Source organism: Brachyhypopomus gauderio, chromosome 4 (genome assembly GCF_052324685.1).
Source record: "Brachyhypopomus gauderio isolate BG-103 chromosome 4, BGAUD_0.2, whole genome shotgun sequence".
In the NCBI taxonomy this organism is placed as follows: domain Eukaryota; kingdom Metazoa; phylum Chordata; class Actinopteri; order Gymnotiformes; family Hypopomidae; genus Brachyhypopomus; species Brachyhypopomus gauderio.
In genome coordinates this window covers 13,355,558-13,426,565 of record NC_135214.1, presented here as the reverse complement: position 1 = coordinate 13,426,565, position 71,008 = coordinate 13,355,558, and the positions used below count along the sequence as shown (strand labels likewise).

The following is a 71,008-nucleotide window of genomic DNA, read 5'->3' as shown; positions in this document are numbered from 1 at the left end:
GTTCAAAGTCCTCGATTGCTTGTTCAATAGCGTCACTGTGCTTTTCATACTTTTCTTTGTTTTCTTGTACAATGGTAAAAACACGTTGAAGGGCATCTGTACCTGGCAGCTTTACAGAGGCATAGATGTAGAAGGACTCATAATTCTGGAACTGAGCAGACGTAAGCTGTGTGATTCTGCGGTGGGGCAGGTAGAGTTTCAGCAGCGTTCCACAGTATTTCTCAGGATCTTTTTGTGGTGAGAAACGAGCAAAGCGAATGACAGCAGGTTTACCTCTGGTGCGCTTCCTTATGTGCCCCATGTTGTTTTGCAAAGGGAAGACATTTTTACCCTTTTTCTGTTCTGTATAAACAATTCGGTATTCACTTGCAAATTCTGCCATGCACATATTCTCAAACACTGGTGTTTTTGGCCTGGCCATGTACTTTTCTGTTAATCCTGTCATCCACACGTTCTCATCATCAGGATCTTTGTTCTCTAAGTACTTCATAGGTAGGCTCATGCGCACAGCATTGTCGTCTGTGGGTATGAAAATGACAGCACGGGATGATGATTTGAGTTTTAAACTGCAAGTGCGTGCGACTGCTTCCTGGGCACTGACCTCTCTGTTTTTGGCATAGGCATGCATAATCTGTTTCATTGTTTCCCTTTCAGATGAGCTGTCACATGAATCTCTCATGACTCGCTTTAGATAATCGCTCATTTCATGTTCGGCTTTTGAAATGTATGACAGTATATACATTATACAGGTATATGGATTCAGTATGAACTGGATGTCCATGTTGGCGTTCCAGGCTCTTAACAACAGAGGATTGTAGCCATTTACCCAGCAGTCTTTTGGTGCTCGTTCCATTATGATCTGACTGGATGTAGAAAGAGACTCAACACTTCTCTTGTAGTCCTGGTAAGACATATTGACCTTTTCAAGCAGTTCTGTAATGCTTTCAAATTGTTGTTTTTTGTCATTCAACAGATCCCACACAGTCTGTAGATTTACTTTAGCCTGTGCTTGTTCATCTATTTCTGTATTTTCCTCATCAGAGTCTGTGTCAGGGGGTGGTGGTCTGGGGCGTGTAATCATTGTTGTTGGCATAGGTGGTTTAGGAAATCCAAACCTGCAGTGCTTATTATTCTTTTTGCATGATTTAGAGTGATTTCGGCTGTGTGTCTGTACTTCTGTTACTATTGTGTTCAGCTCTCGGTCTGTGTTTGGGTCTGGCAACTTGCACGATATGTATTTGTCAATGAAATCACATACAACTTGATCTGGGTCATCTTCAAATTCTGGTGCATCTTTCACCCAAAACAGGCAGTGAATGTGTGGAGAACCTCGCTGTTGAAATTCTACACGGTAAAAATAGTCAACCACCTCACCAATGGGCTGTGCAGGAGACAGAATCAGGTTCATGAGCCCTTCTACACGTTTCTCAAACATTCTCATGCAAGTAACTGGATTGCTACGTAGTATCTCACACTTCTGTGACCAGTCTAAAGCTGAGAAGTCCACGGTTTGACCTTGCTGTGCTTTAATTGCTGTGATTACCTCTGGCCATCTCATCTCTGCTGCACTGAATGTACAGAAAAATGTGGGAGTTCCCAGCTGTCTGAGCATGGCAAACAGATCTCGGAGTGTTTTTTGCCAGTAAGCAGGTGTCCCTCTCAGAGGCTGCATGAATCTGGTGCCCTCGTTATTTTTAATAAGTTTATCTAATTCAACTTTGTCTCGTAAAAGCGAACTGTTGATTTTACGTCCATCACGTGTCCTGGTTTTTGCTTTTCGCAGTTGAATGGACATACTTGAAGAGGCTAGATGCATTTCAGTCACAAACTGTGCAAAGAAAATGTAGTTTGTGTCCATCGCAAAGCGATTATCAGCAGAGAATAATCTAGCATTGAAGTATCTGCTAGGTGAGAGAGCAACCTGTCTGTGTGGTTCATCAAATGTATTTTTACCACAAGGAAACTGTACTGGGAAAGCCATTGCCTCCAGCTTAGGGACTTTAAACATACTGACTGGACTGTTTCTCTCTGCTGGAGCAATACAGAATATCCCATCATTGAAGGATAACAGATGATGACCAATATCTGGTGGCTGAAGACATGTGTCTAACGCTAGACCTGTGTGCTGATCAGTGCTCTGATTCTCATTATCTGCATCAGGCTCCATACTCTCAGGGTTCTGCTGCGATGTGTTCTCACTCTCAGTATTGTTGTCAATATCCATTTCCTGTTCTGGAGCACTTTCATCTGTGACGTCTGTAACATCATTAAATAAATCATCTTCCTGTACAGGGTTGAGAACAATGTCCTTATATTCAGAATGTGTTTCTTTCAGTTGACATAACGCAGACAAGACTTTGTGCATAGATATTGTCTGGAACTGATAATGACCTGAATAACACAACCGTCTCTTGAGTTTCACTGTAAGCAACTGTGATTCACTTCTTGGTCTGGGTAAAACATTTACTGTTGTTTCAACATCTGAAGGAACTGACACAACAGCACCCTTGATGGCTCTCTGTTGACCTTTGGGAAGACTGATGACCTTGGCAAAACACACGTATTTGGCTATAACATGCCTTTCAAGTATATTCAAATCACAGAGTTCTGATGGGACTGGTGTAAGTTCAAGTTTATTAACAGCAGCAATGGCAGGCATCTTTCCCTTTGATAAATGTTCATGACAAGAGTGGCAGATCCATTCTCCCTTCCTTTCTTCAGTCACACAGTTATTTGGACAGTCAGAGGAACAGATGTGAACATATTTGCCAGTCAAACAAACTGAAGCAACTGTAGGATTCTTCTGATAGTTTCTGTGTTCACACACACGAACCTGGTTAGAAAACAGTGCTCTGTGACAGACGGTGCAAACATAGCTTGGCCCATCTTTTGCTTTCTCTTTAAAGTGACTTAATGCTGCCAACTGTTGTGGATTGTGGACGTCAGAGAAGCACTGCGTATTGATATTGTCATGTAGACTGTGTTGGTGTAAATAACGATTTAGTCTGTATTTTCTCTGTATATGCTGTGCACAACGTATCTTGTGTAGTGTCTTTAGTTTGGACTCTCTGTTCACTGACCGAAGTAAGCACTGTTCTCTGTGATGGGACCTAAAAACTACATCAGTCTGATATAATCTATTAAATTTTTGTTTTCTAAGCTCATAAAATATAAAATCATTTCTGCACCTGTTTGCAAAATATTGTTTTTGTTTTTGCCTGAAAATTGGATCTTTTGAATATTTATCAATTACTTGCTGTTTCTGTCTCTCTCTGTATTCAGCGTTGTTTTTGTAATTACTGATGCCATATTGTTTCTGCCTGTCTCTGTACATGGCATTGTGTTTATAACTGCTGATAACATATTGTTTTTGCTTCTCTCTGAACACTGCGTCATGTTGGTATTTAGTGGTGATGTTCCGTCTCTGTTTCTCTCTGAACGCAGCGTCATGTTGGTATTTAGTGGTAATGTTCCGTCTCTGTTTCTCTCTGAACGCAGCGTCATGTTGGTATTTATTGGTAATGTTCCATCTCTGCTTCTCTCTGAACGCTGCGTTATGTTGGTATTTAGTGGTGATGTAACGTCTCTTCTTATCTTTGTAAGTAGTGTTTAGCATATAATTAACCCTTAATGCTCGTTGCTTGGTAAGTCTGTAATTTGCATTTTTTAAGTAGCTATTTCGACTGCGTTGTTTCATTTTCTCCTTAAACTGAGGGTTATTTGCATATTGTAGCTTCCAGTTAACACGTTTACCACACGTTTGCGAGGATGCGTGTTCTTGCCTCTGTTGTTGAATTTTTTTTCTTCTGCGTGTTTTGTTTAATTTAACGATGGGTTGTTTGTCATGCTGGCTAATAAAACTAGGTTGCACGTTTAACGTTTGAATTTCACAAGGGAGTTCGTCGTGTTGAGTACTAGCTGTGATCTCAAAAGACACGGGCAGAAGTTCGTATTGCTGATTGTCCCGCAACTCAAGGCAACCCTGATACAGCAGTAGCAGCCTTTCGGTCAAATCTGTCAAGTTCGCAAAAGTAAGCATCACGGCGATACCTGTGTTCTCATCATCAGGCCTTAATCCGTCAGGTGTTCTGCTGTGAGAATCGAAAAACCCAAATCTCCCTTCGCGATCTCTGAATACTGCAATGCACGTGTTTCCAACCATCAGAAGCGCGTCAGTTACGTTACCTTCAAGACAAGCGAGAGCGCTCTCTAGGTTCATAAACTCGTCCATTCCTTGTGGCGCATCGTCTTTCAAGAAACCATACGTTTGTGGGTGTTTAATAAGGTTGTAACATTGCAGATCGGTGTCGACTGTCGTTGGTAACTCGTCAGAAGTTAAATAGTTACTCACAAACCTTCCTTGATTCAGCAATGTCCGTTTCACAGTAGTATATAAAGCATCTCCTCTCGTTAAAACGTTGTCAAGACCCATAGAGTTCAACTCGTTAACTTCATTGTGCATAGCAAGAAATGTCAGAGCGTTGCACGTACACTGTGTACCACGCGAGAATTCCCTGTATCTCTGGTCATTTTGACAGTGCGATGCCTGAACTGACTCAACATATCTATTAGCAACAGTGTTTGCTACCTGGTTAGTGCTTTCGCTCTCCACTTTCAGTGCCTCGCGTCGTTTAGCAGCAACAGACTTCTTGCTTTTTCTCGGCATGGTTTAACAGATTTCAAACAGTATATATGTAACAGTGCCAAAACAATATTATTCCAAAAGGTTGTTTTTAAAACGTTTACTGTAATCAAATCACAATAATACTATTACAATTTTTTTAAAGGTATTGACAATTCTCAATAACAGTTATAACAGCCTAGACCTATGCAACGATATATGCACAAACATACAATTCAAAACTATATCAGTGTGTCTGCTGAAGGCAAAGATGGTCCTGCTGCTTACTGTTGTTTGTCTGAAACAAATCAATTCAACACAAAGCAACAAGAAAATGGCAATGTATATAAAACACACAAAAACTATATATGCACTAATATCAAACAGTATGTGGTCTACTTCTTTTAAAATGCACTTATGTGATTTACAAAACAATTTAACTGTAGTGAGATATATAGTACACTATTCCTTCACTGAGATAACAGAATAATGATGTGTGTGATGAGTGTCTGATGCGGGTCTTCAACAGCAGTCAGCAATGATGGTTCAATCAAGAATCTGGTCTGAAACAAATAAACACAGTTGCCTTTCGGCTTGTTTTGTTTGGGGTAATCTTTTGGGGTAATCTTTTGGGGTAAATCGGTTGGGGTAAATCGGTTGGGGTAAATCGGTTGGGGTAAATCGGTTGGGGTAAATCGGTTGGGGTAAATCGGTTGGGGTAAATCGTTTGGTAATCTTGGGTAATCGTTTGGTAATCTTGGGTAATCGTTTGGTAATCTTGGGTAATCGTACTTGCAAGGGCAAGCAAAAAGACTCAGCAAGAAAAGATTTTAAAATTTTGGGACGGGGACAAGAGAAGAGAAAATATTGGGACGGGGACAAGAGATGGTTGTAAAAGGAAGACAGACAGAGTATGAAAATCGTTTTACTTGCAAGGGCAAGCCAAAAGACGCAGCAAGAAAAGATGTTAAAATGTTGGGACGGGGGACAAGAGAAGAGAAAATATTGGGACGGGGACAAGACTTGGATCTAATAGGAAGACAGACAGAGCAGAAAATTCTTCAGATCAGGACCTGTAAAGACAAAAAAGAATCAATCTTCATGCATGTAGAACTGATCAGTGTTTTAACAATACATTATTATTGTAAATGTTCAATATTATTGTAACATCAAGTTGGAGAACTTAATTCTGATTATGCCGTTTCATACAAAATTAATTTTCTTGTGTGAAGCACTTTGAATTGCCAGTGTGTATGAAAGGTGCAATATAAACAAAGCCTAAATGCAGCAAATTGTTAATTCAATTGTACTACTTCACAATCAGATGCTTAGATTCACAGGATATATAGTATTGGGTGATTTCAGTTTGAACACAGGATGCTTGCTTGCGTTTCCTCTTCATGTGATGTATGATGTTATGGCTCTTACATTTCTGCAAATGTTCATGTTGAACCTTTAAAAACCCTTACTTTCACAAGCCAATTTTTGTAACCTCAACCACACCATGTATGCAGAAATGGCAGTTTTAATAGCTTTCTACTCACTTCGAATAGCTTGATGTAGACATATGGGTATGCAAATAGAGAAGAGAAACATTTAAATATGTGAAAAAGGTTTGCATCTTTCAAACAAACCTTTCAACTGTGACACTGTAAATATTTTGAGATTTAACACATATGACTGATTTAGTGAATTCTGAACAATTGTTCAAAAATCAAGTGAGATGCCTAGTGCTTTTCATTGACACAAATAATTCAATACCTTATTACTGAACTTACACACACTGTAGATGAATGATGGATGTAAAGAACCTGTAAGGAAGCACAAGAATAGAGACACATTTATTTTCATCACATCTTAAGTTTACTACATCATTAGGCCTACTTGTCATTATATGTATGAATTAGTATTAACATGTACTTACACAAACTCAGTATTTGTAGCTTTAGAACCTGCAAATTACAGTGCAACACAACAAGCAGGGTCAAATATTTTGCCAAACTTTAACAGGCTATAATATTATACAAGTAATATAGCTATAACATTTAGCTTAAGCTTACGTTATACGATGGTTTTCTGCCAACTTAGGGAAAGAGAAAAAACAACATTATCTTAATGTGAAGCTTATAAAAGCGTAAGATACAAGGGATGCACCTACATGTTTGTAATAATAAACACATATCAGGTAACCAGATAGCTAAATGAACAAGATTTCTCAGGAATTTAAAAATGGTTTAAAACTTGGCTATAGCTAACTAGCAAAGCTGGCTATCTCTCGTGCACTAGTTTTGTGAGCTAGCTAGCTTGGCTAGGTTAGCCAAGATGAAATAGCTAGCAGGCCTTCCAGCGCAAGGAACATTTTATCATTTATATCTAAAATATTCACGTTAATTTCAAAGCCTGACGATGTACACGTACAATGGTAGTTATGGATCTAGAGTAGCCAGGTTAACTATGTGCTATCTGTGTTCATACGTGTTCGCTATGCTAGTAAAACAAACCTGGTATCCAGCGGTCCAAAACGTTAGCCAACGGCTAACTGGATACCTCACAAATTTAGCCATCGGCCTTGCCTTAGTTAAGCAAATAACTAACTAACAATTAACGTTGTCTAACTACAGTAAGACAACGAATGTGTATTTTAAACATTTCGGTATGTCAAATTACAATTTATCAATGTATTTAACGTTTTTATGAACGCTGAATGGTACTTACGGTAAAACACAGCCGTTTCTCTCCGGAGAAAAAATCGGATGACGGTCTCGCGCTTATGTCTCCGTCATGACCAGCGTTTGCGCGCGCGGGCGCGCGCTTATTTTTCCACCTTCGCCCGCTGGAGAGTAGCACATTACATTTACAATACATATTATATTATATTATATTATGTTATTATATTATATTATATTATATTATATTATATTATATTATACAATTTATAGGGGTGGACATTCAGGTTCAGAAAGTAAAAGTCCTTACCAAGATTTTGCTCAGGCTTCCTGGATTGTGCAAGTGTTGATTCCACAAATTTTACCTGGCTTGCACTAATTAGAAAATCCATCAAGCTTGAGTAAAATCAGGGGAAGGAGTTTTACTTTCTAAACCAGGAATGTCCACCTCAGACAATTTATATCTTATATATATATTTTTGAGCAGTATATATCCCTCCTGTATTCTCGCTGGTGCCGCTTAAATCGTGTATCACCTGACAGAAATGGTTTTGACGTTGTGTGCGCAATGCATTGTGGGCAACGTAGTGTCCATCGTGTATCACCTGACAGAAATGGTTTTGACGTTGTGTGCACAATGCATTGTGGGCAACGTAGTGTCCGGCTGAGAGTAGTTAACATACTGGCTAGTTAATAACATACTGGCTTACGCACTACGTTACCCGTGATTCATTGCAGCAGAGCGGGGCAGCAACGCCGCGTAGCAGGCAACGACGAGAGCGCGGAGGGCTGGAGGAGGGAGAGAGAGAGAGAGAGAGAGAGAGAGAGAGAGAGAGAGAGAGAGAGAGAGAGAGAGAGAGAGAGAGAGAGCGCGCAATGATGAGAGTGAGAGAAGGCGTTGCTATAAAAAAATATTTGAATGTCTCACGAAAAAAGAAAAGTTATGAGGATTTAATATTTGACTTGTCACTCGTGGGATAGGCTACAAACGGAGATATAATAAATGTGGCATTAGTATGGACAAGGCTTTTGCATTACTGCAGGTTTACATTTAACATTTCAACAGCATTTAACATAATTTAGTAGTGTTAACATTTAAACAGCATTCATCATGATTATAGCAATAGTAATCATAGTAATCAGCAGGTTATCAATCATGAAACATCCAAACAGCCTTTTATTCATTTTCACTTCACGTCAGCAATATTGCAGGTTTACATTGAACATTTCAAGAGCATTTAACATCATTTCATAGTGTAAACATGATTATAGTAATCATAGTAAGAAAAATACTGACTAAATCATTTAACATCATTTCATAGTGTTAACATTTAAACAGCATTCATCATGATTATAGTAATAGTAATCATAGTAGGAAAAATACAGACTAAATCGTTATTTACACCAACACATGAAAATTCCTTTTCCAGTTCGTGACTACTTGTACTAATAAGTGACACAGCTGCTGTATGTTTTCGTAGTCCGGCCCGGATTTTATGGGACAAGTTGGTTTTTTTTTCTGATCTCCGCTGCATACCGTTAGCCCGCATCAGCTGGCCCAGTCCGCGGCCGCGGTCCAACTCGTTCATGTGTTTACAGGCTCAGTCCGCGGCCGCACGCTAAGCAGGTTTGCTTGACTGGAGCGGGGGAGAGGTAATATGCAAGGTTAATAGGCACTGAGTTAAACCTCCGGCGGCCGGCGGTCCATTAACATAATTCAACAGTATTAACATTTAAACAGCCTTTAAACATAATTTCATATTAATTAGTCATTTTTAGCATTTCATGTTTACATGTAACATTTCAACAGCCTTTAACATCATTTACATTAAAACAACCTTTAACATTTTTTAGCAGGTTTATCAACATTTAAACAACCTTTAACAAGTTATCAACATTAAAACAACCTTTAACATCATTTAGCAGGTTATCAACATTTAAACAGCCTTCATCATCATTTAGCAAGATGTCAACATTAAAACAACCTTTAACATTTTTTAGCAGGTTTATCAACATTTAAACAACCTTTAACAAGTTATCAACATTAAAACAACCTTCAACATCATTTAGCAGGATATCAACATTTAAACAGCCTTCATCATCATTTAGCAAGATGTCAACATTAAAACAACCTTTAACATTATTTAGCAGGTTATCAACATTTAAACAACCTTTAACATCATTTTAACATTAATAACATTAAAACAACCTTTAACATTAGGTCATCAACATTTAAAACAGCCTTTTAGCTGCTTTGTCAAGCCAACATAAAGTTTGTTCACGAACTTTGCCTTTCTAGTATTATATTGTACTTCTTCCATTCCGATTTTCGGTCATTTTCACAGGTCACAGTTTTTGAGCTAGAACCTTGAAAATTTGCAGGTTCGCAGATCTCATTGGGAAGAAGTGTGCTTGTGCTTTTGGGACATGTGGGACATACGGTGTCCTCAGGACAAGTCCTCAAAGTGGACATTACCCCCATAGGGAGTGAATGGCGGCATGTTCAGAAATGTCCCCAGTTAGAGTGTGCTGTCATGAAAAATCATCAAAAATCTCCTGGATAAACTGCTGTAAAATCCTGAAACGTTCACCTAGAAGCTCCATTTAAATTTTAAATGGGAGAGAAACTTGTCCTCTCTGGCACGCTGAGATATCTAATCATTTGATGAATTAGTTTTAGAGTTATGAGCATTTGTTTGGCACCAGACACAGAAAACTGCCCCATTGGCCCCCATATAAATGTATGAGAATCAGAATCAGCTTTGTTGAGATTTTTGTGTGTTTTTAACTTGCCATAAATCAGTCATTTTAGGGTCAAACCACACCAAAATATATCAAAATCATCAGCAAGGGGTCCTCTCTCACACAATCTCTTCGGTGAAGCGATAAGTTAAATGGGTCCCGAACTACGACCGTTTGTTCGGAGGGTGCAAATCACATAAAACAAGGCTTCCCCACACAGAGTGGCAGTTATTTTTGAATGTCTCTCCCCCTCCCCCACACACGCACGCGCACACACCTGCATCTCTCTCATACCCACTCCACACAGTCAAACACATATACACCACAGAGACACACACACATACATACATGCAGATGGGGCAGATGGAGTAGAGGGGGCAGATGGAGTAGAGGGGGCAGATGGAGCAGAGGGGGCAGATGGAGCAGAGGGGCAGATGAGGGTGAGGGGCAAATGGGGCAGATAGAGCAGATGGAGCAGAGGGGGAGATGGAGCAGAGGGGCGAAGGGGCAGATGGAGCAGAGGGGCAGATGGAGCAGAGGGGCAGATGGAGCAGAGGGGCTGATGGGGCAAAGGGGCAGATGGAGCAGAGGGGCAGAAGGAGCCGAGGGGCAGAAGGAGCCGAGGGGCGAAGGGGCAGATGGAGCAGAGGGGCAGATGGAGCAGAGGGGTAGCTGGGGCAGAGGGGTGAAGGGGCAGATGGAGCAGATGGGGCAGATAGAGCAGAGGGGCAGATGGGGCAGAGGGGCTGATGGGGCAAAGGGGCAGATGGAGCAGATGGGGCAGGGGGGCAGATGGAGCAGAGGGGCAGATGGGCAGCAGTGATAACATTTAAACAACCTTTAACATTATTTAACAGGTTTATCAACATTTAAACAACCTTTAACATTCTTTAGCAAGTTATCAACATTAAAACAACCTTTAACATCATTTAGCAGGTTATCAACATTTAAACAGCCTTCATCATCATTTAGCAAGATGTCAACATTAAAACAACCTTTAACATTATTTAGCAGGTTATCAACATTTAAACAACCTTTAACATTATTTAGCAGGTTATCAACATTTAAACAACCTTTAACATTATTAAGCAGGTTATCAACATTTAAACAACCTTTAACATCATTTTAACATTAATAACATTAAAACAACCTTTAACATTAGGTCATCAAACATTCAAAACAGCCTTTTTAGCTGCTTTGTCAAGCCAACATAAAGTTTGTTCACGAACTTTGCCTTTCTAGTTATGTTGGCTTGCGAAGCAGCCAACATACTGTTCTCCCTATTCTTCTTATTCTTCTTCTTCTTATTATTATTATTCTATTCGAGTTTTCGGTAACTTTCACAGGTCGCAGTTTTTGAGCTAGAACCTTGAAAATTGGCAGGTTCACAGATCTCATATGGAAGAAGTGTGCTTGTGCTTTTGGGACATGTCGGACATACGGTGTCCTCAGGACAAGTCCTCAAAGTTGACTTTTTCCCATAGAGAATGAATGGCGGAATGTTCAGAAATATCCCCAGTTAGTGTGCTCTCATGAAAAATCTCCTGGATAAACAGCTGTAAATTCCTTCCACTTTCATCTAGAAGCTCCATTTAAATTTTAAATGAGAGAGAAATTTGTCCTTTCTGGCAGGCCAAAATATCTAATCATTTTATTAATTACTTTTAGAGTTATGAGCATTTGTTTGGCACTAGACACAGAAAACTGCCCCATTAACTCCCATGTTAATTTCTCAAAATCAGAACTGTCTTTTTCACAATTTGCCTCTGTGTTTAACTTGTCATAAATCAGACAATATTGGGTCAAACAACACATAAATTACACCAAAATGATCAGCCAGGGGTCCTCTCTCATACAATATCTTCGGTTAAGCGATACGTTAAATAGAGCCCGAACTACGACCGTTTGTTCGGAGGGTGCAAATCACATTAAACAAGGCGTCTACAGTGGCAGAGACCGTGTTTCAGTTAAGGGATTTTTCACAATTAGCCTGTTTTTAACTTGTCATAAATCAGAAAATATTGGGTCAAACAACACACAAATTACACGAAAATGATCAGCCAGGGGTCCTCTCTCATACAATATCTTCGGTTAAGCGATACGTTAAATAGAGCCCGAACTACGACCGTTTGTTCGGAGGGTGCAAATCACATTAAACAAGGCGTCTACAGTGGCAGAGACCGTGTTTCAGTTAAGGGATTTTTCACAATTTGCCTGTTTTTAACTTGTCATAAATCAGAAAATATTGGGTCAAACAACACACAAATTACACCAAAATGATCAGCCAGGGGTCCTCTCTCATACAATATCTTCGGTTAAGCGATACGTTAAATAGAGCCCGAACTACGACCGTTTGTTCGGAGGGTGCAAATCACATTAAACGAGGCTCCTCCACTCAGAGTGGTGTCAGTTATGTTGAATGTGTCTCCCCCTCCCCCCACACACGCACACACACACACACACACATGCATCTCTCTCATACCCACTACACACAGACACACACAGATGGAGCAGAGGAACAGATGGGGAAGATGGAGCAGAGGGGCAGATGGGGCAGGTAGAGCAGCAGGGCAGGTAGAGCAGCGGGGCAGATGGAGCAGACGGGCAGATGGGGCAGATAAAGCAGATGGATCAGAGGGGCAGATGGGGCAGATAGAGCAGATGGAGCACACACGCACAGAACCTCTTCTCTCCCTCAGTCCCTGCAGCAGTATTACCTGTATAACTGAACAACCACTCAATTTTAACTACCCCACAGCCAATTACCCCTCAACAGTAATTGCCCCACCACAGGTAAATACCCCCTCAACAAAACATTCCACATCTAAACAAGCTTTTAACAGGAGCTACACAGTAATCTTAATACCCATCAACAACAATAACCCCAACAGGTCAATAACCCCTCTATATCAACTACCCCAAAGCCAATTACCCCTCAGCAGTAATTGCCCCAAACAGCTATATTACCTGTTATCCGCAACAACACCATTAAACGAATAGCCTTCAACAATATCAAATACATCTGCATTAACTACCCCAATGGCAATAGCCCCTCAACAGTAATTGCCCCACCACAGGTAATTGCCCCTCAACAACAAATACAACATCTAAACAAGCTTTTATCAGGAACTACACAATAATCTTAATACCCATCAACAACAATAACCCCAACAGGTCAATAACCCCTCAATATCAACTACCCCACAGCCAATTACCCCTCAGCAGTAATTGCCCCAAACAGCTAAATCACCTCTTAACATTAACAACCCCATTAAACTAATAGCCTTCAACAATATCAAATACATCTGCATTAACTACCCCAATGGCAATTTTACTACCCCACAACCAATTGCCCCTCAACAGTAATTGCCCCACCACAGGTAAATACCCCCTCAACAAAAAAATCCACATCTAAACAAGCTTTTACCAGAAACTACACAGTAATCTTAATATCCATCAACAACAATAACCCCAACAGGTCAATAACCCCTCAATGTCAACTACCCCACAGCCAATTACCCCTCAGCAGTAATTGCCCCAAACAGCTAAATTACCTCTCAACATCAGCAACCCTATTAAACTAATAGCCTTCAACAACAACAAATACATCTGCATTACCTACCCCAATGGCAATAGCCCCTCAACAGTAATTGCCCCACCACAGGTAAATACCCCCTCAACAAAACATTCCACATCTAAACAAGCTTTTAACAGGAACTACACAGAAATCGTTAAAGCTATCAACAACAATAACCCCAACCGGTCAATAACCCCTCAATGTCAACTACCCCACAGCCAATTACCCCTCAGCAGTAATTGCCCCAAACAGCTATATTACCTATTAACCGCAACAACACCATTAAACTAATAGCCTTCAACAATAACAAATACATCTGCATTAACTACCCCAATGGCAATAGCCCCTCAACAGTAATTGCCCCACCACAGGTAAATACCCCCTCAACAAAACATTCCACATCTAAACAAGCTTTTAACAGGAAGTACACAGTAATCTTAATACCCATCAACAACAATAACCGCAACAGGTCAATAACCCCTCAATGTCAACTACCCCACAGCCAATTACCACTCAGCAGTAATTGACCCAAACAGCTAAATCACCTCTTAACATTAACAAACCCATTAAACTAACAGCCTTCAACAATATCCAATACATCTGCAATAACTACCCCAATGGCAATTTTACTACCCCACAACCAATTGCCCCTCAACAGTAATTGCCCCACCACAGGTAAATACCCCCTCAACAAAACATTCCACATCTAAACAAGCTTTTAACAGGAACTACACAGTAATCTTAATACCCATCAACAACAATAACCCCAACAGGTCAATAACCCCTCAATATTAACTACCCCACAGCCAATTGCCCCTCAGCAGTAATTGCCCCAATCTGCTAAACTACCTCTTAACCGCAACAACCCCATTAAACGAATAGCCTTCAACAATATCAAATACATCTGCATTAACTACCCCAATGGCAATAGCCCCTCAACAGTAATTGCCCCACCACAGGTAATTGCCCCTCAACAACAAATACAACATCTAAAAACGCTTTTAACAGGAACTACACAGAAATCTTTAAAGCTATCAACAGCAATAACCCCAACAGGTCAATAACCCCTCAATGTCAACTACCCCACAGCCAATTACCCCTCAACAGTTATTGCCCCACCACAGGTAAATACCCCCTCAACAAAACATTCCACATCTAAACAAGCTTTTAACAGGAACTACACAGTAATCTTAATACCCATCAACAACAATAACCCCAACAGGTCAATAACCCCTCAATATTAACTACCCCACAGCCAATTACCCCTCAGCAATAATTACCCCAACAGCTAAACTACCCCTCAACTGCAACTACCCCTTTAGCCAAATACATAAGCATCAACCACACCAGTCAATTTAGTAGCTGATGCCTAGTGCTACACTGAATATCATATTGATGCCATTTGTCTATCCTCCCCTTCTATCATTCCATTCATCCTTCCATCCTCCCATAAGAATGCATTGACTTAATCAATCCCTTAATTTTCAAGATATAGTGATCAAACTTGGTAAAATGACTCAGAAGCTGATCCCTAACACTACACTGAATATCATATTGATGCCATTTGTCTATCCTCCCCTTCTATCATTCCATTCATCCTTCCATCCTCCCATAAGAATGCATTGACTTAATCAATCCCTTAATTTTCAAGATATAGTGATCAAACTTTGTAAAATGACTCAGGAGCTGATGCCTTGCACTGCACTGAATATCATATTGATGCCATTTGTCTATCCTCCCGTTCTATCATTTCATTCATCCCCCCATCTCATAGAAATGCATTGATTTAATCAATCCCTTAATTTTCAAGATATAGTGATCAAACTTTGTAAAATGACTCAGGAGCTGATCCCTAACACTATACTGAATATCATATTGATGCCATTTGTCTATCCTCCCATTCTATCATTTCATTCATCCCTCCATCCTCCCATATTGACCCATTGATTTCATAACTCCCTTAATTTTCAAGATATCGTGATTGAACTTGGTGAAATGAATCAGGAGCTGATGCCTTGCACTGCCCTGAATATCATATTGATGGCATTTGTCGATCCTCCCCTTCTATCATTTCATTCATCCTTCCATCTCATAGAAATGCAATGATTTAATCAATCCCTTAATTTTCAAGATATAGTGATCAAACTTGATAAAATGACTCAGGAGCTGATGCCTAGAACTGCACTGAATATCATATTGATGTCATTTGTCCTCCCCTTCTATCATTTCATTCATCCCTCCATCCTCCTATAGGAATACACTGATTTCATCAATCTCTTAATTTTCAAGACTTGGTGATCAGACTTGGTGAAATTACCCAAAAGCTGATCCCTAGCACTACACTGAATATCATTTAACAGTGATAACATTGAAACAACCTTTAACATCATTTAGCAGGTTGTCAACATTTAAACAGCCTTCAACATCATTTAGCAGGATATCAACATTAAAACAACCTTTAACATTAGGAGGTCAACAACATTCAAAACAACGTTTCAGCTGCTTTGCAAGCCAACATAAAGTTTGTTCACAAACTTTGCCTATCTAGTTATTATTATTATTCTATTCCAGTTTTCGGTCGTTTTCACAGGTCGCAATTTTTGAGCTAGAAGCTTGAAATTTGGCATGTTCGCAGATCTCATTTGGAAGAAGTGTGCTTGTGCTTTTGGGACATATTGGACATATGGTGTCCGCAGGACAAGTCCTCAAAGTGGACATTTCCCCATAGGGAATGAATGGCGGAATGTTCAGAAATGTCCCCAGTTAGAGTGTGCTGTCATGAAAAATCATCAAAAATCTTCAGGATAAACAGCTGTAAATTCCTTCCACTTTCATTTAGAAGCTCCATTTAAATTTTAAATGGGAGAGAAACTTGTCCTTTCTGGTAAACCAAGATATCTAATCATTTGATCAATTACTTTTAGAGTTATGAGCATTTGTTTGGCATTAGACACAAAAAACGGCCCCATTAACTCCCATGTTAATTTCTCAACATCAGAATTGGATTTTCACAATTTGCCTCTATATTTAACTTGTCATAAATCAGACAATATTGGGTCTAACAACACACAAATTACATCAAAATGATCCGCCAGGGGTCCTCTCTCAGACAATATCTTCAGTTAAGCAATAAGTTAAACAGGTACCGAACTACAACCGTTTGTTCGGAGGGTGCAAATCACATTCTAGAGTGGCAGAGACAGTGTCAGTTAAGGGATTTTTCACAATTTGCCTCTGTTTTTAACTTGTCATAAATCAGACAATATTGGGTCAAACAACACACAAATTACATCAAAATGATCAGCCAGGGGTCCTCTCTCATACAATATTTTCGGTTAAGCGATAAGTTAAACAGGTCCCGAACTACAACCGTTTGTTCGGAGGGTGCAAATCACATTAACCAAGGCTTCACTCAGACAAGCAGAGATAGTGACAGTTATTTTGAATGTCTCTCCCCCTCCCCCCACACACGCACGTCCACATACAAACATGTTCCTCATACCCACTCCACACAGACACACACAGCCTTCAACATCATTTAGCAGGATGTCAACATTTAAACAACCTTTAACATCATTTAACATTGATAACATTAAAACAACCTTTAACATCATTTAACATTGATAACATTAAAACAACCTTTAACATTATTTAGCAGGTTATCAACATTTAAACAACCTTTAACATCATTTAGCAGGTTTTCAGCATTTAAACTGCCTTCAACATCATTTAGCAGTTTGTCAACATTTAAACAACCTTTAACATCATTTAGCAGGTTATCAACATTTAAACAGCCTTCAACATCATTTAACAGTGATAACATTAAAACAACCTTTAACATCCTTTAACAAGTTATCAACATTTAAACAACCTTTAATATCATTTAGGAGATTATCAACATTTAAACAGCCTTCAACATCATTTAACAACAACCTTTAACATTAGGTCAATGGAGCAGATGGAGCAGAGGGGCAGATGGAGCAGATGGAGCAGAGGGGCAGATGGGGCAGAGGGGTGAAGGGGAAGAGGGGCTGATGGGGCAAAGGGGCAGATGGAGCAGATGGGGCAGGGGGGCAGATGGAGCAGAGGGGCAAATGGAGCAGAGGGGCAGATGGGCAGCAGTGATAACATTTAAACAACCTTTAACATTATTTAACAGGTTTATCAACATTTAAACAGCCTTTAACATTCTTTAGCAAGTTATCAACATTAAAACAACCTTTAACATCATTTAGCAGGTTATCAACATTTAAACAGCCTTCATCATCATTTAGCAAGATGTCAACATTAAAACAACCTTTAACATTATTTAGCAGGTTATCAACATTTAAACAACCTTTAACATGATTTAGCAGGTTATCAACATTTAAACAACCTTTAACATCATTTTATCATTAATAACATTAAAACAACCTTTAACATTAGGTCATCAAACATTCAAAACAGCCTTTTTAGCTGCTTTGTCAAGCCAACATAAAGTTTGTTCACGAACTTTGCCTTTCTAGTTTATCAAATGAGTTGCAAAATGAATAGAAATATAGTCCAGACTTTGACAAGGTAGAAATAAGTTTTTTTTTTTTTTTTATAATTTTCTACTTTAAACTTTGCTTTTGACAAAGAATGCTCCCTTAGCAGCAATTACAGCATTGCAGACCTTTGGCATTCTAGCTGTTAATTTGCTGAGGTAATCGAGAAATTTCACCCCATGCTTCCAGAAGCCGCTCCCACAAGTTTGATTGGGTTGATGGGCACTTTTTTCGTACCATACGGTCAAGCTGCTCCCACAACAGCTCAATGGAGTTGAGATCTGGTGACTGCGCTGGCCACTCCATTACCGATAAAACACCAGCTGCCTGCTTCTTCTCTAAATAGTTTGTGCATAATTTGGAGGTGTGCTTTGGGTCATTGTCCTGTTGCAGGATGAAATTGGTTCCAATCAAGCGCTGTCCACAGGGTATGGCATGGTGTTGCAAAATGGAGTGATAGCCTTCCTTATTCAAAATCCCTTTTACAAATCTCCCACTTTACCAGCACCAAAGCAACCCCAGACCATCACATTACCTCTACCATGTTTGACAGATGGTGTCAGGCACTCATCCAGCATCTTTTCAGTTGTTCTGCGTCTCACAAATGTCCGTCTGTGTGATCCAAACACCTCAAACATTGATTTGTCTGTCCATAACACTTTTTTCCAATCTTCCTCTGTCCAATATCTGTGTTCTTAATATTAATCTTTTTCTTTTATTAGCCAGTCTCAGATATGGCTTTTTCTTTGCCACTCTGCCCTGAAGGCCAGCATCCTGGAGTCGCCTCTTCACTGTAGATGTTGGCACTGGCATTTTGCGGGTACTATTTAATGAAGCTGCCAGTTGAGAAAATGTGAGGCGTCGATTTCTCAAACCTGAGACTCTAATGTACTTGTCTTCTTGCTCAGTTGTGCAGCGGGGCCTTCCACTTCTCCTCCTACTCTGGTTAGAACCTGTCTGTGCTCTCCTCTGAAGGGAGTAGTACACACCATTGTAGGAAATCTTCAGTTTCTTGGCAATGTCTCGCATGGAATAGACTTCATTTCTCAGAACAAGAATAGACTGTCGAGTTTCAATTGAAAGTTGTCTTTTTCTGGCCATTTTGTGAGTTTAATCAAACCAACAATTGTAATGCTCCAGATTCTCAACTAGCCTAAAGGAAGGTCAGTTTTATAGCTTCTCTAATCAGCAAAACTGTTTTCAGCTGTGCTAACCTACTTGCACAAGGGTTTTCAAGGGTTTTCTAAATATCCAATAGCCTCCTTACACAGTTAGCAATTAAAACACTGGAGTGATGGTTGTTGGAAATGGGTCTCCATACATCTATGTAGATATTGCATTAAAAACCAGACGTTTACAGCTAGAATAGTCATTTACCACATTAATAATGTATAGAGTGTATTTTTGATGCATTTGAAAAAAAAACTGCTTTTCTTTCAAAAATAAGAACATTTCTAAGTGACCCCAAACTTTTGAACGGTAGTGTATATATATATTATGGCGAACGTCAGTTGTTGAGCGGGGGGGGTGTATACGTTTGTATATCGCGATCGATCGCCAGTGGAGGGCGACATAGATATGGATCGGAGGTAAATAAACTAGGTTTTTTTTTTTCTCGCCGTGTGAAATCGGAGGTGTGGCGTGTGAGCGTGTGAAGACGGTCAAATGCGTGTATCACACGCTCAATGCGTGAGACTTGAGAGCCCTGATATATATATATATATATATATATATATATATATATATATATATATATATATATATATATATATATATATATATATACACACACTGTAGGTAAAAAGCTCTAGCTTATACTTCTATCATGTGACTATTATGACTAGCATATACTAATAAAGCATAGCATCAAGGGAAATATTAAAATTTCCACCACACGTCACGTCACACTCCAGCGAGGACGTAGCAGACGTATGTAGCTTAGTATAAAGATGTCCGAGACTCAAGAGAATTCGAGTGAAGTGTCCCAACTAAGCACCAGTGAGGAGGTTGGTAGACAGGAAGACTAACCAACCCTTGTACTAAAGTACATTCATTTTCAATGGGCATATGTGAACATTTTTCAACATAAAAATTTTAATAAAACATAGTCATTATGGCTTTTAGAAGAATGGGGTTTTTATGGAGGTAGGCTAGTGCACTATAGACCTTGAGTAAAAAGCTTGAGTTGTACTTCTTCTACAGAAGTATTTTTAAACCTTAGTATCTATACTTCTACCTGAGTAATGAATGTGAATACTTCTGACACCTTTGCTGTTGTTGTTAAAACAGTCTTTTATTCAAGTACCGGGCGCTCCCTTAAAACATGAGATCCTTAACATAACCTTAACATACACGCATTCAGCCCTACAGCCACACAGTCGCGCGCGCAGCATGACTGTTTCGGATCCGGCCCTCTCACCTTCGTCACATTTCTCTCAGTAAACTTGTAAACTGACTTGTGCACTTTATCCTGGACAAATCATCTCATATTTGAATGCAAAACCAGCCCCCTAAAAGTGTAACATATTAAACAGTTGACACTAACCACAGTTGTGGAACAGTTGACCTGTACCACAAAAAACAGCGTGTGCATCAGGTGAGTGCGGTGGGAGGGGCTTCAGGCCTGCATCTGTCTTCATTGCGCTCAAGTCAAGTCAGAGAGCCAGACAACACAGTGGCTTTGTATCTGTGTATGTCACTGTCTTTGTATAGTTCTCCACAGCAGTGTGTGTGTGTGCTTGTGTGTGAATGCACCTGTGTATCTCCTAACTGAATTTTTGTGGTAAGGGTCTGGAATGTTCCAATCTATATGCAGTGTGCAAGTTGACTCCCACATTCTGCAAGAATGTTGCAAAATATCTAGGCATCTGAGTTCACTGATCTGGTGTGGGTGAAGGGTGTGTACAGTTCAACAGCAAGTACGCATTCGAATCTGGTTAAACGTCACTGTAGGGTTCCTTGAATTGGAGCAAGAGGCACAGTGTGGATTAAAAAAAACTAATCAACAACACTAGGCTGTAGGTGGGATGACACCCTACTGGATGTACGAGCCACACACTGGTCATTACTGGGTGGGAACGTTTCTATGTACCAGGAGAGGGATACTTGGGATGTGCAGCTGCATATAAGGTTCACTCTCCACGCTCCTCCAGTTGTGTCTGGAGTTTATTATTCAGCCATCTCCAAACCTGCTATTACACTCTGCTCTGACAAAACTCTGGGAAAGGTTATCAACAGGAAATTGGAGGGCTGGAAAATGTTATTAAAAAAAATTGTTAGTTGTATTGTAACGATGGGTGTACCAACTAGTACACACAGCGTTAAAACCAAGAGAATATTAGACACTAGTGCCGACAAACGCAAGTAGTAAAAAATGTGAGCGTGCATCCACACAAACACAGCAGCAAAACAAAACACAATAGATACACAAGAGAAAAATAACAAAAGAAACAGAAATGACGCAGAAAACACTATGCGTGAAAAACGAAACCAAGGACACCAGGGGAAGTAACTGACAGCAGGAGTATCACTGGGGAAAACTTGAGGGAGGTCAGTAAGTGCAGGAGATAGTTACTCAAAAAAGTAGTAGAGAAGCAAAGAGACAAGAGAGAGAGAAAGCATAAAGTGGCGAGACACCTAACATACGGAACGGAACCAGAGAAAGCAGAGAAGGGGCTGAGCATGTGAAGTCGAGCCAAAACGATTCAGCCGTGATCCGTTTCCACAAGCTTCCTTAAGAAGCCATAGCAACGGCTGAAACGGATCACTGCTGATTGCACCTATTGAGTCTAGGACTGACTCGGGTGCCTCTAATGGTGGTAGTAGGATCGGAAGCCGAGCCAGCCCTGACATGTATGATGACATCCAGTAGAAGAAAAGCAAGACATTTGTGTGCTTTGAACAACCAGGAGTTAGACCAAATGATATGTTTCATATCTTTTATTCATTACCATTAATTGTGGTTAAAGTTAAAGGTATGTGCAATGCAATAGATTATAATCTTGTATGATTTAATTACAATTTAAATAGACATCCAAGCAAACTTACCATTTTCAAATTCTCTGCAAAAAGGACATAACAAAAGAATTACAACCCCATCCTCCACACACACACACACACACACACACACACACACACACACACACACACACACACACACACACACACACACACGTGTTGATAGTATCAGACACCACCTACACATTCTGGGAATCATATTTGTAAGCTCTGACCTGAACATTGCAGTATTGTCACTGTAATAACTGGTTTACTGATTTTTGCTTAAGTTACTATCAGGACAGTGTAGAGGAGAGCAGTAGTAGATTAGTAGAGCAGGAACCATCTCATCTGCAGGACTGAATGGAGCATTGAGGAGAAAAAAATGTGAACACCACACGTGCTGGAAGCAGACAGTTGTCCCAACCCTGAGGTTATGGTAGCAGCTATTACAGAAGACAATAACTGATGCTAGAGGTTTTGGGGGTAAGGATGACCCACATACTCTTTATATGTTTAAAGTTCCCCAATCAGAAACAGCTAAAACAACCAAATTACTCCAATGGATTATCAGAGTGCTTAAACAGCAGAAATTTACATTACATGTTGTAAGGCACCGTTAACTAAAACGTACAGTGTGAGGGTACTTGTGAAAGTATCGTTGTGGGTGTACTGTAACTTAGACAAACTGCCAGGAGTTGCAGAGTTTCTGTTGTTGCAGTTGTAAAAAAGAAATGAGCATAATTGCAGAGATTCCCAAGGGCACTAAGAAGACATCCCCTCAAGAAGAACACCACATTAAGGGACTCTGTCCAATTCCAGTGGATCCAGGCCATCTTGCATGTGAGCATTTGCCAGGCGCAGATCAATAGGGAGTCGTCTCCACCATTACCAATGTGTCCATTCCATTGTCCTTGTTAATATCCTCAAGCATTCCAAATGCCTCAGGGCTTAAAGGCAGGATACTGTCCTGAAGTCTTGTGACTGAACTGGGGACATAAGAGTATTTCTACAATTACATTTTATTTTCCCCGTTTTGCAGAACTGCACCAATGACACTCAAAATGCACATATATTGTTAGGGCTAAACATATCTTATAAACGTAAATATAAATCGAACTTAGAAAAGGTGCTGCAACAGATGTTAGCTGTAAGCAAAGATGTAAGCAAAGCAAAGCAAATTTTGAATTTGAATTTTATTTTTGCACAATATCCAAACACAAAATGTAAATTATATAACACAGTGCAAGTGGAGACAATGGATAGCAAATGTTACAGTCCTTGCAAACTTACACATCTGACACTGGAATTATCCGTCTCATCATATATGGATCGATTGGTTTATCAACGTCCATCTTGTCTGGATCTGAAATCAGAACATTTAACAAACAATAATGCATGCCTGGTTTACTCATTGTCTCATGACTCATTTGGGACTGTAATCTTTTTTTCTGTGGTTTTACTTTCTGTTCTCTGCATTTGTGTTACAGATAAGCTATTAATGAAATGACAACTACTGCAGAATTGGGGGGGGGGGGGGTGTGATGCCATACAGTTACTGCATGTGTACCTTGAGGGGTGCTGCTATAATGGCGGCCAAAGGCCATGTCTTTAGGGATGTCTGGATACAGGTAGAGCAGAGGGCATTCTGGGATGTTCCCAGCAGCCATTAGTCTGTAGTTTCGGATTATGTCAGGGAACGTGATAGAGGCAAGATCTGCCTTTGTGTAGGGCTTCACAGAGTGCGTCTGGGGTTCACCTGTGGGTGATACATAGTTAAAATATATATAATATATATGTGTATATATATATATATATATATTTCAGAATAGTAATATATATATATTGTCAGATCATAGACATACACGTACCGGTTTGTGACTGCTCCACCCATGTTATGGTGATACCTCCTTCTTTACATGTCTCGCTAAAGCGCAGGAGAAAAGTCCCTGTATGTTTGTCTCCTAACATAGCCTTTTCCTTCTCTCTGCTGACAAAGCCCATGATTAACCTGCATGCAAGAACATGGGACAGGGCCAGTTAGGAAGTGGTCAGCATCCTTCTGGATTAGATTAATTTCTACATTGTTCGAGTACTTTCAGTAAAGGTCAGATGATGTGAAGAAGTCTGAGTTACACTTGTTGGAGTGTTAGAGTTAGGGATGCAGTAGAAACTCTGTTGTGATGTGTTTGCTGTTGTGAAGAGGGTTGGGCCCTATGTGAAGCTCTAATAGACTCACATTGGATACTGTGCATTCTATTTTGTGTGTAATTACAATTAATAACTTAGTCACAATAACCGGAAGGATTCTTAGTGTCTCCACAGCTCCAACATCCATAAGGAGTCGAGTTTTAGCACTGTATTAACACTACATTTAATAATAAAATAATAAAAACTAATAAAACTTCAAGAAACCCTGAAAAAAGTGCCACATTTTTTCAGTTGGGTTCATAATAATATAGTTGAACATTACCTAAATTAAAGCAAAACGGACATTAAAATTGTGATCTATAATAGCATTAGTAATGTACAGTGTTGGGAACGTTACTTTAAAAAAGTAATTAGTTATAGTTACTCACTACTTGTTCAAAAAAGTAACTGAGTTAGTAACTGAATTACTCTATAATAAAAGTAACTCGTTACCAGGGAAAGTAACTATTTGCATTACAGTAAAAAAAAAAAAAGTTATATGCCAATGAATAAGGGTTTTTTGAAAAAGCAGTTTTCACAGTCAGTTGAAATGAGTAGATCATAAAGGTGTTTAACTTTTGACATTTTTTGCACATCAATAGACCAGTGCAGGATAAAATCCTTTAAAATCCCAAATCTTTGAAAAAAAAGAAGCAAAAGTAAACAGTTACACTATATAAAGTGCATATCTATCAAATTAAATTAAATTCTCTCAACCTGAGACAACTGGTTTGTTCACAACAGAAGTAAACTTAACAATTAAACCTCTATTCTTAATTAAATACATCAAAAACCCAGTCTGGTAGAAATTCAGGAACTTCAAGTATTTTCTTAAATAATGTTTATATCGCCACCTTGAAAATTATCATTTTTCCTTGGCTTGCTCCTGACTCACCATTTCTGCCTCTTCTCCATTTGTGTTGTGTGCTTCGGCGTGCGTATAAAAACACTGGCTCTGATTGGCTACCATAACGCTGCCTTAGCCAATCGCTTACTGACTTGTTAAGTTAAACAGGTGTTACACCGAGAACTGTGACCTATCAAGATCTGTTACTCCTCACTAACCTGGGCAGCGGTTCGCTCGCATTACTGTTAGTATATCAATATATAGTAACGCACCACTTTTAATGACCAGTAACGTCAACGGCGTTGTAACGACAGGAAAAGTAATTAATTATATTATCCCATTACTGACAAAATGACGCCGTTACCTAACGCCGTTATTTTTAACGGCGTTATTCGCAACACTGGTAATGTAGGATATGTAATAGTATGTAATGTAATAGTATATAAATAAATATGTTGCCACACTGAACATGTGCCTGAATCAGATCTGCAGGGTTTGATTTTTTTCTTGCCTTAGTTCTTACCCATCATTCCAGATGTTGAGCAGGCATCGTTTAATGAGGTCTAGAATTCCATCAATCCAGAGCCAGAAAGGTACTCCCTTCTCATTGGCAGCAAGCTGAAAAAAACATAAATGTTCAGGGAATCGTTTTTTCCTTCCAGACAAACACACATACACGCATGCACACACAGTTCAGTAGTGAACACTTCAGAGCAGATCTCACACCCTAGATATGCCTATCTACCCATGATGTGTGAGCTCTAATGACTCTCATACAACACTAGTTAATTCCCTTTCTCCCATATAAGACTCAGCAATTACTCCTACCAACGACACCCATTGCTCTGTAACAGGGCGGACGCCTGTTCCATGGGAGGTTATGCCTTTTTCATGGGAGGTTATACCTTTTTCATGGGAGGTTCTAAGTGGTATTGAGTAAAGGGGGATATAAGGAATTATTTTGTTTTCGTTAAGGGTTGAGTTAGCTGGTATTTTAAAATTATTTGGATTTATATTGTACTGTTTTTAAAATATGTTCTGTCTAGGAAATTGGCACCACCAGCAATGAATTAGGAGTGTATATTTTGGGACAATGGTTTGGGCCAATTATATAAAAGATGGAGCCTAAGACAGGAAGAGGGGGAGACAGGAAGGCTGTTCAGATGTCATTAGAGATGCTGCTGACTGAGCTATTATTGAAGTCCTGTGTAGGCTTGCTTTGCAAACAAGATATATATATATATATATATATATATATATATATATATATATATATATATTTTTTTTTTTAATAGATTTTAAGAACACTAAAATTACAAATTATGTGACTGGACAACAGACTTTTATTTAAATTTTATTTAACTTTAAACATGCATTTTGAAATGTTTTATTATAACTCTTAACATGCATTATGTAAGAGTGTGAAAAGTCCGTTGTAAAGCAGTTTTCGTCGTTAAGCGTGACCCTATATTTAAATACGCTTTGATCGTAAATACAGTATAGAAAAAACTAACAATGTTCTCGTGCGTACAGCGTGAGAAAGAGCGATCGCGTTACCGAGATGGGCTTATCGTACACAACACTCCACTGCTCCTCCGCGCACCGCGCAAAATTAAATTAAAAGTCGTGGTAACTCCGGTCCGTTGTTATCCAGACCCGTCGTTAAGCGGGGACTCACTGTATTATGTACAAAACAAAAAGTTCTTCTCTGTCAATACAGAGTGCAAATAGTGCAAACTGAGCCTGACCAAGTATGTCACTGAATTTGCTGCAACTACACTGCCATGTTCATTTTTAAGAATATCCCAATATCCTTTACTGTCTCAACTTGCCAAAGCGCCGTTCTGTCCCTGCTACCTCTGTTCAAGTGAGATGTGTTGATTTGAGTACTGAGCTGTGGTGCGTGCAGCTGTAAATGTCTCTGCATCCTGCTCGTATTAGTCGCGGTGTATGGCGTTATTTTCATACAATGTTTGCATATGTAGTGTCTTATCAGTCACTCTCTTGCCATTTATCATTTCCGCCGGGTTCCCAAAATGATTCCAAACAAACGATTTGAAAGTGGCGGGGCATCTTCAATAGTAATACCTGTATTTTCCCACGTCATTGTGACGTCATCAAATCTCGCGAGACAGATTTTTAACACGACGAGAAATCTCGCGGAGTTGAGTCTCGCGAGATCACGAGACACGGAGGTCTCATCACACCCCTAATATATATATAAGTATATTCATTTTGTTTGTTTTGTTTATTTAGTAAGTAGTTTATATTCTTTATTTGGATTTATTTTGGTGCTCATTCGTTGGAAAGTGTGTTTGGAGATCTGCGCAATAATTGATAAACAACAACGGTGCATAAATTATCCTGATGGGTCTCAATCCCTCCAGCGGTCATCCTCATAAACATGATGTAACGTTTAACTAAGGAATGGATGACGCAAGTGCGGGAAGTAAAAATTATTTAATGAGGTAAGGAAACTAAACACACGGAACAGGGAAATACTAAGCACAGGGAAACACAAAGACTACCAGACACAACCAAACAGAAGGACAATACATTAAACCAAACAAACCAGAATCAAGAAATACATAAAGAGATCCAACGTCATGTAAAGAGCAGCTTACTAAAAGTACAAACGGAATGAAAAGACGAACTAAGCAAAAGGACAACAACAATCGTGGGGAGTACTGTGTATAAACGAACAACTGAACTGGTGCAGCAAATGAACATAGCAATTAACAACGTGACTAAAGAACACACACACCAGGGCACGAGCAGACTATAGGGGAAGCACATACAGACAAGTGGCAGGGAAGGGGAATAAAGCTACGTATATAAATCAAGGTATAAAACGACAGGAACATGGAGACTAAATACACAGATAACAGAAAACACACGAAAGCATCGCAATCGGAATCAGGACAAGAACTAAAGGGGAGCAGCAAATATTTAACAGCAAAATTACCAGAAAAAGGCAGAGCATTAACAGGAGAACGAGGAGAGAAGGAGAGCAAGGTAAACTTACTAACAACCACTGACAAGGAAACACAGGACTGGGGAAGCTAAATACACAGAAGATAGGGAAGCGTGATCGAGACACAGTTGGAGAACACTGAGGGCAAGGGTGTGACAGATGGAGGAAACTATGGTAACAGGGAAACAAAGCGGGACAAGGGAGGAGGGCGGAGCTTGGCGTGACACATGTGAATTACACGTTTCAAACAGAGCCTTTTCAAATCCAGTCAGTGTATGCTTTCTAAGCTACACACCCAGAAATTGACTGTTGTTTCATGTCAATTTTTGTAACTTAGCAGTTATTTTAGCAGCACTGTGTTTAGCTAGTCAGTGACTCATTAAGTTTTCTTTTATAAGCATCTTCAGACAGAAGTGAATTTCTCTGTCTTAGCATCTCAGTAACCTGAGTAAGGAGCATTGGTACACTCACCTTCATGAACTTACTCCAGGAGATCTGGGTTTCAGGGTCCCCTTGGGCCTCGGGACCTGCAGACACATGGGAATGAAATCAAACTATGTTTTTATAACGATGTACGCATGTTTTTTTTTAGGTTAATTTATGTGCATTTAAACTTAAAATGTCAGGAAATTCCTTCAGCATAAATTTTCAATAACACAGCACGCAAGCAGAGGTGTCAAGTAACGAAGTACAAATACTTTGTTACCTTTCTTAAGTAGAAATTTTGGTTATTTATACTTTACTGGAGTAATTATTTTTCAGCTGACTTTTTACTTCTACTCCTTACATTTTTACACCATTATCTGTACTTTCTACTCCTTACATTTTAAAAATAGCCTCGTTACTGCTATTTCATTTCGACTTGTTTTCATTCCGGCATGTCATCGTTTAAAAAAACCCCTATCCTAATCGCGCCATCCAGATAGAGTGAATTTGATTGTGGTTGGATGAGAAGTATAAACATATAATATTCCGACACCCTATTGGTTTGTACGTGATCCATCACACCTGCACACGCCACATCACACTCCAGCAAGGACGTAGCAGACGTACGTAGCTTAGTATAAAGATGTCCATGGCAGCAGTGTTGCCAGGTTCGCGGTTTTCACGCCAAATTGGACTTGTTTGAAACTCCTTCCGCGGGTAAAAATTCTGGGGTCGCGGGGTGCGGTTTTTTGGGCTACTTTTGAGTTGGGCCACCGCGGGAGTTACAAGTCAACACTAAGAATCGATGGCGATATAATACTTAATTTGTCTCCACTTTAACACTGCTTCCCCGGTCAACAATTTACACTATCAGATAACTAAATAATATTGTTTAACAAACAAGCTTCATTACTAAGTGTTTCATACGTCCTTGATGTCACTTGTATGAACTGGTGATACTGCGGCAACGCATTGTGGTTCTGTCTGAAGTGCGAGTTAATAAAGGGTTTATAGTATTAACTGCCTTCCATCGTGGTGTTTCGCTGCTACAATACGAAACGGTGAAAGGCAGTTATTGAATGGACATAACTTTTTGCGTTCATATGTCAATTTTAACCAGTCACGGAATCTGTGCTGTCAAATTGCAGATCAGGTGTAGATGTAAAAAACACCTCTGTGGGCTAGTGCACTATAGACCCCTGTGGTGCGACCTAAGCTTTTGTCCTTAATGGCTTTTTTTCCTTACATTACTTTTACTTTTATACTTTAATTAGTTTTGAAAGCAGTACTTTAACACTTTTACTTGAGTAAAAAGCCTGAGTTGATACTTCCACTTCTACAGAAGTACTTTTAAACCCTAGTATCTATACTTCTACTTGAGTAATGAATGTGAATACTTTTGACACCTCTGTACGCAAGACTCACCAAGCAGTTTGTCTGCGAGCATGCTCAGTTGCTCCGTGCTGAGGCCTCTCTTGGTGATGGAGGAGAACTGCCAGCTTAGCACCTTGGTCAGCTCCGCCCACTTCACCGGAGGAGGGTTGAGGAAAAACGTCAGGCTCTGAAATGAAACCGATTCTCCCAGCAGTCAGAGGATGCTGAGAACAAAGTCTTTCCAAGGCTTGATAAGCCATGCTTTGCAGACATCTGTTGGAAAATGTCTCCTACCTGACAGTCAGTGCAAAGCATGTTGTACCAAAGAACCGAGGCCCACGCACTTGGCAGCTGGTTGATGTGAGAGATGACCACGACAGGAAGTGATGTGGTCTGAGTTCAGACATAAAGACATGAGTGCACACAGTATATATACTATATCTATATACAATCCTATACCTGACTGGACTCTGGACGTGTGGATTATAGCAGATTATTGTGTGTGAAAGGAAACAGACCAGCATGGTAATAATGAAGAGGAGAGTGTGCCAGACTCACAGTTAAATTGATGGAGAGTCCTGGCTGATTGAGCTGTGTGGTGAAACTAATGGAGTGAAGTTCTTCCATGATGAGAAGAGGGTTCTAAATGAGAATGGATACCAATGGACTAATTACCCACAAACTAGCCATAAACAATTCATTGAAATAACCTTAAAATGCTTATCTGTTCAATATACAACAGTCACTACACCTACTCAACAGGTAAACGTTCCCAACCTCATTTGTCCTGCTGCCGACTGCCTTCTGTTCTTTCAGTTGCTGTGGTGAAGAGAGTAAGAAAACCAAAACAGGTCATATTCATATGCTGCTAACACAAAGGTTAATTGCGTTTTTGTAATCAAATGAATCAGCTGTGTTGTTCATACCAAATGTCGGAATTCAGCTGACATGCAACCATTTGATTCTTCAATGTTCATGACCTTAGAACTGGTTCCCACAATATAGAACCTACGAAATCTACATTAGCAGACCATTGATGCATGTCAGTCAACATGTTCAATATGTACAGCACGTGTACAAACAGTACATTCAACTGGCCTATTGTAAATCAGTGTTATGTACATAATGTGTACAGTATTTGATTGATTGTTCAATATTTTCAAATTTTTTACCCATACCCCTTCACTGTGCTCTTTTCTGTTACATCCCTATGAATGAAAAACAAAACAAAAATGGTTTCAAACATCAAAAATACATCTTCATGTGATCTGTGCTGGTAAACCCACGTCTGAACTTACGTGTCGAACGCAGCTGTGACTTTAAGCTGGCAGTTGAGTTCCAGTAGCATAACCAGCAGCCTGTGGACAGAACACAGGCCTGTTGTTGATAATGCTGCTGTGGCCTTTCTTCTCGTGACTGTATGTACAGTCTTTCCCTGACCAGACAACCTTCGGTATTTTAGCCAGACATTGCAAGGTTTCTCTGAATCTGAATGAGGTCAAATCCTATATTCTGAATTCTGCTTCATGGTGTCAGGTTGGATCAGGTTGAGAACTGGGAGAAGTTTAGCAGTGCACCTGAGTTTGACTGTGAACTGCACCCCCGTCTTCAGCACTAGCGGTCTCTGAGGATGTGTGGGCATGCAGGGTTGTCTCTCCACCACAATGGAGCTGAAACACACATCACAAGTTTTTCCTTTCTGCTCTGGTCTATGATCTCAAAGCGCCGTCACCCACCGTGAAGCGGAGCCAAACCCCAGCTCCACCTGTGGAACCCACGTACTTGGTGAGGAGGTTTGTGAAGAGTGCCAGGGCCTGTTCCTGCAGGGTGCTCACGCTCACGGCAATGGGGTCGTTGTCATAGGAGAACTTCAGCACCAGCTCCTGCAGTTTGTTCAGCTGCTGACGTGTCTGCTGCAGACACTCCGCCACTGTGGTGAACCTGAGTTCATTAACAGTGCATTTTAATTGCTTCACTACTCCTACATGATATGGATAAATGAAGTATTACTTCAGTTAAGACAGCGCCCCCTAGAGGCCCTTACCAGCTCTGTAGCTGGTCCAGACAGGCTTTTGGAGGACCTCCTATGCAGGCCATTTGCTGCCTCTGTTTCCACTCAGGCAGCTCCACCGAAATAAGCGTGAACTGAATTGTTTTCACTAACTTTAGCACATGTACTAATTGAGTTACTACCACCTGTACACACACACACACACACACACACACACACACACACACACACACACACACACACACACACACACACACATACACACACACAAATAAACCAAATAAAATTTACATTGCAATATTATTACTGCTTCAATTCTCTGACAACAGGACCTACTAATGGTAAAGCAGCAAAAAAGTCTATTCCTAGACATCTGCAGCCAGATACTTTACTACAGAGAGTGCTCAATATTAGTGATTAGTGGGCCTGAATTGCATTGTTAGGAGGTGATGAGGTAAGGCATTCTGTATGTATAACTCCTTATATGTATATCTTTTGAAACGAGAGAATAGACAACACTTGGTTGAGAACACTAGTTGTTGGAAACAGCTTATATGTGAGACTGTCTATGAGTTGGTTTTGGTTTAAAAGACACATGGCCATAATCTTTCACAGGTCTTACCTCTCTCATGCTGTTCAGCCTAATAAACATTGTCCTGATCATCAGATTCTCCTGCTGGATCTCTTTGGCTGTTAGTGGATTCATTTCAGACTCCACTGAAACCACATAGGACATGACAGAGTCACATTTTACATTTTGATTAACATATTTATTAAAGACATTTGATTTTCTGCACATCTACAATGTTATTTTTCCTTTCTTACTCTGACTCTGTAAAGTTTTTCTCTTGAAGTCATGCTCATCTTGTACATCCTCCAGGGCCTGAATGTGCTGTTCTACCTCCTGGAGAAATACATTACTTATTTTAACACATACTCGGGGAAAATCTAAACAACTATCTCCAGTCTGAGGTCAGAAGGGGAAAACAAATGTTTTCTGTTTACACTGAGACATACCGACATTCACTTCACATGGAATTTATGATACTTATAAGTAAGATATTGAACTAAATATGCAACAAAAAAAAAAAGAAATTAAATTAAATGAATGAAATTAAATGAAATTCAGTGATAATAAAAATAAACAGCTGTTTCATCTTATTCACAAGATGTTTAATCATTAAAAACATTAGGTAGTGTTATTTGAGCTGCATTTTCTCCATCTAAATCGTCCGTGGAGTGACTCCACCAGCAGTATCTGAGAGAGAGATCAGAGAGCATCACGTGGAGTGACTCCACCAGCAGTACCTGCACGCGGTTCTTCAGCTCCTTCACTAAATTGTCCAGTTGCTTCTGTTTCTCCATGATAACGCAGCCCTGGGACGATCTTGCAATTTCCTGGCAAACCAAACACAAAGTCAATATCTCTTCCTCATTCTCATAGCAAACCCGACACTGACAAATCTGGCATTAAACCCAATAATTAAACCTGACAGGAACACAAATTAATTCTTCATTTTCCTTTTATTCAATGTTGCTGTAAAATATGACTGTAATATAATACTGTAATAGGAGGACTAGAGTTGCTGACATGAAAATTAACACTGCAGTACCTCTGTTTTGATGGCAGAATCCAGAATCTTCTTCTCTTCTTTTAGGCAGTTGGCTATAATCATTGCCATCTGCACTGGATCCTCCCCAAAGTGCTCCTACAAGGATTGAATACGCCATCATTAGTGGCTGCTGCATAAAAATAAATAAAAACCATTAAAAGGTCAGGGGGACAGTGCCGAAGCAAGTTGAGGTCACTTCATCGGAGACTCCGCACCTGTAGGTTCCGTTTTATCTTGCGGATGTTGTGCTGAAGCAGGAAGCTGTTGGTCAGGCTGAAATGACTGTATTGCTCATCCAGATGAGCCAGGAGCTCGTGGAAGCGCACTGTGGCTAAGGAGATGTTCGTGGCCACTGTGTCCCTGCACCACATAATGTCAGTAATAAACAGCAGCATAGCAATCTCAATTCAGAATGTCTAAAAAAATGCAACGTGAGAAATTGACAGTTTTTGGGGATAAAAACAAACAAAAAAAAACCCCCAATAATCTCTATTTGCAGAAGAGTTTGAAGCATATGAGGAACTTTTACTGACATACTTAACAAAGAGACATTACATGGAACTTACATGAATAAAACTTCATGCTTTCTTTCTTGTCACCCTCAACACACAATATGACATAACCATCTATCTGACTGTTAATTGTGCAAGATGATCTTGAACGTTTCTCAACCCAATCCTTGAGGCCCCGAGACAGTTCTACATTTTTGCTCTAACCGACTTGGAGCTATCAAGTCGAGTAACACTGGGTTACATATTTAACTGACATGGCAAGTGGTATAGTCTACCATATCTCACCAGTCATGGCTCTCGATCCACTGGCTGAGGTACTGACGGATCTCCATGGGGAAGACGTAGTCATAGAGCTGGTCCACTTGCTCTAGATAGCTGGAATCCAGCTGCTGCAGCTGGTGCCAAAGAGCCATCTACCAGCAGAGAGACATACGAGTAATGATGAGTAATAATCCATTACTATCCATCTACCAGCAGAGAGACATATGAGTAATGATGAGTAATAATCCATTATTATCCATCTACCAGCAGAAAGACATACGAGTAATGATGAGAAATAATCCATTACTATCCATCTACCAGCAGAGAGACATACAAGTAATGATGAGTAGCAATATATTACTATCCATCTACCAGCAGAGAGACATGCGAGTAATGATGAGTAATAATCCATTATTATCTATATTCTGTATTACATAGACAGTACTGAAATGGTCAAGGTAGATTATAACAGGCAGGACCATACAGGGCACAGAGGGTAGTGTTATTTATACTGAATTCCTTGTCTTAAATATGGATAAAATTATATAAATGCTTACAATAATTAGAATAAATCATTAGAATACATTGTTAGAATAGATCATCAGAAGATCATTAGAATAGATCACAAGATTGTATTAGAGCTGTTCAGCAATAATAGTTAAAGGTAATGGTAAATTAGAGATCTACAAACACGCTTACTGTCATTTTCGATTCAGTAACCTACTTTCCAATGGGAAGGGGGGGGGGGGTGCAGCCACTTTCAGTATTATATCTGACAATACTTTAGCTTGAATAGAGTACTGGTGTTAATTACTATACTGGTGATAATCTGTATAAACTGTCCAAAATGAGTGAACCAACTAATTAGTCAGAATGTACTTGCTAAAGGTGACAACATGGAAACAAAGTAAAAGGTGAAGTTCAAGAGGGTTTTAAAATTAAAGACTCCATGATGAACTAAGTAAAAAAATGACTTAACTAAGAGTCTGCTAATGTGCACAAGAACTGCATATGTTGCATTCTGAGCATGTTTTGTCAATTGTCTCTGAAGGCCCAAAAGTCATTCATGTTGAGACATGTAGAAACATCACCCACCCTTCAAGATTTTCTCCTTTTCACCACCAGAAATACCAGGTAAGTAAAACTAAACAAAGATAAGAAACTTTATCTATAATAATGTATTTTGTTGTTTAATTTTCTGTATTAAATCATACCACTGAATAATCACTGTTTATATAAATTTGTCATTAAAAAATAGATGTGTACTGCAATTCCTTCACACATTTCTACTTTCTGTAAGCATTTCTGCCTCTCTAGTTTCCAATGCATACTGGAGTGTCACTTTGGAGTGGCAACCATGTTACATTATGACAAAAAAGGAGGAATCCGTCACAGTTTGCTGGCTGGTTCCTTGGCTGGATATGAGAATAAAGTAGGGCAATCGGATCATCATCCAGGATGACTGTGTCCTCTTGGTTGAGAACAAAGGACTAATCAGTGGATGGACATAATTTTGATTTCATAGGTGGGGGGGGACACAAATTGGGGGGGGGGGGGGGGGGGGGGTGGCGAACGAAAATTGTTGGCGGTCGTTTTCTGCATGGTCCTAGCGCTAGATTCGTTGCTATTTAAATATTAGTTTTTTAACCGTTAAAATGTGGGGGGGGACATGGCCTCGTCGCTATTTAAATATTTGGTTTTAACTGTAAAAACTGGGGGGGGCCAAAACTGGCTTTTGAAAAAGTCCCCCCCAAATTACGTCCGTGAATCAGTGGTCAAATAGGGAATCAGTCAACTATTTTGTCAGGTGTTAATAGGGTTGGGCGATGTCTCCTTAATTGGCAGATGACGATGTTTACAGTGAAACATCGCGATGGACGATGATATCGTGGGGGGGGGGGGGGGGGGGTCTTCTATATAAAAACATAATGATTATAAAATAAAGTAGTGTAAAATAAGCTATATGGTATATGGTGATAATTCTACCCAGGCTTTAACGTGTAAGGAAAAAAAAACCTTCCACTGCACACGAAAATATCTCTGCATATGCGCTACCAGCATGCCCTCAGGAAGAGTTTTCAGCACCGCGGGTAGTGTGGTCACCCCAATCCGCAGCTTATTAAAGCTGTTTGTTGCTTTAATAAGCGTTTGTTGTTTGTTTGTTGTTCTGCTGTGATATCATAGTGAAATCCATGATTTATTTTAAAGCTTTTTCAAAAAAAGGTAAACGCCATAGCCATTCATAAGCTCTGTCACTTCGTTTTGTTGTTCAACTTTTAATAAACGTGTTTACAAACACCTTCGTGTCAATTTTGTAGCCTTTGCACTGCAAAATTATTGCTTTAGCTGAAGTTGAACGTCATACTTTGGTTGACTGAGTAAGTTTCCCGACGCACAACGAGCAGGCTTCTATTTGCGTGAATAACATGAAATGTTTAAAATTAATATAGACATGTAGAAAAAAACGAAGACAAGCTATAACCTAGATATAAATAATAATATCCTAATAATAATAATAGAATAATAAAAATAATATGCCAATTAGGCATATTTGTAGCAGTAGGGTATTTTAATTTTCATCCCTGACTCTAATTCATATAAGTTATATACCTGATTTGATCATTTTCCGTACAATCCCTGCTAAAGTTTTAGGTGAAGGAGATCTAAAGAAGGTCAGTGCATGTTTGTGGAAAACCAAAAAAGTGGGCGTGGCATTACCATCCATCGCTTTGGTGGGTCATCATTGACGATGGACGATGATATCGGATCTTATCTTAATAAGAGTCTGATCTTATCTTAATGGTGTAAAGTGCGAGGTGTCCTGAGCATGGACCCAAATAGTCGCATTTGGCATTTGAAAATACGCCACGTAGTTCATCTAAGTTAGTACTTAAAATTCAATTCAGGACACTTCCAACTACCATGAGATATCTTATGCTCACTAAAATAATCTGTAAGCACATACTCGTAGTGCAACAAACATACACCTGTTTGTTGAGTTCTTACCAGAGCACTAACTCAGTTGATACCACTTGCCGTTGCTGTTAAATTGTATGTCTGTCTATGGTTAATTGTGCTTCTTGGCAAACATCTAACTTGCAAAACACTAGGTAATGACATTGACTCTTGTAGTTTAGTAGTAGTCTGACTCAATGGTGTCTTGAATTCTGTACTATTACCTAGGATGAATTCTGTGATCAGATGCAAAGCACTTTGTAAGTCGCTCTGGATAAGAGCGTCTGCTAAATGCCGTAAATGTAAATGTAATGTAAATGTAGTGCAATCTCTCATATTTGGTTGAACAAATATGCCAACTTCATAGCAAATTCTGTAAACCCCAAATCCTATTATTAGTGTACAGCCATCGTATGTTTAGATGACGTCAACAGTATTGACAGTAGCTCTGTATCAGACAACAACAATTCAATCACGAGCTCAATCGCGAAAAAGAAAGGAGAAGAACGTGCATCGTGTTTGTTAACCTTTTCTTTACAGTTAATTCTAACTTCTAATGGCCTGACAGAACTCACCTTTAAAACACGCTGGGACTTGTTTCGCGATGGAAATGGAAGTCCTTTAGTCTGGAAAAATATGCCTGCTGGACGCTAAATGTTACACACCGCCTTATCTCTAAAGTGAGCGCTTTATTATCCTGAACTGTCTGCTGTTATAATACAAGGTCTGAAAGGTAGACATTCGCACAGCTGGAAGATAACGCCCTGCTGGATCATTCAACCTATCAAAATGTGTTGTTTTTAACCGCGCCGTTTCTTCCTTTTGAAAGCCAATCGTCGTTGAATGCGCATCTATTTACCACGCCCCTTTACATCGTTGGCTGTTCTATGCAATAACCTTACCCCCCCCCTGCGAAATTGCTGAGGGCGAAAAGGCAACTCAATAGCGAATAGAAACTTAGGCAGACATGTATAGAAGAACGAAACCACTGCTGCTTCTTAGCAGCTTCTTGGATGTATTAGATTACATTTAGCGTTGTTTTACACAGCGCTTGAATGGATAAACGTTCCTAACGTGTTCAACTTGCTTGTTGTAACATTGTATGGTTTCACAATTTGACATGAATGTCATGTAGTTTATTACAGTATAAAATTGCAGAATAAATATGGTGACACAAAATCAGCGTGAATTGCGTTTTTTCTAAAAATTATAGTGTATGTTGACATTAGCTGCGATGCATTTGAGCAATGGCGCGGCGGGGTTGGTTCACTTGATGGAACAGCCCGGAATAAACCACGCGTTTTCCGAGAAAGCGAAAGTAAGCGGCAATTGCTACAGCGTGAAAGGGAGAAACGAAACTTGAATCGACGCCTATTCCACGTTGTCCTGGTGCCTCAGTCACAAAAGTATTGCTGTAGGGTTAATACATTAACGTTTATTAATTTAAATGATTTTGATGTGAACATTGATCAATGGGCGATGCTAAAAGATATTCAAAATACATTCTTAATTGAACACAGAATGCACATGTCATTAAAAGCAAAAAAGTACACTTGAAAAAAACATAATTTCAAGAGTTCTGAAGAATAGTTGGATTTTGTTTATACTGTGACTGTGTCATCCTGCTGTGTCAGGGTTTGGTCAACAAGACCATTTCAGAAACAGCACTTTATTTGCTTGTAATGGCACTCATTAAACAGACATATGTAACCACCACAGAAAAGATAGAACCATGTGCTATTAACATTGAATAAAAAATTAACTTCATATCAGCAGAAATAAAAAATAAAATGCACATGTACTCACAGAAATATATATGTTTTTACATCTGGAGTAAAAATTATTCATTATGGTTACAAGTAAAGAAACTTATGAAAGGAAGGCAAGGATTAATTACATTGGCCTTGGGCAAGCACCGTAATAATGATACTAGCATTATAAAACTTTAAATATAGACAGAGTCCTTACCATTGACTTTAACTATATAAGATGCATAATATTTGAAATTGGCTTATTCAACAAAAAATGATTACTGCATATTTAAATACATGTGTGCACCGAATGAGAATCTTATTTGGAATCTCTCTGGAATCCCTCTGCAATTCTGAACATGTTCAGCAGAAATCTTGATATCTTTGAGCTGGGATAACAGTCTCATGCCAATGAGTTAATCTGCAATGAAAACAAAGACAAAATTAATTACTTATGGGTCATGTTTACATTTGCAAAGACTGTAAATCCCACAGCTATGATACCTTCACTGCTGAAGTATCGGCACATCAGTAGGAGAAAAACAACATGCTACCTAAATTATAACAACAGAAAATTTGTCAATCAGTTATAAAATGCATTACTCAGACAAAACGTTTGCCCAAATATAAATTCACTGGAGGTTCACTGAGCACCAGCTGCGTATTAGCGACACCTGGTGGACATAGTCTCTTTCTGACAAGCTCAAAGGTTTATCATCATATTTAAGAATTCCCTTACTAGTAATGGTCGTGTAGTTTAACATTCATAGTTGGTTGTGAGCTGTATCTTTGCCTGTAAAACTCAACAAGGGAGAAGCTGGCAAACTTACAACACTTTCGATTTCGTACGAGCTGATGTGCTCACTTAACACATGGGACATGCCTGGAGATAGTGGGGGCTCTGGAGATGAGCAGGGCAGCTGCGGCGTACTGAGGAGCAGCACAAACACAGGAAGAAACAAATGAAACAGACTGACTTATCCCAACACACACACACACACACACACACACACACACACACACACACACACACACACATACATATACACACACACTGAATAATCATCATTTACAGTGTAGGACTGCAAAGGACATTATAGAAAACAATATATAATAAGAAGCACAATAGATTGGAGTAAAGGAAGTTTTCATATACTCACATCAGTGAGATGGGAATCAAATTTGTTGGTATGTAGGGACAAACTGTGAAAGCATAGAATGTGAAATTAGAGCTGTTTACCTATAACTTATAACCTTTATAAACTGTTACAAAGTTGTTTTTGATCCTTCATACAAAATCAGTGTGTTTATGAGGTGGCATATCACTCATCCCAGCCCAATCTTGAAGTGCATGTTTACAGCCTGGCTGGCTTGCCTGTGTTCGGCTGGCTGTTGTAATGCTTCCCAAACGCTTCGTCCTTGGGAATGTCAGGGTAAAGGAACTTCAGTGGGTTCTCCGGGACAATACCATCTGCGATGACTTTGTAATCGCGTATAATGTCAGCAATGGGCAGGGCGCTGAGGCGACTTTTTGTGTATGGTTCTACAGAGATGAACTTTGATTCTCCTGCAGAAAGACACACCACCACCCCCCCAAAAAAACAAACTTCATGAAGTCGTTTTCCACAGGACCACATTCTGAGCTTGTGTCGAGGGACCTTTGAGAGTAGTCAGAGGTCCATCAATACCACAATGTGCTTGTCACGCTGTGACACATTTCACTGTGGTTATCATTATTTAATCATCTGTTCTTATCGACAAGCTATTTCCTACTAATTGTAATTAGCAAGTTTACAGTGAAACTCCATGATCCTCTGATGATGCAAAGGTTTCACATTTGGTTGGGTGTACCTGCATAGTCAGAATGGTCAGAAATCAGAATAATTTGTGTAATTTTATCAGACATTACATTAATTAAAAATGTTTTTCAGAGTCTGCATAATCAAAATGCTCAGTACTTCCTGGTTTTCTGAACACATTCTAAAAAAAGAGCAATACTAAAGATGCTCCTCCCACACCATCTATCCAAAGATATTGAGGTTGCAGTGAAGTACACAAGGTTTCCAAGAAACAGGATGTTTTGGACAGAGGTCTTTGATCACCTGTGCAAGCAAAGTGCGAATCATATCTCACCGTTGTCCTGCTCCACCCAGGTGAACGTGATCCCTCCCAGGTGACTCTCACTGAAGCGCAGCAGGAAGGTTCCTGGTTCCTTGTCCTTCAGCAGAGCACGCTCCATCTCCTTACTCACAAAGCCCATGATGTAGCTGCCAAAGTCACGACACAGCTACCGGTGTCAGTGCAGTTATCAGACACAGGGCACCACCAGAGCCTTTGAGAAACATTCTCAGTGGTTGCATCCAAAACCCATATACCATCACAGTGAATAATATGTCGTGCAGACTGAGTACACAGAATGTCAGATATTTGCTGACTAAACAGGATTTTATTAAAATGCCATTCCGATGTTCTGCCAACCCATATAACTATGTGTGCAACATAGTTCTTCAGGGTCCAACAATGCGGCCAAGCTATTTGTGCACCCGTGCATCAGTACACACTCATCAAATGGAAACACGGTACATTTGTAGCATGTAACGTGTAAAATGAACATATGAAAACTCACTGTAAATACTGTAAGGTGCACAAAACTCACAAACACGACTGGTGAATTCTTTGGTTCAATGTGCGATTTTTGCAATTCATAGAAATACCAATGAGCAATGAATGACACAAAGGTCTCTCACCCATCTATCCAAACAGGAAGCAAGTGTTTCTTAATGAGCTCCAGAATCGAGTCGAGCCACAGCCAAAAACTAAATGCCTTTCCCGGAATGTTTTCCTGGAATTCAGCATGAAGAGAATCAAACACATTCCAGTCAATACAGTCTGCAGGACAATCTAAGACAACACTAGATTTGAAGCCATTAAGATTGGAACTTTTGGAACATACCTTGCAGAACCTAGACCAAGACACCTGGCAGTCATTGAAAGAGGCATGCTGACCTTGAGACACAAAGCAAAAACATACACATAATTATTAATTAGAGGTTAAATGCAGACACATTCATTATCAATAACCACACAACATAAATTAGTAGTGATTATCAATCGAAAGCAGAAATAACATTTCTGATGGAGTTTCATCAGTCATTTACCCACACAAAAATGGCCATTGTTTTCACTTTATATTTTGTCATAATTTGTCAAATTAATTCAGATTTAATATGTACTAATATACATTTGAACTAATATCTATTGAGCATAGAGAACTTGGTGATTACAAAATGTTTGTTCTTGTCACATATTCAGAATCTTGTAATTTTATAATTTTTTCAGTTATCTATACACATTTAAAAATGTAACCATCACAAGTTCAACTCAACAGACTTGTAAACTGGAAACTTGCAAACTTATTTCAATTTACTTAATCTGGAGTCTCAACAAACTACTTGGCAGTGAGGGGAGAAACAGCTTACCCAGAAGTTTATCTCCCAGCATGCGTAGCTGATCCTTATTGAGGCCCCGGCCGGCAAAGCTGGAGAACTGCCAGTTGAGGACTTCGGAGAGCTGGCTCCAGCTAGCCCTCGGGGGGTTGCTGAAGAACGTCAAGTTCTAGAGCCCCATCATTGAGCAGGAGAAGAGAGAAGAAGGGTGCCACTCACATTCACTCTAAGTTCTAACAGTCATTTAGGTGCATTGAACGTCTTTCAAAAGACCCCCTACTAACACCTCTTCTGTCTTAACCATAGTATATCAGTGTGATAAAGAAAGCAGCAAAGGATGACTGACGGTTTTACGCAGCTTGGTCCTACATAGAGGCTCTGTGTGATAAAGTCTCAGGGTTACCTACTACGCCTCTGCAAATAGATGGTGAAGCCACAGAGTGCAGCTCTGAGTGTTACACTACTTTCACTGATCTCACCTTGGGCTCATCTGTCAGAAGGTTGTACCACATGACGGAAGCCCAGCCAGCAGGAAGCTGGCTGACATTGGATATTACCACCAACGGCAGAGAACATATCTGCACAATGATGAGAAGCACACACATACACACACACACACACACACACACACAAACACACACACACCCACACACACACACACACACACACACACACACACACACACACACACACACACACACACGCACACACACACAACATTCAATCAATTAACTATCATACATGCAGTGTATCACTTCCTTGGTGTTGATTTCAATCATAAAATCTTTTAAATACTATAATCTATTCAATGTGTACTGCAGCACACCTCCAAGTCAATGTCCAGGCCTTGTAAACACAGCATGGCCTCAAAGCTGAGAGAGTGGAGTTCTTCCGTCACCGTTAGGGGACCCTGCAAAGCACAAACCTTCAGCAAATCCTGCCATACAGTGACACACTCATTTAGGTTAAAAGATAACCCACCAATATTTTGCAGCACCTATATGCACCTATTGGATTTCATTAATGAATTCTGTCTGCTGGCTGGGGAGAATTTTTATGTTCTCAGCCTAATATACTATATGTTAGTTAACATAATTTGCCTGTTAAGCACAAAAGCACTGCCCCCTACTGTCCTAACTGTGCAACTGGCACGGGACGGCATTTGCAATTGAAACCAACTGCACAAGTTAATATGACATCAGCTGTTTACGAGCAAAGGGCGGCAGCCCAGGACAACGCAAACAAAGTGTGGAGTGGGTGTGGTCTCACCTCATTTCCTTTGGTTCCACTCGTGCATTTCTTCTCTTTGAGCTGCTGTTGGTGAGGGGGGAGACTTTAGATCAGAGATTCATGAACAGCCACTTCCCCAAACACTTTCATTTCCCTGCTCAAACACACCAGGCACAATGTCTGACAGGCCTGGCAATCACAGCTCCTCAAGTCTCCCTCGCTGCAGAAAGACGCACCTCAGCACCAAACAAGGAGCGTGGCAATACCACCCTGGGACTCACTAGCTCCAACACGCCTCTCTCTCTTTGTTGCTTAACCTTTACTTTACCAAGGCAATCACACTGAGACTAATATCTCTTTTACATGTGGGTCCTAGCCCACTCTCAGCTGAGTTTGAGCAGAGCAATCATTAAACATGGCAGATGATGGCATGAATTCACAAAGGCCTTTAGTAGGTTTGTTGTCTAAAGTAAGCATTTAAAAATAAACTGCAAAGACATTATGTCATTAGGCATGGGTCGATTTTAAAATGAGGCAATGTCAGTCCGTCTTTTCCACATTGAAAGGAATGCTTCAAAAAGACAGCTCTGGACATATTATAAAAGTGTGTCTTAACAGCACAGTTTTAGTGTCTTCAGCAAACAAAATGCTTAAAAATTTATAATTAAAAATCATCATAATGGGTCTTTAGAAAATGTACTCTGGAACTTGTTAGACACAGTTCAAATATACTTCAAATGTTTGCAAGTCAATACGTTTCATGATAGAATTACCAGATGTCTGAATTCCACTGATAAACATCCATTCGAAGACTCTTCCACATCCATCACTTTGGTGGTGCTGGTGAGGATGAAGAATTGCCTGGTACTACAGAGAAAAACCACTACTGTCACAAGCACAAGCACTGAGGTTCAAAGGAAACTAAGAAACACATAGCACAGCAGACGTTTTTCACTAAACACCAGAAGAAACAAATCTTCTCCTGAAAGAACAGGCTTGTATGTAGTAGTGTAAACTAGTGAGAGTTTTCACCAGTTGTTCAATGCCTGATGAATAAAATTATTTAGTAGTTGTGATGCAGTGGTCCCTGCACCCACCTTCCCCACAGCCATATCGCTGATCACACTTCCCCTCCCCCATGTTTTCATCTTTTTTTATAGCCCTGACAGTGAAACCTGGCCTAGAAACAACAGGAAGTATCTTTAAGCACTGAGGTTTAGGTATACTCACATTTTGCCGGATGGGAGGTCCCTGCATACATATACAATACAGAGAAGTCAACAGAAACATTTATGCTGAAGCTCCTGTATATGTACCAATAACACTGCCATGATTACTGAGGAGCTAAACAAGATAAACAAGATATATTTGATTGTAAGTGTTGAGTTTATCTGATGCTGAGTGGTATAAGAGTATGAACAAAGTCACTTTTATTAATGAGCAATTATACAAACCTTAGGGAAACCATGAAACTGATCTTCTATGGTACAACAAAAGTAACTGAATTAACTCACTTGTCAAATGTTGTCTTCACTTTAAGCTGATAATCTACTTCAGGTAGTTTAACCAACAATCTGAAAAACATCCAGAGAACATCTAAGAATACATGACATTAAAGTCATTGTGGGATGCACTGAATTGTGGGAAATAAAGGATTCACCACTGAAATTAATATGCTTTTAAGGGCTTCTCTTGGATGGAGTTTTGTTTACATGTTTTTAGGCAGCAAGATGCAAATCCAAAAAAAGATCCAGATACAAATCCAGTTTTTTAAATGACAAGATGTGTATCTGTGTGACCTCATTTGCATTCTACGTTCTTTCTTCCACATAAATGTGAAACTCAAGTTACACAGAAGACACAAAGACAAGCAAGTGAATCTGGTCTTTCCCTTTAATGTCTTGTCAACATCTGGGAGAGAATGTTTTGGGAAGTTTTGTCTCATACCTGACTTTGGTGGTGAACTGCACTTGGGTCTTAATGATAAGAGGTTTCTGAGGATGTGTGGGCATACAAGGTTGCTTCTCCACCACAAAGGAGCTGCAAACAAACAAAGGAGACCAAAGGAAATTTGATAATGCAACCGCATTTGCCATCTTTCATACATATAACATTATCATCGCAAAAACTTGTAGCCACTTTGCAAAGATAATGCGATTGCGAGTAACCTCAAACATTTTGACAATCAAACTAACTACTGTTAAACTAACAGTAACAGTATTTACTGATCTTTACTGTATCTTTTCCAGGCTGATCTCTGGTGTTGCATTTATCATTTAACAGTAATAATCTTGCTTACAAGTGCAACAATACTGTTATAGAACAATGCATAAAGTATTTGTTCTGTCCTGGTTTGTCAACAAGAGACTAAATATCTTGTTTCCTACCACTGTAAACAAAACTGCCCAAAGCAGCGAAAGTGAGACTGAGGTGAGACTGAGGTGAGATCGAGACCATACTAGCTTGACTCAAGCCCAAGGGCAGAAAAATGGAAATTCACTTCATGAATATTAACCTGAATTCAAATTACTAATTAAAACATCTCACAACATTTAAGCCATTATATCAACATGCGGAGATTATTTTAACATTCACAGTTTTACAAAAAAAACACACAATAACACCAACAAAAACTTCCCCCCTTCCCCACCCTTCCTCCACCCTGCCCCCACCGCTGCTCTTTACCCATCACCATGGCGACTCGTGAGAGAGAACTCTTACCTCTTAATGAGGTGGTATATGAGATATTTGACCTGCTCCTCCATCTGAGGCCTTTGCAGTGGGATAGGGTCACTCTCGTATGTCACCTTCACAATAAGCTCCCCCAGTTTGTCCAGCTGCCGCTTGATCTGGAACAAACTCTGCGCAGTCATGGTAAACCTTGAAAAGCAAAAAGAAACAATGGTTAGAAATCAGACTGAACTGCCATCATCTCGCTGTGTCCCTTTTATGGTTTTGTTTTGTAAAAATGTAATTTTCATATAGTTCTTTGTAAAAAGAACAAATACTGTAATATCAACCGTGGGTTAAACTCCTGTTCAGTATAGGGAGGGTTAATGAACTCCATTAGGCCTACAGATTGCCGACTTCCTATTTAAAATATATTTACAACCGAATCCACAGGATTAATGTATTAAAGTAAGGATTATTCCCTTTACTTTTGAATGATTTTTTAACCCGTTAAATGTAAGTTTGTGGGTTAAGAGATTTTAACACCGGTGCCCCACAACAACGTAAACACACGCCCAAAAGGGAGGGGCCGGGGTCCTCAACGTGACAGTGTGGATATAAATAACATGACTCTTCCCTAGAGGTTCAGCATTGCTGTGAAGACTCATGCAGACTACATAACCCTTTCAGTCCTATCAAACAGGTCAAAAAGTCTAAACCCTGACTGCTATCAGTGACACCAAAGCTCTTCATATTGAAACCTGTGATGCTTTGTTGCAATACATCTAATGGGACGTGGCACTCCCATTAAGAATTGTGTAGCCCTCAGTTCAGAAGGGGGTGTGTCTTGGAAAGCATATTATAATCTGGGTTCTTCACTCCCATTGCTTCATAACAAGAGCATAGGCCAAAGTTTATCATCCAATAACAACTGTAGGTCATGAGAAAAATGTGGTTTGCCATATCCACAAAAAGAACAAATTTAATCACACCAGAAAGAAAACCAAAAGAATGCAGATCTGTCCCCAGTCGCACCCTGCAAAAGAATGAAGTCAAAGACTCAGAATGCACCGAGCCCAGGTACACGTAGGGCTAATGAACCCTTTAACAACACAGGCCACCGAATGCTGATGCTGTAACAGTGTAACGACAGTGATCACAACTGTTCATTCAATCAGCCAACTGAAAGGCAGAAAAACAGAAGAGACTATAAATGATTAAGTAACTGTAACATAATCCTATTAGTAATCACCATGTTTTTAATAAATGTACCAGCAATGTAGTTGCTGCCTTTTTTGTAACTGTAAACAGAATATAGTTACCTTTTTTTTGGGGAATATGTAACACTATAACATTTATTCCATTACTAGCCTACCCTGTTTGTATTGGTCCACAGCTCCTTCATACTCTAGCTCAGCACTCACCAGCACAGACTGGAGATTTCTGCTCTAGAGACCAACTTTCTTGTTCTGATGATGATTACATAGCAAGATAATAATAAGAGGAGACAAGCTATCTCCATTTAGGAGACGCGTACAGGTGTCAGTCAAAAGCACCCACTTTGTTTCTGGAGGAGATTTGTTTGTATAGACATCACCCTAACTACATCACCACGTCTTCTGGACAAAATAATGATGCGTCTGTTCCATATGATTGTGAATCTTCACTAGAACGTATGCCGTTTGTTTCTCTGAGTTTATGAGGGCCACAGTGCTAATTTACATCTCCCGTCTGATGGTACGTGAGTAGATTTGAGTGGAAGAGCAGACGGAAGCTGGGGAGGGGAGAAGCTGTACCAGTTCTGGAGCTGGTCAAGGCCAGTGAGGACAGGTCCTCCGACACACGCCATCTGTTGCCTCCGCTTCCACTCCTGGAGCTCGGGCATCAGCTGGGAGGCCATCATCGTGTCTATCTCCTTTATCACGTCTACCATCTTGGACAAAATCTCCTGTCAAACAGAATGCACATGGCAATATTCATTTGTAGTTGATAATATTAACCACATTTATATACTTTATATTATTATAATACTTCTTCAATGAATAACAATACAAAACATATATATATATATATATATATATATATATATATATATATATATATATATATTATAAATAATAATATAAATCAATGAATAACATTAAGAATAAATAATGCCATAAAGATCAATGCCAGCAGTTACCAGCAGTGCTAATAAACAAAAGATATGAATCAATATATGTGGATTTTCAGACTGATGATGGGTGTCAGACATTGGCAGTTGTGGTTTGGCATAAATTACTCATGTAACCCACCCACAACATTCATATTAAATTAGTAATAAACCCAGTGCATAGGTACTAAGCCCAAAGTCTACCCTATAAATTCATCAGGAAACAACAAACAAATCGACAAATAAAATGAATTGCACTTATTTATGATAGAAAATATATTACACGTTAAACCTTTGCCCTGGTGCCGAGGTGTCTGATGACAGACACCAACAGCCTCATTCTAGCTGAACTCATTCATAAAAACAAAGGGTGTCCAGGTAAAGGTTATAAAGAACCTGGAAGTGAACAGAAGACTCACACTGTTGTGATGTTTTGTGAATTATTGTGGGCAGATGTGAGTTTTTGGTGTTTGATGCCAAGGCTTGCACGCAAAAATGATGTTAACTATTTTTAGAAACTAATGTTTAGAAACTAATGTTAAAGAATTTGGCAGAAAGGGCAGGGTATTAATGGACTAATGTACTTGCCTTCCTCTTAAAGTCCAGACGGTTGAGTATTTCCTGAAGTGCCACAACTTCCTGTTTCATGTTCTGAGAGTTCCTGTCCACTGGGTCTGTGGTTATAAGATCAAGCAATATAGTGCAAAGCCTACTATATACATATTATTTTTAGACAAATATATAGCACATAACAGTGTGAAAGTTGAAGAACAGCAGTGCTCACAAAAAAGGCCTAATGTGACAGTCAAATTAAACCAGAACAGAGCTGCTTGGCTCCCTACTAGCACTGCTATTCTAGAAAGACCTTTACAAACAGGAATCAAGCCATTTATTTTGACAAAATCCATTCCGATACCACAACAAAAGTGTATGCAAACATGTACGGCAATCTTGTACACTTGCAGAATCTTAGCTCAAACACCAGCGGGGGGCACCTGTTTGAGCCAGGTAGATTAGACCCTTCCACAGGACAGTGGTTGTCCTGCAGCCTGAGAGAAGGAGGGCTGGTTAGCAAGGCTCACTCACCCCGAAGCTGGAGGGTCTTGTAACGGAAGTCAAAGTCATCCTGCATGTCCTCCAGATACTTCACTGCCTGGTCCAAAACCTGAACAGAAACAAGCCAAAAAAGAAACCCATGTCATTTCATTATATGTGTGGCAGAGGAGAAGTCAGAAATCTGAAATCCTTTAACCCTCACACACACACACACAGCACTGGCTTTCAATGAGTTCCCTGCCCTATGGATAAAACAGAGGGAAATACAACAAATGTAATGAAAATGAAGCAATATTAAAAACAAAAGGAAACAACAATTAATCCAAAAATGTAAAATCCAGCACAAAAGATATGAAAATAATGAGTGGAAAGGATGCATAAAGTGCAGCAGTGAAATCAAGAGGACAGAACCAGCATTAAGATACTGATAACTGCATGGAAAGTGCAAAAAAAAACCTCACCTGAACACTGCTACGGATAACAGCAACTTTATTATCCAGGTTCTTCTGTTTCTCCAGTGCTGCTGAATTTTGCATGGACTTCTCCAGTGGACCCTGCCAGGTAGGGGACATGAGGATGTAGCCATTATTATCAGCCACTTATATATAACCATAATATGGACTAAACCTTAGAAACCTCACTACTCAATATAAGCAAATTAATGAGACACAGGGGAGCTGAACAGATAATGTAACATATCTGTAATATATCCCTTAATATTGCTCTTACCTGCTCCTGCACGCTGGCAGCAGATATGATACGCCTCTCCTCTCTCAGACAGTTGGAGATCACAGCAGACAACTGCTGGGGAGTGGATTTATACTTCAGCTATAAGAGAAATAAAGAAATAAATAGACATTACACAGGTTTTGTCTGAAGTAGCAAAGAAGGGGTTATTTATTTAGTTGTATTTAAATTTTCTTAAGGGGTAGAGGTTAAAGGGCAGAAGTTAAGGGGTAGAGGTTCAAATGATGCATCTGAGAATTTACAAAAGCAGCATACAACATTAGGAACCATCAGCAACAACACCTGCAGTTGTTCAGGAGTTATGTTAATTTATAAGTTAACGAGATTTGAAACCACGGACTTTGGTATCTGCTGAAACACCAGTGGAAAAACACTGAGACAATGTTGAGACACTCTGGGAAAAATGCCCTGTCTTTTTCCCTGCTGTAAGGGGGAAATTCTGACAGAGACAAGACAGAGACCTGAGATACCACATTCACGCAGAACAAGAAATGTGAAAAATGCAATACATAAGTTGTTTTGGTCACCCCACGCTTTGCCCTTTCATTTTACTCTCTGGTGTTTGTGCTGGCATGGCAACATAAGATGCAAATTATAGTGCATTAAGCAAAACCCCTGACATTTGACTAATCTGAGTTTACAGTTATCCATTGAGAAATCCCCAAGTATACCTGTAAAAAAAACACCTCACTCTGAGTAATGTAACTTTCTTGTATATCTGATAAACATCAGAGCTGTTCTGATCTTGTATTACAAGAATTTTCAGGAACTAACTAAAGACCTGAATCTGCAACCAATCCTCTTTGTTCAAAGGTTTTTAAATAATTATTTCACAACTTCTCAAGTTCTCACAAAACATAGCACCCACCAGAAACATTCAGAATTTATTGTTCCTGTCATGTATGTAAAGGAAATTACATGCAGCCTTATATGAACTTCCTCCTTGATGATGTTAGAGGACAGGAAACCACAAAGTTAAATTCCACCAAGGTGCTTTTCCATTGATTGCTGCAAATTACTTTCACAAACGCTATGTCCTGTAATATCCTATAATGTCCTGTAATTACAGAGAGTTAAACTTTTGTGCGAATCCTTTGTCATACCGAAGGGCGTGCTAACTATCAAAGTCAACCTCAACATAAAACGAGACCTTCGTTTTTTCAGTGCCTTCCAACCAATTTGTTTTCTTCTGTGTTCTTCATGAGAACCTAGACTGAAAAGAATGCTTAATCATGTAAATATTTTGTCTAATAAGCATTGGTTTTCAGTTTGAATTATCTGTCAGATATGGCTGTTTTACAACTGCTTGATGTTTATTTACATTTACATTTTGGGCATTTATCAGACCGTCTTATCCAGAGCGACTTACAAAGTGCTTTGCCATCTGTTCACAGAGTGATAAAATACTGACTAAGTGCATGACATAATGTCTGTCAAGTACATTAAGCATTGTTTATTTCTAGATAAATGTTTTTTAGCAGCTTTTGTGCTGCGCATATACGGCCAGTGGTGCAGCCAAAGGGGGGGCAGAGGTGGCAACTGCCACACCCAACAGAGCCCTTGCCACCCGTAATGCCACCCCACTGGAAATGGTAATTTTAAGAGAAAATATGTTTCCTTTCGTTCATGATTTGTATATGGACCCCTCTGATAAAGCCTTGCTCACCGTTTGGCCACCCCTTGAAAAAACGTCTAGCTCCACCACTGTATACGGCTGCTATCCCACATAAATGGTTGTACATTAAATTAAAGTATAGTTTGTGTATTTCAAAGAATATGCATCTGGGGTGAGTTTCCCGAAACGTTCTTAGCGCTAAGTACTTCTTAACCTCATACATTTCATATGAGGTTACGAAGTACTTAGCGCTACAAACGTTTTGGGAAACCCACCCCAGATCGTGTTAAGATTTCCTGTAGTGTACTCAGGGTTCTATCCTTGGGCCATTCCTTTTATACATATAACATTGACCTTACGTATCACTAGCTATGTTTACAGTACTATTTGCTGATGATAGCAATTTTCTCATTCTTTTTTACTTCAATAATTTAATAAGTAGTTAATTTAATTTCTTCACAAAGATCTTCCCAAAAATCTCAGAAAGGTTCAGCCTAAATAAACTATCACTAAATCTATTTAAGAGTGTAAGTAAGGTCATATAACTATTTCAGATTTCAAATACCAATTTTTGTTTTAGCTGATCAACCAAAAATCAAAAACCAAAATGTTAATTAACTAGTTAAAAGTGGTCATATCAGCTTTATTTTTATTTTATTAAGAAAATCTTTGGTGAGTTTAATTGCGTTTCCGTTTAATTTATTGCAATATTACATTAGCTGCTACATTTTCAACGTGTTTGCAAAAATATTAAAGAACGCTTAAAGAATCTTTAATACCCCTTAATCCATTAATTCCACTGATTATTCCATTAATACACTGTATAAGATCTGATAACTTATTTTTCCCTATTTTATGCACTGAACTAAGCAAAGTTCTACAAAATACACATTAAATTCAAGAACAAGGTTTTGTTAAATGATTAGTTATGCTTTACTACATCTGCTTTTACTTCAAAATATCCACAAGCGTACTGCTGTACTTTGGTTGTTATTACTTTTTGGTGTTTTTTTCTGACTTCTAATCCTATCCATTTTTATATTAACTATTTTTTTCAGACAGACAGACAGATACATACAAACATAAACAAATAGGTAAAATGATTATCATAGCCACATATATGTGACCTAAATTAACCTCACTACATAAAGTCAAAGAGCATATCATAAAGTCAAAGAGCATGTCATTTTGTTTACAACTCCTTCACGTGCTTTAGTCATGCACTTGCACACTTGTTGCCATCTATGTGTGATGCTCAACAGCACAATCTGTAACACAAGATTACCATGATGGTAATTAAACATCTGACTGTCAGGTTGATAATAAATGAAGTAATGCAGTTTACCATACCATACATACTTTCTTTTGCAATTCCTGCGGGAAGAGTTTTGTGTACTCAACCGTCTCTGGAATAGTTTCTCAAATACATTGTAATGTTCATTTCACCATGCTGTTTAAATAATATTGAATTCCCACTTGTCATCCTTTTTGTGCAATGATATCTCTGATGTGCACGTGATCTGCATGTCAAAACTCATAACATGTCAAGACAGAGGTCTTACCTGGATCTGATGGAAGATTCTCTTCAGGTTGTGTCGGTGCAAGAAATTTTGTTCCCGGGAACACTGTCTGTCCAGCTGGATGAGAAAGTTGTTGAAGAGAACGGCTGCCATGGTCTCATGATTTGTGGCCGTTTCCCTTAACAAAAAATTATCTGGTCATTCTTTTGTCATATCAAGTCCTGCTGTTATAACCTACTAGTCAAATATTGCCATTACATTAAGCAATTAAAATTCATCTCCAAAATATGTTTTTAGAAAGATGAGCCTCTGTCACGGCAACTTTGCAACCCAACGTGACCACACATTTCTTCAGGAAAGTATTTTTAAAAATGTAGGCTACTAATTACATTTTGATCTTCAGTAACAATATTATAGTGTGCCTGTACTGGTACACTTACAACATTCCTAGCTATTTAACGCTATTGGGAAAGAGAGGAAGAAAGAAAAAAAAATAAATCACACACCAGTCCTGACTTTCAATCCAGCTTGCCAGCACCTGTCGCAGTTCCATCGGAAAGTTATCATCGTAAAAGTAGTCCACCTGCTCAAGGAACTTCATATCTAGCTGTTGGATTTGTTTCCATTGACTCATTTTGTTTCTGGGAATAAAGACAAAAAAATGTAAATGTTGTTTTTTTTTTCAGTCTTAACCAAAAGGAGACTTGGTTAAGTAGTGCCACTCGCGTGAGCGGTTCCACAACTCAGACGTTTCGGTTTCGTTAAGGTTTTCTTCGACACGTTAAAACTAATAAAACAAAATAAAGGTTTTTAATCAAAAATATAAAAATCCTACCAATCTGAGTTGCTCAGTATCCACGATTATAATTCTGATAAGCTGGTGCGTCCAGACTATTGGATATTCACCCGTCCGTCTGTCCGTTGGACAGATGCGATTTTATGGTCTGTACAGAGACTCTCGTCGTGTTAAATTGGGCTACTGGTCCGTACACGGATGCCCTGCTTACTGGCTCAAACGGGCAAATGCAAATCTACCTCGACTGATCTGCACTGCACCCCACGGTCCCAACGGCAGGTCCTCCACTCACGCCTCCATGTGGCGCTCGGTGAAAGGTGGCGCTCCTTCACAATCTTCACATTCAACTCGTCACTAGCATCTTAGGTCAAAATGTTACTTATAGTAAAGACTGGGATTTTTTTGCGTGTATGAAATATTTCCGAATATTTGTTAATTAGAAAGGTTCGTGGTAGGCGTATGAAATGGCATAAATAAATGGTAAATTATTTCGTTTGTAAGTAGCACGCTTGGTAGTGGCTGTGTAACTGGATTAAAGTCTTAAACGTCTGTCACATTCCTGTTGATGCATTCATGCGAGACTATTCCGGCGTTCAAAACAAGATTATCAAGGAAAGGTCGTTTTCAAGGAAACGTAACGACCGTTTTCAAGAACAAGGAAGTGCCTTGATGACGGGGGAATTCCCTTCCGAGAGGCGGCGGCGCTGTTCTGCAGGCGAAAGAAAAATGAACACATCTGATCCAAATAAACAACAAGAAATATGAACACATATGATCAAAATAAACAACAAGAAAGATGAACACATCTGATGAACATCCGAACCGACAAGAAAGCAGAGAATTTGATAAATGAAACACGGAATTAATTGTATTTCCAGTTTGACTGAAACATAGGCTAACACTCCCACATAATGTATTAAAATAAATAAAAGGACTGAAAAAATATTATAAATCCACATTTAAAATCCAATTTGACCTAACGAATGTTTAATTTGTTTCAGTAAAACAAATACTTTCAGTATATAACATGAATCATCTTGGATTTTGTCGAGATAATTTAGGCTATTACTGAAACAGTATCAGACATTGTCAAGGCAGATATTGACGATCGTTGCAAACATATCTGTACTTATTCTGTATTAAAGAAGTAAGTAAGAATATTCCTATTATTTGCTTCATTCATTATGTACACTATGAAGTTGAAAGGAAGTATTCTGTCTAGAGCAAAAAGCTACCGATTTGTTGATTGTATTAAAATCACAGATATATAAGTGTACGATAATGTTAGATTATCTAATTTTAGATATTCTGTTTTTACTGTCTGTTATAGATTCACGTTTGACCCATAGAAGACAATGTGATTCTTGTAATTAAATCTAATATATAGCTGAAATCTGCACAATATAATAAACATAATTTGTTATTTAGTGTTATTAGTGTAGGAATGTGTGGTAGGCTAAACGCAAGTCCTTCCTGGAGATCATTGCTTGTGTAGCAGACTACGAGACCATGGCCAACAATACCAATAAATTACCCTATGAATGAGTTGGACCTAATTAGTCAGTTGTAACAGTTTACTTTTTTTGTAAGTACCCAAATAACAAACTTGTTAGCTTGTTTGCTAACAACAAGCCCTGGATAACCAGCAGTGTTAAAGGCCTTCTGAACAAAAAGAAGAGGGCCTTTAAGAACAACAACCAGGAGGAGCTTAGGAGTGTACAGAGGGAGCTCAAAGTCCACTTGCGAGAGGCCAAGGACTCCTACAGGAAGAAGGTGGAGCAGAAGCTGAGGGAGAATAAGATGAGTGAGGTATGGAATGGTATGAAGACCATCACAGGCCACAGAGGGAGAACAGTGCCACAGACGGTGACGGTGAGAGAGCCAATGAGTTCAATACCTTCTATAACCGGTTTGACTGCCCTGTTCAAGACCCTATGGCTCAGGCTGACACTTCCTCCACTTCCCCCCTCATCTGTTCTCCTGCGACTTCAGTCTCTGACTGCCTGGACATTAACACCTCACCTTCTCCTATTGGCATTCATGCACCCCTCCCATGGGCAGACAGCACAGACAGGACAGCCCCCACTCCCCCCTCTTCTCACCTTCTTCACACCCAGCAGACCACTGCAGCCCCCCTGTCTCCCCCTCAACTCACCTTCACTACAGAACAGGTCAGAGGTGAGCTGAGGAGACTCCACTCTAGGAAGGCAGCTGGACCAGATAGGGTGTGTCCCAGACTACTGAAGTCCTGTGCTGCTGAGCTTGGGGCTCCCCTACAGCACATCTTCAACATGAGTCTGCGCTTGGGGAGGGTCCCCACACTGTGGAAGACATCTTGCTTGCTTCCAGTACCCAAGATACCGCACCCCAGTGAGCTCAATGACTTCAGACCATTGAGCTTACATCACACGTCATGAAGACCCTGGAATGCCTGCTTCTACACCAGCTCAGACCCAAGGTTCAACATGCAATGGACCCCCTGCAGTTTGCCTACAGAGAAAAAGTGGGGGTGGAGGATGCCATACTGTACTTTCTCCACAGGACCCACTCTCATCTGGACAGGGGGGGCAGTGCAGTGAGAGTCATGTTTTTTTTACTTTTCCAGCACCTTCAACACCATTCAGCCCCTCCAACTAAGAGACAAGCTGGTGAGGATGAAGGTGGATCTACACCTAGTCTCCTGGATCACCAACTACCTCACTGGTCGACCTCAGTACGTCAGGCTGAAGGACTGTACATCTGAGACTGTGATCAGCAGCACTGGAGCTCCACAGGGGACTGTACTCTCTCCATTCCTCTTCACAATCTACACCTCAGACTTCCAGTACAACTCTGAGACGTGCCACATGCAGAAGTTTTCGGACGATACTGCCATTGTGGCCTGTGTACGAGGAGGGCAGGAGGAGGAGTACAGACATCTTGTGAGTGACTTTGCTGCATGGTGCAACAGGAATAACCTGCTGCTTAACACCTCCAAGACCAAGGAAATGGTGGTGGACTTTCGCAGGACCAGTCCACCCATGCAGCCTGTCTCGATTGAGGGGGTTGATGTGGAGACGGTTAAGACCTACAAGTATCTTGGACTAAACCTTGATGAAAGGCTGGACTGGTCAACCAACACGGACATCCTGTACAGGAAGGGGTAGAGCCGGCTCTACTTTCTGAGGAGGCTGGGGTCATTCAACATCTGTAGGAAGCTCCTTCAGATGTTCTATCAGACTGTGGTGTCCAGCTGTCTCTTCTATGCTGTGGTGTGCTGGGGAGGAAGTATCAAGAAGAGGGACGAGAGGCGTCTGGACAAGCTGGTCAGGCGTGCAGGGTCTGTAGTTGGTGTGGAGCTGGACTCCGTGGTTACGGTGGCGGAGAGGAGAACACTGCGCAAACTGCTCTCCATCATGGAGGATGATGGTCACCCACTGCACACCATCATTATGGACCAAAGGAGCAAGTTCAGTGGCAGGTTCCTGTCACAGAGCAGCTGTACAGACAGACTCAGGAAATCATTTGTCCCGAGAGCCATTAGACTCTTCAACTCCTCCCAGTGGAGTCGGAAGAGGGAGGGGGACAGATGAGGAACGAGTCTGTCCATACGCTCCGTACATGTCAGTACATCCACACTCCTGGTCACTTCGACACTTTGACACGTTGACACTTTTACAGCACATCCCATACATTTGCACTACTGGACATTGCACATACCAGTTTTACCTTTTTTGGTCGGGATACTTGTTACACTTGTATTGTATGCACTACACTTGTATTGTATTGTATCACACTTGTACTGTATTGTATCACACTGGTACTGTATTGTATCACACTTGTATTGTATAGTCTTGTATTGTTTGTGAAATTACTGTGATCTATTGTGTAACTGCTACTGGCTGCTAAATTTCCTTCGGGATCAATAAAGTATCTATCTATCTATCTATCTATCTATCTATCTATCTATCTATCTATCTATCTATCTATCTATCTATCTATCTATATCTATCTATCTATCTATCTATCTATCTATCTATCTATCTATCTATATATCTATCTATCTATCTATCTATCTATCTATCTAATACTGCAGATGCACAGGCTATTCGAATAAAATAAATATTCATTTTTAGGATGACATGTACATTTACGTGTTTGCTTTGAGAGTGTTAATGGAGAAGTATAGGGAAGGACAGAAGGAGTTACATTGTGTGTTTGTTGACTTAGAGAAAGCTTATGATAGAGTACCAAGACAGGAGTTGTGGTATTGTATGAGGAAGTCAGGAGTAGCAGAAAAGTATGTGAGGGTGGTGCAGGATATGTATGAGAACAGTGTGACAGCAGTGAGATGTGCAGTAGGAATGACAGATGGGTTTAAAGTGGGGGTAGGACTACATCAGGGATCAGCCCTGAGTCCCTTCCTGTTCGCAATTGTCATGGACAGACTGATGGACGAGGTTAGACACGAGTTCCCTTGGACTATGATGCTTGCTGATGACATTGTGATCTGTAGTGAGAGTAGGGAGCAGGTGGAAGTGAGCTTGGAAAGATGGAGATATGCTTTGGAGAGCAGGGAAATGAAAGTGAGCAGGAGTAAAACAGAGTACATGTGTGTGTATGAGAGGGCAGACGGTGGACAGGTCCAGCTACAAGGAGTTGATTTGGTGAAGGTTGACGAGTTTACCTACTTTGGGTCGAGGGTACAGAGTAATTGAGGAAGTGAAAGAGAGGTAAAGAAGAGAGTGCAGGCAGGGTGGTGTGGATGGCATAACGTTTCTGGGGTGATCTGTGATAGAAGGGTGTTGGCTAGAGTGAAAGGAAAGATCTATAGGACAGTAATGAGACCTGCTATGTTGTATGGACTGGAAACAGTGGCACTGACAAAGAGACAGGTGAGGGAGATGGAGGTTTCTGAGATGAAGATGTTGAGATTCTCATTTGGAGTGACGAGGAAGGACAGGATCAGAAATGAGTTTATTAGAGGATCAGCACATGTAGCATGTTTTGGAGATAAAGTTAGAGAAGCGAGATTGAGATGGTTTGGACATGTACAGAGGAGGGAGGAGAGGTATATTGGTAGGAGGGTCTTGAGGATGGAACTTCCAGGCAAGAGGAGGAGAGGTACACTTTGGGCATTTAGAAAAACGCTCTTATCCAAAACGACTTACAAAGTACTTTGACAGTTCACATAATGACGACTTAGGTTATATATGCCTATAGCTAAAGAAAATGCATTTGTTTATTGGCATGAATAAAGACTAACGATACCAGTAAATAATATAATAAAATATACAACATATAAAATATAATAAAAGATTTACTATTAAAATAAACTCCAAAACCTATATTCTAAAATGGTATATATTGTGAATGATTAATTTTACGTTGGCCCACCTATAGGATGGTTTACTAAACGCCTGTAGGGGGCGATGTCGTCCCCCGGTTCGTGAACGGCAGTCACGTGATTTTGAGGGCACAGTTCATTACGTCAGAGGGAAAAATGGTGGAACAGACAGACATCCGCGTGGTTCGCAGTGGTGGTAGTACTATATGTTTTAGGCCACCGATCATCACAAACGATTGCAAGTATGGACTGCTTTATACCTTAAATGGATTTAATTCTAGAAAGGACGCCATTTAAAGTCGGACAAAACTAAGTCACCAGCTCCCTGCTTGTGTAGCCGGTAGCTATCTAGCTAACCTATGTAGTCCACCTTTGGTGGTGTAGATAGGTAACGGTAGCTATTGCATTAATAACTCTTAGTCTGTATCATGGTGTTATTTCAAATCTACTACAAGTAGCTCTTTTAAAGAATGGGAAATTGGTGTGCATTTTATAGTTTTTGCTTTAGTGTCAACATCTTACCATTGATTTCCCAAGTGCTTGCAGCCACGTAGCACGATAGCAGTGTTTTCGGATATGAATGAGCATATGCCAACCGACGAACAGTCGTTGTCCGCCTCCGGTTTGTTTGGGTTGCACCGTTATGGATTTCGTCTCTTTCATCTTGCAGGTTCCTAATATGTGCGTCTGGGGACTCCATCAAAGTGTTCAGCACAATCACAGAGGAGTGCGTCCGTGTCTTGGATGGCCACACTGATCAAGTCACTGGTGTCGCCTTGAATCCTGCCAACAAACTTCAGGTCTGGTTATTTTTCCTTGTGTAAATCTTTATCTTGATTTACACAAGGAATGTATTGATTTATCCTTGACCCAAATCCTTTTGGACACTTTTGGAAGTGTCTCCCAACTTCAGTCCTGCAGCCACTGCCTGAAGTGCATAGTTAAGGGATTCAGAGGTTTTCTGGTTTAGGTTAATCAGTTTAACTAGCTAAGGTAAGCACAAATATAGAGCTGTGCAGTGTGTTGCCACTGAGTTGAGGAAACCCACTAGGACAAATACCTGTTTTGTGCCTTCATGGTCTCATTATTTCTCAGGTTTTATTTGCCTTCCAGCAAAAACTATTAACACACATAAGCAAATTAAGCAACTAGAAGGATTTCCTACAACAAAAAAATCTATATAAAATAGTTACTACCTTTAAAGCCCTTCGTGGGGCAGCCCCAGAATATCTAGGAGAACTCCTCCATCCCTACAAACCCCTCGTTCTCTCAGGTCCTCCAACAGCTGTCTGCTTATAGTCCCTCACACTAAACTCTTCTGTGGGTGGCGGAGCCTTCAGTGCTGAAGAACCTATATGGATTTCTGCAAGAAGGCTTCTTTGAACAGGATTTTTGCCTTTCAGTGTTGTTGCATTGTAAAGTGACACTGGGTTACATTTACAGCATTTAGCAGACACTCCTATCCAGAGCGACTTTAAAAGTGCTTTGCATCTGATTACAGAATTCAAAATACCATTGAGTCAGACTACTACTAAACTACAGGAGTCAATGCCATTCCCTAGTGTTTGCAAATTAAATGTTTACCAAGAAGCACAAATAACCATAGACAGACATACAATTTAAGAACAACAAAATGTTCTACACAAATATTTAGTCTGGATTTCTGGTTGAATATATGTGACTTTCACTCTTGGAATTTCTAATGCAATGTCAGCCAGCTGCTTGGTTAGTCTGTGGATTGCAATCACATCCAAATGAAAAGTGGATTGAAGTTCCTAAATGTTCCATACGTCTGCAATAAATCAATATAAAAATACCCATAAATCAGTGGGTCTTCAATTGCTCAGATGAGTAAAGATCTGTGGATTCAGTAACTCAAGAACAGTGTCAGTAATATATGTACTAATATGTAATATTAAGACCTGTTGAACTCCAGTCTTGCAGTATTTACCATAGTTTGCCAAATCATAAAACAAAGATCGTCGTTGTGAGCATTGTGGTAGTGTGAGCATTGAACAGCCCATCATTTAAAATGATCTTAACAGTTTGTTTTTAGGGAAAAGGGACCTAGCTTGTTTTAGTCATAGCTTTGCCTTTTTCCTGCCTGCAGGTTTTCTCTTGCTCACTAGATGGCACTGTTAGGCTGTGGGATTACATAGATGGCATCCTTATCAAGGTAGAGTAACCACAATGCAAATGTACCATATTTTGTCAATTGTGATTTTTTTTTCACCGCAATCGAAATTTGTCCTCCGTGCATCTGTGCCCATCTGTGCAGTTAGAACACACACACACTAGTGATTATTATGGGATCATACATGCCCAGGGCGGTGGGCAGCCCTAGCCTGGGAAGCATTTGGGGTTAGGTGCCTTGCTCAAGGGCACCTCAGTCATGGCCTCCGGTCTGGGAATTGAACCCATGACCCTCCGGTCACAAGACCAGTTCCCTACCACCAGGCCATGACTGCCCACAGTGTCAGATCTCACTACTACTGTATTTGGAATGCCATTTTGATTTGTCTTTCTGTTTTCCTTCAGACATTTAATGTTGGATGGAAGATATCTTCGATTTATGTCTCAGACAAACATGTTGGAATCGTTTTTATTATTGTTTCCATGCAAAGTAAGAACGGCAATGATATCGACGGTAGGTATTGGTGTCAAAGCATTCTGTTATGTGTGTTTTTGTTTGATGCGTGTTTTTTGTGTTTTTGTCAAGTTAGCATGGCCCTTAGACTGCCTCTGTGTCATAATGAGCTATTCTCAGTAGGGTGCTAAGTTTTTGTTTCATTTTACTATGTGGATTATGGTCAGGTGTATGTGAGTAGATCTGTGTTATGAAGGCGGAGTCTGTGCATTTGCAGAGCAGTACCAGTTGGTGGCGCTCCATTTGCCCAGTGTGCTGGAGCAGGAAGTGGAAGCAAGCGAGCTGTCTGCTGTTCTGAGTGATGTCAGCCCAGTGCCCGTGTGCACAGCCTTCGGCAGAGAGGTGAGCCAACCCCTCCTCCACGCTCTCCAGACAGTGTCTCCTAAGCAGCATCCTCGTCCTCGTGGACCGTGTGTGTGCATGGGCGTTGTTTTGGCCTTCCTCTAGCCTCACATCATGGCTGTTTTCCTGCATGCTTGGCCAGTCTAACCACAGCAGTGACACTGACACTAGCTAAAACCCCCAGCCATGCAGCTGTGACTTAACACCCACAGCCGTGTCAGTACCATGTCCGTGTTGCTGTGTTGAGAATTGTGTGGTGCCCCAATAGTATCTGGTCACTTGGGGTCACAGAATGACCACTAAGTGGAGAGACAAGGTATCTGTTACTAATAAATTGCACGGTGAAGGTATTTGCTTACTTGTGTTTTCCTTTTTCTGCCTGCAGGGGGAGTATATCGCCTCCGTCATGGGCCTGCAGCTCTGTGTGTTTTTCTTCAGGAAGCAGAAGACTTATCGGTATATTTCACACTAATGGTGATACAGCTGATCTTTTAATAGAATCCACCAGGTCACAGGCGTGCATGAACATGCCCAGTCATGGTGTTTGTTTACATGCCTCTGCCACCTGGCCTATTCCAGTTTGACACTACAACTATAGTTTCCAGTTTCATGTTACCAGTGTATCTTGGGGGACAGGGGTGTGGCGGAGAGCCCTGTCTAATTCTTGTGTATTTTTAATGTAGCTTTAACCTGAAGCCCACTGATAAGAAAGGGAGCAGAAATGCCTTCACCTGTGTAGCCTGTCACCCAAAAGATGACTGCATCGCCACAGGACACGAAGACGGAAAGATACGTCTCTGGTGAGGGACCGGTTTGTCAGCGTTCAGCTCCTCATTAAGTTGTTCTTGTTTTGAGGGATGCAGCTTGACTGCAATTAACAGCAATTATGCTGTTACAAAATCTACATAACATTCTGTTCTTACGAATCACTTTAGCGCACTGTTCTTGTAACTAGGCAAAAATCTTCCATGAAGTGAAGCTCAAAGGCTTGTCCTCTAATATTAGGCAGTTATTGTGCATTAATTATAATATGTACTTAATATTCAATGCATGGGTGAAAATAAAATGGACATAGACCATTTAAAGTGGCTGTTCAAACATGAGCCAAATTTATTAAATAAAAAAGTAACATTTCCACTACCAGCTTGGCCAGTATTTCTCTTTGATAAAAGTGAAGCTCTAATAAAACGATCTAATTAGGTTAAAGATCAAATTTAACCAAAATCCTTAATGATGGGAGACAAAACTATTTTTCATTCTTTTTTTTTTCTTTTTCATTTTCCACGTTCTGTCACAGGAGAAACTTCAACCAAAAAAAAGAGTACACATATTCCACTCAACACTGGCACCATGACTCCGTTAAAGCCCTGTGCTTCAGCCCGGAGGGTGAGGAACCCCCCTCAGCTTCTACACACATCTAGCATGTGTAGCACATTCGTTCCTGGAGTCCTGGTGGTGATCACAGAGCAGATTTGATGGTGTTCTAGATTCACTGTGTTTTTTCACAGACCACCTCCGCCTTAACCGGCATTTGTGTTTCTGAAGTTCCTGAGGCTGATGTTTAATGATGTGTTTCCAGATCACTGATTTCTCCCCCCTCCCCCTGTACAGGGATGCACCTGCTGAGTGGAGGGGTGGAGTCGGTGCTCGTCCAATGGCATTGCAAAGAAGTGAACAAGAAGAACTTCCTTCCCCGCCTGGGAGGAGCCATCACTCACATCTGTGTGTCTACGGACGGACAGATGTGCTGCACAGGTCACATGGACAACAGTAAGAGTTCCCACGCACCCCTGAGGTGACCCAGCACACGAGTTCCACCCAGAGGCCAATGGCAGGGTTCAGAACCTCTCATCAGAACACGACTGTGCTGGAAGTGTGCAAAGCCGAGTGCTGTGTTCAGCTCCACCACGGCTTTGGGCTGCAAAGCACTGTCTCTAGAACCTCAGAGTTTGTTTTGGAGACTTTAAGCAGATGAATACAAGTTGGTGTGGTTGTGTACGATGTATTCTGATGTGCCCTGTTTCACCCCGATTCTGTTTCTGCTGTGTCACCCTGACAGAGATCACCATCATCTGTAACTTCCGAGTGTCGGCGGTGATTCAAGGCCTCGTCAAAGGTGCTAAGCACACGTTCCTTCGTTTCACAATGACTCAGCCGTGGGGGTTCGGTTACCGTAACCCGAACTCCACCCTGCCCTCACCGCTGTCCCTTTCTTTCAGGAGACACCGTGCGGACGGACCTGATGATCGACCCGCGCAGCAAGGCGCTGGTTCTGGACGGAAAGCCGGGCCATCTCCAGTTCTACTCTCTGGAGCGTGACAAGCAGCTGTACAACGTAAGCGCTGTGCACTTCACACGCATGCTGGGGCGTGGCTTCCAGTCACAGGCGGGTTGTGGGTGTGGCTTTGTGGCTGCCAATCACCGTGATGCTGTATGGTGCCTGTCTCTCTGGCACTTGACCCCATGTCAGCGAGGGTGTGCAGACAGCCATTAATGGGACTGCTGTGTCAGCAGACACTGTATTTCATTCCTGCCGTTGGCATGTTCTCACTTCTGCTGTTCGTTCTCTGCAATTTGAAATGGTCTACATTGGTCACATATGATAAAAGTTTTAATTATTATTCGTTAGGAGTTTAATGGGTTCATGTAAGTGGGGCAACTTACCTCAAGCACACTTGAAAGGGTAGAAAATGTAAGCCAAATATAAAAACCAGAAAGTGCTGTTTATTTTCAAAGGAACAGCACTGAGCTAACCAAATTGAGCTGTTTGTCCAGTGAAAACAATTCTCAGAGGCTACCAGTCAAAGAGGAGGGTGTGTTCCCTTCAGATGAAGAGCACAGTTTACATATTTAAGGTTGAAACAGCTCTGTGCAGGATCTCATAAGAACGCTTGCACTTCCAGGATCAGCAGTGTTGCACATGAAGCATGTGTGTATGTGCAGAGACATTCATATATCTCTTAGACGGAATGATTCTGGAAGTTTCCAGTGGAAAGTGTTGTAAGAATCGTTGCAGTCATATGAGCTAAGGCATTTTTAGTCTGAAACCTGTCAATCATGCCTCTCGTGATCCTTAAAGAAGATTCCCCAAGATGTGTGTGAGATTTTTATGCTGCAGCGTGGTTAGTCTGGTGTGTGTCTGGCCTCCTCCCTCCCCCCAGCTGGACATCGTGCAGCAGGAGTACATCAATCAGGCCGGGCTGGACCAGTTTGAGGTGGTGAAGGCGGCACTGGACATCACAGGCTCTTGGCTGGCTACAGTGGAACAGAGGGGCAGCAAAAGTTCCAGTCTCGAGTTCTCACTTAAACTCTGGGGCTTCAGGGAAAAGACTCAGAGGTGTGTCTGAGGCAGTGCGTGTGTAATGCCCAGTGAAGGAAACTGTGTGTGGACATTGTTTATTTTGTATACATGTAATACGAGAGTCTAAAGTAGCGCAAACTCAAGTTTAGTGGCTATCAAGATTCTGGTCTGAACCAACTATTCTGTTGAGTAAAAAAAAAAAAAAGAAAAAAGACCCTAGATAACAGTGGTGTTTTTATTTTTTTATTTGGAAATCTTACTGAGTCAATACTGTTCTCCTGCACATGTCTGTAGCTTTGAGCTGAACACCACCATAACGGCTCCCCATCATAACACGATTACAGCGACGTGTTTTAACCCCGCCACGGAGACCACCATGCTGGTTACTGCAGCCGACGACGGCCAGCTCAAAGCCTGGGTTCTGGGGTCCGACTCAGACCAGCAGAGTGAGTCCCACACACACTCGCACAGAGTTCTTTCACGTTATCTTGATTATGTTGTGAAACATTTGGGAAACAAAAGGACCATGGCTTAACCATATAACAGAGGGTGTTGGAAAACGCAGTCCTGATGGTTCTAATGTCGGGGTTCCTATTGGTCATGCAGTTTCTGAAACCTTGTGTAATTTGAAGAAAAGAAAAAAAATCTTTAAATCTTGCAGTTTTCATGCATTTCCGTATTGAGTGAGTGGTTGTTATGGTTACTAGATTTTCCCGCGCCTATTTAACAAAGGTGACCTCTTTTTGCAGTTCATGGTAGGATATGCAAATTCAGCTTTTAGGTCAGGGAACCTGACTCTCGTCTTCAAGTGGGAACCGTGTGGGATCGTGGAGGCACTGAAACAAGCCTCTCCTCTCTTCCTCTCCGCAGAGCCGTGCACAATAAACAAACTTCCTGTTTTTGAATAGCAGCCCTTCAAGGTTGTCTAGTCAGGCTACTGACAACTTGTAACTAAACATTAGTTGCAAACTGGCAGACGATAAGTATAACTGCTTCAGGGGGATTTGGTTTTCCCTATGTAAGCTGCTTAGGAAGATAAGGGGATAAGGGGTTTAGCTTTTCCCAAAATGGAGTTGTGTCTGAAAGCCTGGCTCCGCCCCTGCTCACTCTGTCCCTCATGCCCCTCCCTCTCCATCCCCCACCCCTATTCATTCTGTCCCGCCCCCCTGCCACCTCACACAGCCTCCCATCCCCGTTACTACCCTGTTTACCTCCTCCCATTCACCCTGCCCCTCTCGCCCCTCCACCTCCTGCCCCACCTCCTGCCTTTCCACTGACCTCAGCTTTTTCCATTTCTGCTGCAGAGGAGCAGGTCTCCTGGTCATGTGACCACGTGGCCAGCTACCACGGCCTGCGGCCCACCAACTGCTGTTTCTCTGCCGATGGCTCCTTGCTGGCGGTGAGCTTCGCCGAGGTGGTGACCGTCTGGAGCCCGCACACCTGGGAACTCCTCACCACTCTGTGTCAACCGCCGGGGGCCATTAGGTGAGGTCTTCAGCTCAGGCACACCAGACCCCGTTTAACCTTCTTCGAACTTCATGTACTGTGTAGTTTTCCCTAGTAAAATGGCCCTAGTTATGTGATGTTGAGCAAAGCAGTGTTGTGACAAAGCTGCTGTTAGCAGGATAGTATGGTCAAATCTGACCACAAACGTTTGAGTGTGTGTTTGGTTTGGGCCGAGGGTAGTGACGCTCCTGGTTGTGACTACTTTTAATTTCGTCCTCCAGGGACCTTTGCTTTGGCCGGCTCAGCTGTTCCAAGTACCTGCTGGGCTCCACCAACAAGAACCTCCTTTGCTGTTGGAATCTTCTCACCTGCTCATGTTAGTATGTGTGTGCATGTTTGTCCTTCAGGGTTGCTGGCGGGTTTCATGTTTGAACGTCTGTCCTGTGGATGTGCTGACAGTGTTTGTCTCTCACAGTGGAGTGGAGCACCGTGATGGATGTGTGTGTTCTGCAGACAGACCCTCTTTCTGAAAATGTGGCAGCCTTTTCTTACCACCTTGGAAAAACTGACCGTAAGTATGCGTGATGGTCTCAGAGTCGTCCGTGAGGAGTGTTTAAACATTTTTACTCCAAAGCGTTCTACTAGAATTCTCTGCGAATACATAACTGTAATTTATCCCAAAAATAATCTTAATCAGTGTTCTCTTCTGACACCAAATTCGTTCCTGTTCTCCAGTGAAGCATTGTTTTTAAATCCTAGACCTATGGTTCCTTATGCATGTACAGTGCAGAGTTCACACAATTTCTCAGCACCTGTATGATCTCCTCAGAGTTCAGCTGAATTACCCACTCGACTGTGTGGTGGAGAACAAATATAATGAGATTAAAGACTAAACCGTTGCGTCTGGTGCCTGTGTGCGTGTCGGGTTTATCAAAGGTGGTCACCGGGGCAGTGGTGAATGATCCTAACCGAACCCGTGTTCTGTGGCCAGTGTTTATTTTCCGACCCAGCGAGCCGCGGCCTCTGTTTACCCAGAAGGCCGTGTGCCGCGGGAGGGTGCAGCGCTGCATCTTCGCCCCGAGGGAAGATCTCCTGGACGGCTGTGACGAGAGGTCCCAGTGGCTCAACAGATCACGCCTCTACTTCCTCACGGAGCAAATGGTACGAGTCTCATCCGCGAGTCGAGGGCTACACGCGCCTGTTGGAACCGTTCTTAAATCATGTCATGTTTTTTTTACTGCTTTAAGCAATGTAGGTCATTGGATCTATCTGCTTCAGCACACTCGATGCTTTTAAATGCTGATCTCCATGGTAACATTGATTTTTCTCTGGATTTGAAGGACTTATTGACCTTTACTACCAGGGTGGAGGATGAGAGAATGTTGAACTCCAGGAAGGAGGTCAGTCTCTCCTGTTTCTCACCACCGTCCACGTGTCCTGTGCCTCTAGTTCCTGTGAATACTCAAGCTTATTAATTGTGCCTTTGCAGCTCTACTGACTAATAGCATCGCGTTGGTGGAAATTTTCTCTTTTGCAGCTGTTGGTCGACGACAGTGTCGCCGTGACTCCCTTCCACCTGTTGCTAGGCAAGCATCGTCAGCAGCAGCAGGAACAGCGGACGTCCGTGACCAATCAGGCAGCGGAGAGAGCCCAGCTCCCCCAGGGCTCGGTAGCCATCAGAGAGGTCGGTACCTGTGAGCTAGATGACTGTTGGATTACCCACATGCGCTGGTTTTCTGTGCTGATTCCTCCTGTTTGCGTTTCTGCCGATGGCGTCTTCAGTTGCTGCACACGACGGCCCATGTTCTCCCTGCAGCATCTGTCCTGTGCTCAGTGTTCGTGAACTCACTCCTCGTCCCCACTACCGAGCGCAGGTACGGCCACTCACGTTTCCAGAGTCTTGTTACACGCTGCCTTTAGCCTCACTGAAATGTTGTGAATGTCACTACACACGGCAGCCATTTTTTAGACTTTTTACTTATACCTGTTTTAAATTGGTTGTAATTGTTTTTATTGTCCATAGTTATCTTTGTTTTTCATATCATCCCAAGTGTCATATCGTGCTTTTGACTTCCTTTTATTTGAATATTTGCTGAGTCATGGTAAACTTTGTCTCCTGCTAAGTCATGACAAGGCTGGACAAAGGTTACTCTACCACGTAGAGACGTGCCTGCATGTTTTACTCAGTGACAGTGATTTTCAGACATCCAATAACTATATTTAACATCTCAATATTTTACCCGTGTTAATATGTAAACTGCAGTGTTTGTGTATGTACATTGCGTGACGTTCTCTGCAGGTGGTCATGCTAAAAGTCACTTGTCCTGTCTCTGTGAAGCAGCACTTTCAGTTTACTGCTTATGTAATGTCTAAGTCAACTACTGAATGTTCAGGTGCTACCTGTTTCCTTCTGAAGTGTCTCCTGTTTCTGAGGTCTGTGCATCCTTTTGTTTATAGATTTAAAAAATGTCTCTGTAATTGTTTTCACAAGAGATGAGAAGGAGCCCTCGGAACAGGAAGTGGACAGTGAAAAAGAGGAAGTGGACTCTGAGGAGGAAATGGAGACGCATGGTGGTCAGCAGGGAGTGCGGACGCAGGGCCCCAAGGATGAGGCCCCTCCACACCTGTCCAGAGCTGAGGAGCGAGAGCTGAGGAGAGTTCGCAAGACTGACTTCAGCTGGGTCACAAACCTCGCCAGCTGTTATCCATGAATACATACATACATACATACATACATACATACATACATACATACATACACACACCCATCATTACCACACACACCCTAAGCTAACAATGGAATGTCAAAAATGTGAGGGGTGTCTATAATTTATTTAGCATTCAGAAATGAGACGGACCCGTTTTTGACACATGCTTGATCTTGCGTGTTAGTTTTTTAAATGGTGTAACCATAAAGGCCTTCATATTGTAAGGAGCGGTCTAGTCCAACGCAGCAGTTTGGCTGTGGGCAGAAACACGTGAGACTGGTCACTAAGTTTGCTTGTTATGAAACCAATCCTTTTGTATCAGCTATATGGACTTTTTTAAATAAATGTTTTTTGTTTTTTGTACAAAACTGGTCCAGTTCCACGCTGGACTCTCCTGTTCTCCAGTACGCTCGCATGATCTAAACGTGTCCAAGCTCTTCTGCCTCACTGTGTGTCTTCAAACTCAGTGACCCAGGATCATAATGAAGTCATGCACTTTCATGCAGAGTCGCAGCGATGTCCCACTGGGTTCAGTTGGTCACACCTTTTCTCCCACGAGACACTGCTGTTTTCACTGGCCGGAAACTGCAGTATGTATAATATACAATGTTTAATGACCAGGCGTTCTTCTCAGGAGTGTTTTTGTGTTTCTGGGCACGACTTGGAACACGAGCTCCAGCTGCAGAACTCTCTGCAGTCTCGCTGAGCAGAGGGAAAACCTCAGTGAAGTCAGCAGGGTCTGTGAACACCAAGAAAGGATAAGGCGATATAATCTAATCGCGGCCTGCCTCAACGCTTTCTAATTTGCTTTCAGTAATCTGGGTGTTGGGGCAAGATTTGTTGGGGTTTCAGACACTGGAGTTTCCTTTGCCTTGACAACCAGCCCACAGAAGGGAGGTGCTTGTCCAGCCCCCCATCACTACTGTTTCAGGTCAAGTTTCAGTGATCACAGCTACTCCTGTTT

General features: G+C 40.8%; 4 protein-coding genes and 1 long non-coding RNA gene across 10 annotated transcripts in view; 1 reads left to right on the top strand and 4 right to left on the bottom strand.

The window, feature by feature from the left end:
• The window catches only part of LOC143512260 (uncharacterized), a 4,313-nt gene extending 2,640 nt beyond the window's left edge, over nucleotides 1–1,673 (bottom strand). For both annotated transcript variants that reach the window (XM_077002351.1, XM_077002352.1), the window contains exon 1: nucleotides 1–1,673. This exon is cut by the window's left edge. In XM_077002351.1, coding sequence (XP_076858466.1) covers nucleotides 1–1,672 — 1,672 coding nt within the window. In that variant the 5' untranslated portion in view covers nucleotide 1,673.
• Nucleotides 1,674–4,727: 3,054 nt separating this feature from the next.
• Nucleotides 4,728–7,832, bottom strand: LOC143512263 (uncharacterized). The gene is made up of 6 exons (XR_013130409.1): nucleotides 7,598–7,832; nucleotides 7,337–7,454; nucleotides 6,682–6,704; nucleotides 6,546–6,573; nucleotides 6,400–6,432; nucleotides 4,728–5,694 (listed from the first exon to the last, which is right to left on the bottom strand). It is a non-coding gene; the product is annotated as an uncharacterized LOC143512263 (long non-coding RNA).
• Nucleotides 7,833–22,052: 14,220 nt separating this feature from the next.
• Nucleotides 22,053–38,041, bottom strand: stat1b (signal transducer and activator of transcription 1b). Its single transcript, XM_077002353.1, has 23 exons — nucleotides 37,867–38,041; nucleotides 34,361–34,488; nucleotides 33,779–33,923; nucleotides 33,564–33,659; nucleotides 33,259–33,348; nucleotides 32,776–32,854; nucleotides 32,573–32,667; nucleotides 31,984–32,135; nucleotides 31,722–31,880; nucleotides 31,517–31,609; nucleotides 31,238–31,297; nucleotides 31,118–31,147; nucleotides 30,866–30,956; nucleotides 30,717–30,758; nucleotides 30,498–30,581; nucleotides 30,234–30,332; nucleotides 29,991–30,126; nucleotides 28,611–28,666; nucleotides 25,689–25,783; nucleotides 24,000–24,139; nucleotides 23,699–23,887; nucleotides 23,422–23,494; nucleotides 22,053–23,117 (listed from the first exon to the last, which is right to left on the bottom strand). Exons 2-23 carry the CDS (start codon nucleotides 34,486–34,488, stop codon nucleotides 22,994–22,996), a joined length of 2,256 nt encoding a protein of 751 aa, XP_076858468.1. The 5' UTR covers nucleotides 37,867–38,041; the 3' UTR covers nucleotides 22,053–22,993.
• A 665-nt stretch (nucleotides 38,042–38,706) lies between these two features.
• On the bottom strand, nucleotides 38,707–54,848 carry stat4 (signal transducer and activator of transcription 4). Of its 5 annotated transcripts, XM_077002355.1 has the most exons (25): nucleotides 54,314–54,845; nucleotides 53,985–54,119; nucleotides 53,521–53,656; nucleotides 50,326–50,424; nucleotides 50,058–50,150; nucleotides 49,627–49,705; nucleotides 49,129–49,214; nucleotides 48,185–48,336; nucleotides 46,440–46,598; nucleotides 45,666–45,758; nucleotides 45,233–45,292; nucleotides 44,949–44,969; nucleotides 44,492–44,585; nucleotides 43,758–43,802; nucleotides 43,315–43,398; nucleotides 42,968–43,066; nucleotides 42,522–42,657; nucleotides 41,996–42,048; nucleotides 41,790–41,884; nucleotides 41,176–41,309; nucleotides 40,418–40,609; nucleotides 40,203–40,245; nucleotides 39,873–39,972; nucleotides 39,547–39,596; nucleotides 38,707–39,463 (listed from the first exon to the last, which is right to left on the bottom strand). In XM_077002355.1, the coding sequence occupies exons 2-24, from the start codon at nucleotides 54,110–54,112 to the stop codon at nucleotides 39,549–39,551; spliced, it is 2,229 nt and encodes a 742-aa protein (XP_076858470.1). In that variant the 5' UTR covers nucleotides 54,113–54,119; nucleotides 54,314–54,845; the 3' UTR covers nucleotides 38,707–39,463; nucleotides 39,547–39,548. The 5 variants fall into 5 exon arrangements, 3 of the variants coding, with proteins under 3 accessions (XP_076858470.1, XP_076858471.1, XP_076858472.1); XR_013130408.1 differs by having other exon boundaries at nucleotides 39,547–39,972; nucleotides 43,758–43,799; nucleotides 54,314–54,848; XR_013130407.1 differs by having other exon boundaries at nucleotides 39,547–39,972; nucleotides 54,314–54,846.
• Nucleotides 54,849–59,713: 4,865 nt separating this feature from the next.
• wdr75 (WD repeat domain 75) overlaps nucleotides 59,714–71,008 on the top strand; it is a 13,104-nt gene continuing 1,809 nt past the window's right edge. Inside the window, exons 1-21 of the mRNA XM_077002343.1 lie at nucleotides 59,714–59,842; nucleotides 60,271–60,400; nucleotides 61,711–61,776; nucleotides 62,139–62,247; nucleotides 62,465–62,589; nucleotides 62,975–63,045; nucleotides 63,273–63,389; nucleotides 63,887–63,975; nucleotides 64,201–64,359; nucleotides 64,649–64,705; nucleotides 64,809–64,924; nucleotides 65,751–65,926; nucleotides 66,185–66,336; nucleotides 67,195–67,375; nucleotides 67,618–67,712; nucleotides 67,812–67,907; nucleotides 68,328–68,497; nucleotides 68,677–68,736; nucleotides 68,874–69,020; nucleotides 69,119–69,210; nucleotides 69,828–71,008. The exon at nucleotides 69,828–71,008 is cut by the window's right edge and continues 1,809 nt beyond it. Coding sequence (XP_076858458.1) covers nucleotides 59,757–59,842; nucleotides 60,271–60,400; nucleotides 61,711–61,776; nucleotides 62,139–62,247; nucleotides 62,465–62,589; nucleotides 62,975–63,045; nucleotides 63,273–63,389; nucleotides 63,887–63,975; nucleotides 64,201–64,359; nucleotides 64,649–64,705; nucleotides 64,809–64,924; nucleotides 65,751–65,926; nucleotides 66,185–66,336; nucleotides 67,195–67,375; nucleotides 67,618–67,712; nucleotides 67,812–67,907; nucleotides 68,328–68,497; nucleotides 68,677–68,736; nucleotides 68,874–69,020; nucleotides 69,119–69,210; nucleotides 69,828–70,047 — 2,514 coding nt within the window. The 5' untranslated portion in view covers nucleotides 59,714–59,756 and the 3' untranslated portion in view covers nucleotides 70,048–71,008. The remainder of the gene's footprint in view (nucleotides 59,843–60,270; nucleotides 60,401–61,710; nucleotides 61,777–62,138; nucleotides 62,248–62,464; nucleotides 62,590–62,974; nucleotides 63,046–63,272; nucleotides 63,390–63,886; nucleotides 63,976–64,200; nucleotides 64,360–64,648; nucleotides 64,706–64,808; nucleotides 64,925–65,750; nucleotides 65,927–66,184; nucleotides 66,337–67,194; nucleotides 67,376–67,617; nucleotides 67,713–67,811; nucleotides 67,908–68,327; nucleotides 68,498–68,676; nucleotides 68,737–68,873; nucleotides 69,021–69,118; nucleotides 69,211–69,827) is intronic.

Coding starts and splice junctions, on each gene's coding strand:
- stat1b (XM_077002353.1), bottom strand. CDS start 34,488: ATGGCTCTTTGGCACCAGCTGCAGCAGCTGGATTCCAGCTATCTAGAG. Junction 33,660..33,778: donor AGATAAAACGGAACCTACAG/GTGCGGAGTCTC, acceptor CAATCCTTGTAG/GAGCACTTTGGGGAGGATCC. Junction 31,881..31,983: donor CTGGACCAGCTACAGAGCTG/GTAAGGGCCTCT, acceptor TAATGAACTCAG/GTTCACCACAGTGGCGGAGT.
- stat4 (XM_077002355.1), bottom strand. CDS start 54,112: ATGAGTCAATGGAAACAAATCCAACAGCTAGATATGAAGTTCCTTGAG. Junction 43,067..43,314: donor GCCTGGACATTGACTTGGAG/GTGTGCTGCAGT, acceptor ATCATTGTGCAG/ATATGTTCTCTGCCGTTGGT. Junction 39,973..40,202: donor TTGATTCCCATCTCACTGAT/GTGAGTATATGA, acceptor GCTGCTCCTCAG/TACGCCGCAGCTGCCCTGCT.